General features: G+C 34.1%; 7 protein-coding genes and 1 long non-coding RNA gene across 10 annotated transcripts; 4 read left to right on the plus strand and 4 right to left on the minus strand.

Annotated features, from left to right (window-relative positions):
• The first annotated feature begins 6423 nt into the window (after positions 1-6423).
• On the plus strand, positions 6424-15619 carry LOC147397714 (uncharacterized). Its single transcript, XM_086449600.1, is given in 14 exon segments — positions 6424-7101; positions 8792-8950; positions 9051-9263; positions 9351-9440; positions 9613-9729; positions 10848-11117; positions 11902-12058; positions 12626-12703; positions 12796-12896; positions 13323-13493; positions 14219-14293; positions 14650-14757; positions 14980-15102; positions 15105-15619. Coding segments are annotated over 14 exon segments (2262 nt in total). The 5' UTR covers positions 6424-6714; the 3' UTR covers positions 15318-15619.
• Positions 15620-19834: 4215 nt separating this feature from the next.
• LOC147397715 (sm-like protein LSM1B) lies at positions 19835-23771 on the plus strand. Its single transcript, XM_086449605.1, has 5 exons — positions 19835-20398; positions 22624-22692; positions 22775-22890; positions 22979-23041; positions 23146-23771. The coding sequence occupies exons 1-5, from the start codon at positions 20338-20340 to the stop codon at positions 23221-23223; spliced, it is 387 nt and encodes a 128-aa protein (XP_086305731.1). The 5' UTR covers positions 19835-20337; the 3' UTR covers positions 23224-23771.
• Positions 23772-25035: 1264 nt separating this feature from the next.
• On the plus strand, positions 25036-28741 carry LOC147397716 (Lung seven transmembrane receptor family protein). Its single transcript, XM_086449603.1, has 5 exons — positions 25036-25442; positions 26531-27449; positions 27626-27721; positions 27925-28061; positions 28316-28741. The coding sequence occupies exons 1-5, from the start codon at positions 25231-25233 to the stop codon at positions 28485-28487; spliced, it is 1536 nt and encodes a 511-aa protein (XP_086305729.1). The 5' UTR covers positions 25036-25230; the 3' UTR covers positions 28488-28741.
• A 439-nt stretch (positions 28742-29180) lies between these two features.
• LOC147397717 (putative nucleoredoxin 1) lies at positions 29181-31878 on the minus strand. Its single transcript, XM_086449604.1, has 3 exons — positions 31596-31878; positions 30603-31082; positions 29181-30057 (listed from the first exon to the last, which is right to left on the minus strand). Exons 1-3 carry the CDS (start codon positions 31695-31697, stop codon positions 29368-29370), a joined length of 1272 nt encoding a protein of 423 aa, XP_086305730.1. The 5' UTR covers positions 31698-31878; the 3' UTR covers positions 29181-29367.
• A 2453-nt stretch (positions 31879-34331) lies between these two features.
• LOC147397718 (uncharacterized) lies at positions 34332-36472 on the minus strand. The gene is made up of 3 exons (XR_015180777.1): positions 36294-36472; positions 35317-36065; positions 34332-35087 (listed from the first exon to the last, which is right to left on the minus strand). It is a non-coding gene; the product is annotated as an uncharacterized LOC147397718 (long non-coding RNA).
• Positions 36473-37536: 1064 nt separating this feature from the next.
• On the minus strand, positions 37537-46281 carry LOC147397719 (3beta-hydroxysteroid-dehydrogenase/decarboxylase). Of its 3 annotated transcripts, none has more exons than XM_086449606.1 (13): positions 46126-46281; positions 45595-45845; positions 45233-45322; positions 45006-45139; positions 44089-44259; positions 42548-42673; positions 41470-41549; positions 40957-41155; positions 40312-40417; positions 39972-40146; positions 39335-39491; positions 38340-38406; positions 37537-37978 (listed from the first exon to the last, which is right to left on the minus strand). In XM_086449606.1, the coding sequence occupies exons 2-13, from the start codon at positions 45824-45826 to the stop codon at positions 37842-37844; spliced, it is 1674 nt and encodes a 557-aa protein (XP_086305732.1). In that variant the 5' UTR covers positions 45827-45845; positions 46126-46281; the 3' UTR covers positions 37537-37841. The 3 variants fall into 3 exon arrangements, with proteins under 3 accessions (XP_086305732.1, XP_086305733.1, XP_086305734.1); XM_086449607.1 differs by lacking the exon at positions 46126-46281 and adding an exon at positions 45946-46019; XM_086449608.1 differs by lacking the exons at positions 37537-37978; positions 38340-38406; positions 39335-39491 and adding an exon at positions 39507-39851.
• A 2579-nt stretch (positions 46282-48860) lies between these two features.
• Positions 48861-52250, minus strand: LOC147397720 (pollen receptor-like kinase 3). The gene is made up of 2 exons (XM_086449610.1): positions 50739-52250; positions 48861-49871 (listed from the first exon to the last, which is right to left on the minus strand). Exons 1-2 carry the CDS (start codon positions 52084-52086, stop codon positions 49309-49311), a joined length of 1911 nt encoding a protein of 636 aa, XP_086305736.1. The 5' UTR covers positions 52087-52250; the 3' UTR covers positions 48861-49308.
• A 2776-nt stretch (positions 52251-55026) lies between these two features.
• Positions 55027-60668, plus strand: LOC147397721 (beta-galactosidase 7-like). The gene is made up of 19 exons (XM_086449609.1): positions 55027-55207; positions 55331-55426; positions 55674-55786; positions 55879-55945; positions 56065-56157; positions 56261-56404; positions 56678-56766; positions 56851-56956; positions 57201-57288; positions 57398-57516; positions 57622-57792; positions 57940-58121; positions 58240-58373; positions 58496-58605; positions 58847-58966; positions 59058-59165; positions 59367-59578; positions 60026-60302; positions 60403-60668. The coding sequence occupies exons 1-19, from the start codon at positions 55052-55054 to the stop codon at positions 60511-60513; spliced, it is 2496 nt and encodes an 831-aa protein (XP_086305735.1). The 5' UTR covers positions 55027-55051; the 3' UTR covers positions 60514-60668.
• Positions 60669-71187: the final 10519 nt, after the last annotated feature.

Below are 71187 nucleotides of genomic sequence, written 5' to 3' on the forward strand. Positions count from 1 at the left end.
TACTAACAACATCTAGGGACGTTATATTCATTTTGACCAACTTCACTGACGATTTCAGCTTTTTTGAGAAGAAATATAATATAAGCCAAAGTAAATTAAATACAACGCTGACATCTCCATCCATCAATATTACTTCACTGGCCTGCAATGCTTTTAACGCAGAGTTTTAAAGATTACACCAAACCACTTCTCCAACCAAATTCTCTAATAAAACCAGTTTGATTCAAATAGAATTTCCAGAACTTGGGAGCTGAGCTGAGCTGATCGACCGATCAAGTGAACCACTTCTAAATATAAATTTTTCTAAAATTTCATGTTGAAGATATGATATTTGGAAAAAAAAAATTATAATTTCCATGAGGAGCTAATTGATCATTCACATTTGACTTTCTGCCTCATACATACAATTACATGAAGTTACCTAAAAGTCAATTTCTAGAGTTCAAACACGAATTTGCTTCTATACAATATAATGATGATGATATAGAAAGTTTGATGTGAGCCCTTGCTAATGCCTTACCACATATTTTTTGGGTCCAGTGGTCCCGAATTATCCATCTTTATGATTCTTAATACGTGTTTAAACATCTCCTTCAATTTTTTGCTCAATAATAGAGAAATCTCATATATTTTCAAATTGATGACACTCCCCTTAACGGTTTTTTTGTTTTGTTTTTGTGAATAGTAAATTAAATGTTCTAAATACACTCATATTCGACGTCTAAGTAGAAAACCTTTGATTTTCTTCTCAAAACAATTTATATTTGAATTAAAGGAAAAATTTTGATCCTCAATCATCAACTTTAAGATTTTATCTCTTCAACCTTCAAACCTCTAGTAAGATAGGTTGTTTGGAGAAGGTCGAGGATCAATTTTTTCAAAATTGTCCATCTTCAACTTCAAAATTCTCTCTCTGTCCTTCAACATACTGACCTTAAAAACAATATTGGATTTAAAGGGAAGTAGAAGACGTTTAACTGTTTTGATAGAACAATTAGAGTTTTCTACAAGAGATTAAGGTAAGATTGTAAGTGATGGATTGACGACAAAGACAAATAAGTTAAAAATAATTTCTTATAAATATTGAAGATCTTTAAGATAATAGATTTATTGAAGGAAAAAAAATTAGAATTTTTTGTTGTTGTTATTAACAATTCCAAAGATAATTGATTTTATGGACAAAAAGAATCAAGGGATTTTAACTAGAGGTTAAAGAGAATGGCATTTCTATCAATTTCTTATACCAAACCAAAGTCAAAGTGGGGCATGTATTCACTTTGAAAACACAAGAGGTATCACTAATATTGACCAAAACATAGAGGGAAATCAATAATGAACTTGTATCTATGCTTTTCCCAAATGACGAGTTCATCACTGGATAGATCTTCACAAATACTTGAAATGAATATATTATATTTGTGAAATAGATATTCAAATCAAACATTAATATATATTTTTTAAAGATTATGTTTTCATCTAATGCTCATTTCGTCCCATTTTTTTATTCGGTTCTACTCCAAAGACCCAAATTCGCTAAATTCGGATTTCGGATCTCTTGGGTTTTGAATAAAATCTGATATATTTTATGCAATATTATTAATTGTGTTATTAAATTACCACTCAAAAGTTATGAAGTATTTAGAAAGAAGACCCTAACTTAAGGTCTTTTAAATAATTTTCTCTATTTAAAACCATGATTATGGGAAATCTCATAAAAAAGAAAGGCCAATCATGGCCAACAATGAGAAAAACATGTGGGAGCAATTTTCTTTATGTTTTGATTCTCACCCTAATAAATCTAAATGCATTTGGTATGGAACGATGTTGATGTGAGAGCATTTTTTTGGGCGGTTGGTTCACACGCTGGCAGACAGACTTGACATACTCTCTATTCATAAATAGGTGGGGGCCTCGTATGACTTGACACAACCTTTCCATAGCTGCCTGTCACATAAGCAAAGATGGGACCATATATATTTTTACGAATCAAGACAATTAATGTGTTTGATTTGATTTATTACCTTTCCCTTGGACCATCAAAGTCCTGGGACATGCCATCATATCCTTATCTAGTATTACATTTGAATCCAAATTCAATCAATTAATAGATACCTAATTAATAGCTGTAGATCTTATATATAAACAAAATATATATTACAAACCTCAAGGGATGGTTTAATAGCAATTTTAGATCCAATAAGCAGTGAGAGTCTATAGGTTGTAAGTTTGATACTCAGTATGAGCAGCATTTCCTTAGGATAATCCATGAGGGCGAACTCTCACTTATTTGGTGCATGTGATGTGCAGGCCTTGTCATCAAGAAAAGAAGAAGATATATAGACTATAAGTTGTAGATATTCTCACATATTATGGATATGGTCATAGTTAATCTAGAAATAATATTGGATTGGATTCTTTTCAAGAGCTTGAGTTAAATCTTAAGTCCGTATTGAATGGTCAGGCATGTCCAATGACACCAAGACGTTACACCTGCGCACCATAATCTTGGATATACCATGTGTGACATACTTGCTTACGGGAGAAAACAACTTTATTGAGTGATGAGTGATTGTATTGACCTAAGGGCGGATGGGATGGTCTGGACCATACTTATCTTGTTTGTAATTTGGTTCAATCTACGTGACTTATAACTCGTTTTGTTTACATCAAGTTGAGAGGTAACTCTTATTAATTGACTACTAAATATGTTGTGGTGTTAGTAGTGGTGGTGGTGGGTCTTCATTAATACGAAAAATAGAAAATAACTCATGGGGACCGACAAATCAACTAAATATGATTTTAACCCTTTTGGTATGTCATGTGTGTCAAAAATAGGGGTGTCAATGTATCGGTTTTGGGTCTTATTGGTTCCGGGTCAGATTTCAAAATTAATGGAACGAGACTCAAAACCACCAAAAAACAAGGTTACTCATTGATTCCAGTTCTAATGAGAAAAAATGTATTTCAAATTATTATTAAAAAAAAAAAAAAAAAAAAATCTTTTAAAAAATCAACATAATATCTCCAAAATTATTAACTTAATTATAATTTAATGATTTTTTAAAAATAAATATTTATCTTATTTAAAAATAATAAATTTTTAGAAGAGATATCTTTTAAGCTCAAATCGCTAATTTATACAAATATTTGAAGAACTTTACATGTGACATGCATTAATTTTGAAATAAAATAATATTTTAAACCATCTATAGTAGAAAAAGAAACGACAAAATAAATTGTCATTAAGTACCCATTAGATAAAACCTAACGATTCTAATTCCTATCGGTCCGATTCCATTTTAGACCTGACTATCATCGATTCCAATAAAAAGGGAATTGGAATCGGATTTTTTCGATTAAATTGATACCCATTGACACCCCTAGTCAAGAGCCATTGCAAAGGGCGCCAAATCACAAATGTTGCCCATATACATGTGGCTTATTAGTTAGCGTGACAAATGCATCTGTGCTAGAAATTTATCTACGTGGTGTCTTGAGGCATCCCACAAAATGTGCTTCTCGCTCTATCTCTACCTCACACCACATGGAGATGACATGAAAGACACTCGTCATGGCAAACCCACACTTTAATTTTCTCTGAGGAGCACCCAATTAAGACGATGTCCCCAACAACATCCCACATTGGAGCTTTCTTTAAGTGGCCCACATACACCACAGATGGGGCTGTTATTGTTCAAGTATCCATATCTCACTCTCTTTCAAGTGATTTTAAGGGTTGTTCTTATAATCTGACTCGAAAAAAAAAACAAAAAACAAAAAACAAAAAAACTCACCTGATGTGGTATGTGTGCAAAATCATATGAGATACATCAGTAAAAATAATCTATGGTTATATACACATTCCTAAGTATATATTAGTAATTTTTTGTTTTTAATCTTTTAAGGGTAGATGGAAGCATCATCTTCGTGGCCTAGACGGAAATCGAATTGATTTGACATCAATTTTAAGCGAGAGTCCATGCCATGTAATAATCACTTTGACCTACGACACCCCATCATACGATCAACGTGTATGGGGATGCCTATGACAGGTGAAAATGGTCGGTTATGCTGACAATCAAATCAAATCAAATCAAACCAAAGAAAAAAGAGGTTGAGGAAGGACGCAAAGCTTGACTATTTACTTTAATACTTATCACGAATAATAAAGATTAAGATAGTGCTCTTCTGAAGAGATTCATTGCACACATTAAAATACTATGCCACTCACTCTAGTGGGACCACCCACATATAATTTTTTTTTTTTCACTATCAGTTGACTAACCCACCAAAACTTGTGTCTAATTATTGATCTGTTACTTTGGATTTTCAGCATTTTGAGTGATGGTTTAGAATCCAATGTCTCCAAACATGGACTTAATATTTAGATTTAAATACTCCCAATTCACTTTCAATGTCTTTTATTTATAAGGTCAGGTTCAAGGGTCATATGAGAAAACATATGTAAAAACTTTCGTTTTTAATAAAATTTTAAAATATGGGTTAGAAATTTTGGGTTGAGCTGATTTTTTTGTGAGGATGATCTTTATGATGGGAAGATCATCAAAAAAAAAAAAAAAAATCAGTCGAATCTGAAACTTCTAACCCCATTAAAAGTGATTTAGAATGTAGACCGTTGATTTTTTACCAATTTTTATCACTAATTTGTAAATCACTTTTGATGGATTTTAAAGTTTCTGATTGAGCTGATTTTTTGTGAGGATGATCTTTTCATCATAGTGACCATCCTTGCAAAAAATCAGCTCAATCTAAAAGCTCTAACTCTTATTTTGAAAAACGAAAGTTTTTTCATATGTCTTCTCATATGGCCCTTGAACCGCACCCTTATTTATATATCTATCTATTTATATCCATATCTGTATATGTAAGGATAGTTTCTATTGTCACACTAACTTTTGCTAACACTACCTCAAGATGTATGTTAATTCCTTGATGATTTACATATGAATTGGGGTTGTGTTAGCAAAAAATGGTGTGACAATAAAATTTCTAAAGAAAAATTATTTATCTTAGGACGAGTTTCCATTTCATGTGTTGGACATGGCAAAATCCCAAGCGCGGTATACTGTTCATTTTAATTTTCAAAATATGTTTTTTTAGTGAATTTGTTGATAAAATACCAATGATTTTGTTATATTAGTGATCTCACTGGTAATTTATCAATGAATTACTTGATTATAAAAGTGACGAATTCATTAGAAAAATATATTTTGGGAATTGAAATGAACAATGTGATAGAACGAGAATTTTTTCATTAATGGTGCACAATTTGGGAAATATCTCTTTATCTTGTAAAAAGAGATTCTATTGGCACGTCAATTTTTACTTATGACACTAAATCTATGGGTAAACAACTAACAATTTTTCCTAGAACGTGAACAACCTATGTCCAAATTTCTGTTTCGGTACACTATTCTTTTAATTTCCAAAACATGCATTTCGAGTGAATTCATTACTTTTATAATCAATGAATTCACTGTATATTTACGAATTCGTAAATATTAAAAATGACAAACTCACGAGTCTATAAGTCATAAAAATGACGAATGCATGTTTAGAAAATTAAAATGAACAATATACCACCATATTCAATGCACAAAAATGAATATTCACCCTAATTTCAAAATGATTTGTATGTTGTAAGTAAAAATTGGTGTGACTATTGAATCTCTTTTGTAAAAGAGTTGTAATAACTTAACGAGTGATTGTTTGCCCAGAGACCAACATCATTTTAACATGTGGGGTTGAAGACATAAGCAATAATAAGATAAATATTCTCTCTCCTACCTATGGTAAAAAATCAAAATTTTATAATAAGATCATCTTGTCCTATTCAAAAATATAATCCAATACAAGTGTTGTAAAAAGATGAAATTTTATGAATTTAAATATATAAAATAATTATTTCTACAGTTGTATTTTTATTTTAAATTTAGATGTTTAGTTGTTATTCATTTTCAACATCATTGATCAAGTTCGAAAAAATTCATTTTTTTGTTTGTTTATTTTTTATTATAAAATTTTGATGAAATTTAAAAGATTGTGATGTTCCATTGCTAATGATAATTCATGTGGATCCCACGATATTTTTTAAGATTTGAAATCTAAAAAAGCAAAAGATTCATGGGCTGTTGGATGTCTGGTCAGGAGAGAAAAAGTTCTTACTTATTACTTATGTAAACAGCACCACATGTGTAAGCAGTATTGGTCTGTGAGCAAACAATCACTCTAAATCCATTTAAAAAAGAAAAGAAAAATATAATCAACTAGCGTGACATGTGCCGTTATTGTTAACGGCTTTGACTCCCTTGCAAGAGTTCAGATCGTGTACAATTAGGATGGAAGATTAAAACTCTCTTCCCGCACCTCAATGGGCGCTGTTAAATGTTAGAAAAAGCCTTTTTTACATGCCTACGACGAGACTGCTAGTGTCACTCATTGTCACGTACGACTGTCATCTCTCTCTCTCATTTTTAATTCAGAAACGAAGCGTCACAGACGTGAAATGGAAGCTCGTTTCAGAAGCGATTCCTGGAAATCTCATTCGTTTCCTTCTCTTCTTCTGCTACTCATTCGAATTCATCCTCATCTTCTTCAATCCAAAACCCAAACTTCGTTCGTCTCCAACGATCTCCCACAGTTTCCCAACCACACAGTCGTTTTTTCCAATATCTTGGTTGAAGAACCTTAATCATGGCGGACGAGTTCGTGTATTCGGTTGAAGCTGGACTGAGACTTGCGAAACGTATCTACTTTGGAAAGGAACGATCAAATTCGGCCCCGAAACAGGTGGAGATGGAGAAATATCCGAATTCGTACCTCCCGAGTGCTCCAACTGTTTACGCTGTGATCTATGATCCAGAGATGGTGGACAATCCTGATATTCCGAGCTATCAGCCTCACGTTTATGGAAGATGTGATCCACCAGCGTTAATTCCCCTTCACATGAACTGGATTGCAATGGAGGTGGATTGTTACTTGGACACTGCATTTGTGTCGGTGAGCGGATCATGGTGGGTTCATTGTGTCTCCGGAGGTCGAAGCTGCGATTGTCGTCTTGCGATTCCAATGGGCGAGCAGGTACATTAGAAAGTTTGTTTCTTTTAGATAAATTTGCAAATTTATTTCTGGGTAACGTAACTCTTTCTTTCTTCTTTTTTTGTTGTCTTTTTAGAGTGTGTGAAATTGTAACAGTTGGAGCTAAGAAATCTTGGGTTCTTAATCTCTTATCTCTTTAATTTTGGTCAATTGTTCCATCTAACCAAAACTTCCTGTAAAGCAAAGAATCACAATTAGAAGTTTTTGTTTTTTTGATAAATTTGTAAATTAATTTCCAGGTAACGTAAGTCTTTTTTTTTAAAACAGTATTGTGTAAAATTGTAATAGTTGGAACTTGGAACTAAGAAATCTCGAGCTCTTAATCATTTATCTGTTTAATTTTGTTCAATTGTTCCATCTACCCAATACTTACAGTAAGGCAAAGAATCAGAATTATAAATTTTGGATCTTCAGATAAATTTGTAAATTAATTTCTGGGTAACGTAAGTCTAATTATTATTATTTTAACGTGTAAAATTGTAAGAACTACGAAATCTTGAGTCTTATTACTGTAATTTAGGTCAATTGCCCATGTTCCCAATACTTCAGTAAGTGAGACAAAGAACCACAACGAAGAGATGTCCTAACTAACCCTAGGAATGAAATTAGTAGTGGATTAGCAGCGGCTTGTAACATTTGATCTTAATATTAACTAGAAAAGGTACTTGGAAGCTTGAATATGGGGAGGGGAGGGGATGGTACACAAGATGAGTCAAAGTAGTTCAACTAAGAAGCTTAAAACAAAACAAATTATGCTGTTTTTATTTTTGCAGTGAACCTGGGACTTCCCATCTTTTTACAAGGTCAAATGGGTAATCTTACATGACTTACTACAGTATGTTTACCACAGGAGTAGGGAGTATGTAGAACGTGTAGTGAGAAATTGTGAAATTGGATGATGTGTTTTTAGAAAATTTATTTTGCACCAGGAATTATGGTGCCAGATAGGGAGAGGAAGCTTTTAATCACACTACCCATGGCTAATGTGATTATTCTTTGTGTTTGTAGTTATTAATCACTAGTATTGAAGGATTACGATCTTAGTTCCAAATCTCAATATGTTTCGAGCCAATGCCAAGACGAGTGTTTCAGGACTTGGGTGAATCAAGATATAACTAGGACGAGTCTTAGTCAATTAAGATCACTCTGGGCCCAGCTCGGTTTGACTTAAAATTGGTTTGTTAGGTAATCATTGTGAATTGACTGTACTAGATTTTAGCTAAACCGATCGTGCAATGTACACCTTATTTTTCGTTCCCTTCTGTGATTTTAAATGCCTTGATGTTTTTCAGTTGTAATGATATACTTGTTGTGTAAATGTCTTGTATTCTGTTGTGCTACGCGTGTAATATTTTCTTAAGGGGTTTTCTATTTTTGGGGGTTTCTGTTTTGGGGAGTTTTACTTGTTTTGGTAACTCTCGGTTATATAAATAGAGATCTCTAGGGCTGTAAAACTTAAGAGAGAAAATAGTGATTGTTCTTGTTCTGTTTCATGGACGTAGGCACACTGCCGGACCACGTAAATCCTTGTGTTTTGTGCGATTGTGTTATCTTTGCTATTGCAATTTTTCACAATACTGAAGTGTAGTATTTATTTCAGTTTGCTTTCTTTTTTACTCCTTAGCATTTAGCTTGTTCATTGATCTCAAGCAAGACATGATTTGGCTAACAGGGTTCAATTCTAGGTGTTGATGTTGATATCGATGTTACTGGAAGATCATATTCTACTCAACTGATTGCCATGGAAGAAAAAGGAGATACTGGAAAAGTAGCAAAAAAGGAAGATGGAGGCCTGTTGAGACCCCATATATTTACTTTAACGATACCACAGGTAGTATTTTACTGCTCAAATTGGTTATCTAGAAAAGTTACTGTTGATTTTCCTGTTCAATTGTGCAAGGTATCTAATTCTCGCCATTTATTTTTTCAAGGTTGCTGGAGGATCCAATCTTGCGATCAAAGTTAGTTGGTCTCAGAAATTATTATATAATGCAGGTCAATTCTCGCTCAATGTACCATTTAGCTTTCCAGAATATGTCACTTCTGCTGGAAGGAGCAGTTCTAAGAGAGAGAAGATACATTTGAATGTTAATTCTGGTATTGGAACAGAAGTTCTTTGCAAGATGATTAGCCATCCATTGAAGGTGAACTTCTGCGAATGGTTTAGATTGATTTTTTTGGATTAATCTTCCATAACATAATCAACTGAAATGAATTGTTGGACTTTTTAGGAAACAAGACGCCAAGTGGGACAATTGGGTTGCTTATATGAAGCAGATGTTATTACATGGTCAAATACCGACTTTAATTTTTCTTATACGGTAAGATTAAAAATAGTTATTGTCACTACATGTTTCTTAACATAGTTCATTATTTAGATCTAAAGAGGCAATATGGAACTGTAGATGTATGTATACCTGTTTTCATAAGTGGTTTAATTTTCAACATGTATAGAATCTAAATCACTTTCCTGGATTCTTTAAATGTTCGCAGGTTTCTTCAAGCGACATGTCCGGTGTGTTTCTCTTGCAATCTCCACTTGCACATGACTTTGATCAAAGGGAGATGTTCTGCCTTTTCCTTGTCCCGGGAAATGACCAGAGTAGAAAGGTGTGTGACATTAGTCTAGGCATGTCAATGTGGTGTGAATCTTTTGTTCACGACACATTCTTCTATTGCAGGAATATTTCCCAGGGACACAGTACATAAACTATTAGTTGTATTCTGGTATCTGAGGCCATGAACATTTAAATTGTTGATGAGAGGTAAGACTGAATCGGTTATTATCGAAGGTTACCTGGGCACTTTAATGGACGCTGTATCCAAGTTGGGCTCTTTGTTTTTTAACTGTAAATGCTGTGTTTGTGGCGAACCCTAGCCATGTATCATCAGTATCTAGGTAACATAGGTCGTGTTGCTTGCGAAATTTTAAATTTGGTCGTCATTTATAAAGGAGGCAAGATGTAAGTCAGTGTTTTAAAACTGGGGCCTGAGGTCCCTATCCGGCAGGACAGTCTGAACTGGATTGCAAAAATGTGAAGGACCTGGATCTATTTTAATTGATTAAAAACGTAATTATTAAAAGTAAAAGTAGTTAGTGGAAACAGAAAAATGAGGTTTCATTAGGAGCACACTACATATACTGCATATGTTTTTTTTGAAAGTTCATATTGAAAAGATTATTATAAACCAAGGCGATTTCTTTCACAAGATAATGCTCACAAAAGCAGTGAATCTCTTGCATTCAAAAAAGATTCAATTGACATTTGTCGAAAAAAAAGTGAAACTATGAAACATGCCTTCTCTTTTCTGATTTCCATGGTAAACATATCATGTAAGCAATTTATGCGATGGATTGGTAGACAATGTGATCCAATCCTAACCTGTTTTGAGATTCTGTCCTTCAAAAATTTTAATCTTTCTATGAGATCTGACCATACAACAAAGTATATTCTTACGTTATGGAACACTGTCCAAATTTTATCAGATATGGAAATTTTCTTACATTTGTTACAATATGCATAGCTGTGCTTTTATACACATTTGTATGTTCTGCAATTGACAAATTGTATTATCATCTATTAGAAAACCATTCTACCAAGTGGTTCTTGGATGTCTACATGAGTCACCTGTACTAGTTTTAATTCTTCTCGCTGGTACACTGCTAGTCCTTTGCTTGTTGGAATTTTATTATGTGTCCACCTATCTCATTTTAATGAATTCAATAGGTTTTCAAAAAGGAAGTCGTATTTCTAGTTGATATAAGTGGAAGCATGCAAGAAAGCCCCCTAGAGAGTGTGAAGAATGCAGTATCAGCAAGCCTATTTAAGCTCAGTGCAGAGGATTCTTTTAGCATAATAGCTTTTAATGGAGAGACTCATTTATTCTCTTCATCACTGGAGCTAGCAACCAATGAAACGATCGAAAGAGCAATTCAATGGATAAGCATAAACTTTACTGCCGGGGGTGGTACAAACATTTTGTTACCCCTAAATCAGGTGTAGTCTCCTTTTCAACTGGTTTTGGGTTGATTTTGCTATCAAAGTTACCACTTATATTTTTTGTTACCCTTCAAATTTTATACTCGGATGATATTGTTTTTAACTTGCTGTAACAACATGGTAATGTTGGACTTGAAATAAATAAAAATAAAAAACCTTTGTTTCTCGGGATTGGATTTGATTCTGTGTGAGTCAGCCTTTACTCGGTCTGACTCAACCTTGACGCAGCCATCCCGGTTAAGCCTTGGCCTTGACTCTTAAATCAAGTTCTAAAACCATGATGCTTTCATGTGAAATTGTGTAATTGGCCTTCATTATACTCATATGCATATAGTTATGAGGAATATAGCCCATGTAAGAAAATGTAGCATGGTGTGACTTATCAACGAGGAAAGAAACAAATTGAGGAAAATCCCATACTACCTCTATTAATCATTGTGGCTAACATCTTGAAATTTTAGTTGGACAGCCTTGACTAGGTCTGGCTTGAACTTAAGAATGTTTGGAATGTATGGTGCTCTCTTTTTGGCTTATTGATGAGGTTGTCCATCAAATGGATGGTATAGCTGGATGAGCATGCCCATCTGGTGTATAACTTGCTATATTGCCTATCATATACATTATACACTAGTAAATAAATGATGCAGCATTTTTGCATCCATCTCATGTCCAACTCAGTTTGCTTCATTTTTATGTTTATAACACAATCTTTCGTAACATTAACATCAATGGTAATTGGAAAAGATACATGGCTCATGTCTCCCATCCTGCTTTTTCTCAGGCAATAGAGATGCTATCTGATACTTGTGATTCGATTCCTCTTATTTTTCTTATTACTGATGGGGCTGTTGAAGATGAAAGGCACATTTGCGATGTTATGAAAGGTCATATGAAAAACATAGGATCAATGTCGCCACGTATTTCAACTTTTGGCATTGGTAAGGATTCTGGTATTTAGGTACCCACTTTTTGTTTTCAGGGAACTCTTTGAGCTGTATTATCTTCAATATGATTGTTCAACTTTGGAAAAGATTCAACCATATACAACTTTATGTAGAAAAACATTTTGGCATATGAAATGCTCTTACCATGCTAGTTTTACTGAAATCATCCTTGACATGTCGCCTGTTTAATTTCCGAGACATGTTTACTTCATTTGCCTTCTTATATATTCAATTTGCATTTGACATGGATTCTAAGTACCTGATGTTAAGACAAACATTAATGGTCCACCAAATTCATTCATTGACATCTAAATATATTCTGCTTCCTTTGTAAACTGTAACTGATGCCATCCGATGTGTTGTTTTTTCCAAATACTCTCTCATACACAGAATTTGTTATGCTTCAATAACCTTTGTAGTCTATACCATGTTTTAATTTTCCACACTCCGTCCAAAAGGCGTTACATGATAATACACTTTCAGACTCATACTATTTATTTACTGTAATCTTGTGCGGTTTACTTTTTTATATTCCAACTTATTGTGTGAAAAATTTGCCAGGTGCATACTGTAATCACTATTTTTTGCAAATGCTAGCACTAATTGGTAAAGGTCATTATGATGTTGCATACGATCCAGGTCAGATATGTTCTTTTGCAACTATTTACTTTTTTCTTTAGTTAATTCATTTGTTTACATCTGCTTTTGTTATGTCATTTTTGTCTGGCCAGATTCTATTGATGTTCGCCTTCAAAGCCTAATTACTAAAGTATCATCTGCAATTCTTGCAAATATAACTATTGATAGTTTAGAGCACCTTGGTGCACTCGAGGTTTGCTTCTCCAGACTTCTGTTCTTTATTTATGTTTTCTTGAATTTGTTAGAGCTCTCTAGGATCAAGTTGCAGAGCTAGGAAATCACGTAACAGATATATGTCTATATTGTATGTTTTCTTTCATTATTTTTTGTTGTGTTCTTTAACTATAGGTTGGCAGTGTTCTGTCCTCTGTTTCCGGATGCTTTATGTCTATTATTATTTCATCTTAGGCTGATAGTGCTGCACTTTTTGTTCATCGTGATCATTTATCCTTTGTTCCACCATGATTGTTATTAGTCGACCTACCGGAGATATTTGCAAAGGTGTTCAGGAAATTTTACTGAATTTATTTTTGGGTCACATTAATGTACGACTCTTCTAGTTTCACTCATTTGGCTTCCTCTGCTACTAACAAAGTCTTGTCTGTATTCCCCATGGTAGGTTTATCCTTGCCATATTCCGGACCTTTTATCTGGAAGTCCATTGACTATATCAGGCAGATATGAAGGAAATTTTCCTGACTCTCTTAAAGTTAAAGGTATCTTAGCAGATATGAGCAACTATGTAATAGACGTGGAAGTGCGAAAGGCAAAGGGCATCCCTCTTGAAAAAGTAAGGCTCCAACTTTTGAATATAATGTTCAATTTGGTCGTCTTAAAAAAGAATCTGTGTTTAGTTTCCGGAAGATGAATCATTCCTGATCATGTTGTTATTGAGGGTGTAGAATGTAAGATCTATCGAGAAATGGACACAAACATTTGTTTATGTAGGTCTAGCATTGTTGGTTTTCTTATATCATTAAGCACTCTAATGCGGAATAGCTACATAGTATTTGTCCCATTCTTCATCTAGGAAGTAATTTGACCCACTTTAGTTTCTATGGAGTTCTACAAGTCTCACATATCTTCAACCTCTACTACTTTGGAAAAACAATCCACCTGAACTTCTGTGATCCATTTCAAAGGGTTCCATGAATGAATTGAGATTCAATATGCTTTTACTTATCTCAGGTAGTCAGGTGTAAATATGTAATCCTATAATGTGTATTATGCTTTCCATTTCTTATTATCTTGATTCCTCACCTGTTATTGTTCAATGGTGCTTTGACCTATTAGAAGGTAAACTAGCTATGTTATGTGTGTTAGATCTCGTACTAGTTTTTTTTTTTTTTGGATCAAGGTAACAACCCTTTTCTATGTATGCCTCTGATTTCTCCATTAGGTTTCTTAGAATTGATATTTCTCATTGAATTCTTGTTGACTATTAAATTTTGAATTTCACAAGTAGACATCTGGATATATATGTTTGTCTTCTTTAATTGTTGCCATTCTGAACAGGTAGTTGCAAAGCACCAAATTGACCTACTTACATCTCAAGCATGGTTATCGGAGAGCAAGCAGCTTGAGGAGAAGGTTTTGTTATATAATATTCTGAACAGTGGTTCTTGCAAAATCATAAGAAATCTGGACAGACTTGAATACTGCTGGATAGGATATAGAGAAGCACTCCCCTTTGGGATCCTAACCATCCAATTTATAGTCTATTTCTGGACTTTTGCAATATTTTTCAAACTGTCCAAAAGTAGGTGGTGAATTGTCATGGTTCAGGTTTTATCTAATTGGGTCTTTTTTGTTCTAGGAAATACCATGTCTCACATTTACCACCTAGATGAGGAGGATGATCTCATCCTTACTCCTTGCCAATTTGAGTTTCCTTACATACAAAATGCTGTTGTTTGTGATGTTTTTCTTTCTTTTTTTTCTTAAAGGTTGCCAAAATGAGCATACAACGTAGCATTCCATCCGAGTATACCCGTATGATGTTACTTCCAGCTGACAGAAGGAAACAAGCCTCTGAATCAGTTGGGATGCAAGAGGTATGCATTCATCTAAATTTTTATAAAACCTATGCTATGCTAGCTAAAATTCCTGCCGTAGTTAATAGTATTCAACCAAGTTCCAAGTTCTTTTATTGGAAGTGAGTTCATATCCTCTTCTCTCTCTCAATCCTTCACTTGCATTCTAATATTATAACTTGTATATCATGTTTCATGTGCATCTTTCCAATAATTTGTTAAATTGGTGGAATTACGGAAACAGTTTCCCAAAAATTTGATCTGCAAAAGATGGTAGACTCCAAAGGACAGAGAATAATCTTGGTGCGAAGCTTGGGTTTGGGCTTTGGTAACTTGACTGCCACTGCAGAGAACATTCCTCCCAATTTGTTGAAGCAAGCTCGTCAGATCCTGCAGCAGGTGCCTTACTCAAGGCAGCTTCTAATTGCTGTGAAAGACTAGGAGATATCTGGTGTTGTGCATGCTGCATCCAGGTTTGTTCTCGAATGAATGACCAATGCGCTATTGCTCTCACGCAGCTCTGCACTGCATTAGCATGTTTTGGTTGCCTTAGTTGGTGTGCAGATGTTTGCTGTTCTTAAGAATCAAAGTGTGTCTGACCTGGAATTTGTAGAGTTTCATATTTGTTGTGTGTGTGTATGAATGTTAGTCTTTCAAAATGTTCTAGTGCAGTGCAGGATACATCTTTGTCGTATCCGTCCTGTAAATGCTTTAATCCAGGTCGAGTATACACTCGATTGCAACTGTCTTTTGGAACAGAGCTTCTTGCTGATATTACAGAAAATATAATTGCAACCGAGTCTACTCTTCCTCTCCAAAAAGGAGAAGGATCAAAGAACCAGTCATGTCCTGGATTTAGTATAATATTGAGTTATTCTCTCAATTCTCATAAAACGCAACTGGATTTAGTATAAACTGACCATCACAACGTATATATGTATGAAATTTATAATGGGATCTCAAAAAACAAGTAATTTCTGATGGGCTTGTATCCTGTTTTAGGTTCACTTATTAGTCAGTCCGTAGATCACCAAGTTTAGAACATAAGTCCATAAGGATCGAACCGAGTGCGATTTTGTTGATGCACCGTTCGGTGACCAAGTATAACCTCTAAATCTTATTGGAGGATTTTGTGCCATTTTTTATTGAACGCATCTTTTACTATTTTTTATTAAAGGACTCTATTTATTAACTAATTACACATACCTCCAACGAGACTCAGTACATAGTGATTTTAAATTTAAAATATCAAGATTTCAATTTGATATTGGAAACACTTTCCTTACTAACATAGTAAGATTTAATTCTTACTAAGGGTCGTTTGGTTAAAATGGATCACCACATTAGTAGTTCAACACCACAGCCCTCTAAACTTCGTCCAAAAACTTATAATCATAATAATAATAATAATAAATTATTTTGAATTAAAATAATAATATTTGACTGTTTAATCCCATTGGAGAATTTTGTGGGATTCTTTATTGAACACACCTTTTTTTTTTTTTTTTTTTTTAAGTATTTCAACTATTAACTTATTACACAAACTCCAATAAAGAGTATTTTGAATTGAAATAACGATATTTCAATAGGAATTTCAAACGGTTCATTTTCTAACCACAAGATGAGGCAAGGTTTTTTTATGCTTCTAAGCAAGATTTCAATAACAACGTTTTTGTATGCTTCTAAGCACTTCTCTTGCTTTTAAGTCTTAAATATTATCATCTCCCACTATAAGTATGTGATTTTATTTTTTTCATTTATATATATTTTTTAAATTTATTTTAAGAAATTTCAATTTATTGAATTTTTTTAAATATTTTCTCATTAAGGTTTTTCTATGCTTCTAAACACTTCTCTTGCTTTTAAACCCTAGATACTATCATTTCCTATGTAAGTGTGTGATTTTGTTTTTTTTTTTTTTTCATTTATATGTATTTTTTTTAAATTTATTTTCAGCAATTTCAATTTATTGATTTTTTTTAAATATATTTTCAATTTATTTTGTTCAATAAATTGAAATATATTTTTTTTAGAATTTTTTTTGGGGTTTTAGATTTTACATAAGCTTAATCATAAACAATTACTTCAGGCTTGTTCAATAAATTTCATGTTTAGAATATATATTTTTCACCAATAAACTTTTGATGGTATATTATCTTACAAAAAATAGAAGGAAAAAAAGTTCAATAAGATACTCCAAAAAATTTGTTAAAGGAAAGAGTTTTAATTATGTCTTTGATACAACAAGAAGGATTTGATACTAGTGATGATGATTCTTCCAATGATTCCAAGGATATACGTTTGGATTCTCATAATGAAGCTTAGAGAGTTGTAGTGTTAGACTGCTGATGTGGTAATCCCTTTTAGCCAAACAACTCTTAGTAAGTATTGTAGAGGACAAAATTCTATGAATTTTAAAAGAAGAAATTCTAAAATAAAAAATCAATTTTCACCTTTGAATTTCAATTTTAAGTTTGGGGGTTATGAGAAATTTTGGTACACACAATGATTTTCAAAATCTTAGATCAAGTTCATAATAATTTATTATTATTATTATTATTATTATTATGATTTTTGGACAAAGTTTAAAGGGTTGTGGTGTTGGACTGTTGATGTGGTGATCCATTTTAGCCAAATGACCCTTAATAAGAATTAAATCTTACCATATTTGTAAGAGAAGTGTTTCCAATATCAAATTGAAATCTTGATATTTTAAATTTAAAATCACCGTGTATAGAGTCCTATTAGAGGTATGTGTAATTAGTTAATAAATAGAGTCCTTTAATAAAAAATCGTAAAAGGTGCGTTCAATAAAAAATGGCAAAAAATCCTCCAATAGGATTTAGAGGTTATACTTGGTCACCCAAAGTGCGTCAACAAAATCACACTCTCGGACCTATGTAGCTAATTTTACTATTAACCCTTGTGGTAGTTATGTATTACTTTGAAATGCTTTGGCTGATAAATTCTTGTTTTTTGTCGTGATTGAAACAAAATATCAATACCTAAATATTGAATGTTTGATAAATATTTTGGATTATCTTTAAATATATCTATTGAAGTAGTTCTTATTTCTCTTAAAACATTTTTTTTTTTATAGATTATCTCAAACCCAAACTCAATCTTGACAATGATCTCCTTTGATTTGTTAAAAAAACATAAAAAATCTCAAATATGGGAGCAAGTGCCCACCCACTTAGTTGGTAAAGTCTTTGGGTGATGATATCAGAGACCTAGATTCACATCCCGTAAGCATGAAATTATTGATTTCATTAAGACCGAGCTTACCAATCCAAATAATAATATATAAAAAAAGTCTCAAATATAGCGGATTTCCCTCAAGATCCTCCGATGATTAAGTATGCAAAAATAAACAAAGGGTAAAGTTAGAAAACTAATCAAAAGTCATTATTAGTGTGATTTTCCCTAGGTTTATGGATGAGGAGAGTTTTAATCCCCTTTAGTAATTACTTCTGAATATCTTACAACCTTATTATCTTTGATATTTCTATTTTATCTTCCTAATTTCGTATAGAATTATAATTCTTTTTCTTTTTTTATTTCTTATACTTTTAATATTAATTTGGGAATATAATCGTAATTAGAATCTTGATCAAACCATGGATACTTCTATCAACATATTACACATGTGTGGCCATGTGGTCTCAAATTATTGGTCTACATCATCACTCGTAATTATACACCCATACAAAGTATTTAGGAATTTCACAGGGGTCATAGATAATAATATAACTATTATTATATTAGAGCCACCATTGACACTCCAACTTTTATTTATTACATCCTAATTTCTTAAATTATTTATCACACCCCAATTAAAGATTAATACATACATTTCAAATATTACAAAGGTTCAGCTCAAAGTATAATCTCAACATTAAAAAACATTATACCACTCGTTGAATAGTTGTTTACAAATATGATTGGACTCTTAAAATCCTAAATCCTAAAAATAGAAATCTAACAAAACAAAAATGAATTTATATTAGCACTCCAACTTTTACTTATTCTAAATCATTCACTTTTTTTTTTATATTAATTGTGGTGTAGCAAGTAAAAGTTAGGGTGTCAATGGCATATCTCTTATATTATTTATTAGTTGTATCTCCACTTCATATGTTGAATATGATGAAATTTCAAGTATGGTGCACTGTTCATTTTAATTCCCAAAAAATGTTTTCTAGTGAATTTGTCACTTTTATAATCAATGGATTTACTAATAAAATACCAACGATCTCATTCGTAATTTATCTTCGAATTCATTGATTATAAAAGTGACGAATACACCAGGAAAACATGTTATGAGAATTAAAATGAATAGTGTATTAGAACCAAAATTTTGACATAAATTAACACACGTTTTGAGAAATATCTCTTATTTATTGGAGTTATTTACATGATTCAACACAATTAGGATATGATAGTGTTATAAATTTAGAGAGATGCTTTTGGCACCCCAACTTTTACTTGTTTCACCTAAATTTCTTAAATTATTTATCACACCCTAATTAAAGATTAAAACATAACATTCAAACATTACAAAGGCTTGGCTCAAATTATTATCTGACCTTCATAAAAAATTAGAACATTTGGTCAAACAATTTCACTAATTTTTCAAAATTAAATCTAGCAAAATTAAAAATAAAAATAAAAAATTGAGAGAGAATTTCTCTAGGCATCTCAACTTTTACTTATTCTTAAATATTTATTCATTTGGTTTTTTTTCATAACGTGCCCATATTATGTTCAAATTCTGATTTTGGTACATTATTCACTTTTATTTTTAGAACGTGCATTTCGAGTGAATTAATCAATTTTATAATTAATAAAATCGTTGATATATCTATGAATACATAGATGTTAAAAGTGAGGAATGTATGTTTTGAAAATTAAAATGAACAGCGTATGAACTCGGAATTTCGTAATATTCAGCCAACGAAATGGAGATTCATCGCACTAACTTTCGTTATTTCTAATTGGGGTGTAATAAGTAAAAGTTGGGATGCCAATAACATCTCTCTAAATTTACCGTCTCTTACCAATCAACTGAGCGACTGTTGTAAAGTGTATCTAAATACCGTACTCTCTCGGTCGTTGAGTAGTACTTTCTTAGCTGAGGCTTCGTCGATGGGAGAGCCGAAGCAAACTAGAAGTTCGAAACCCTAGCCCTAGATTAGAAAAATCGTTTTCTGATTTTTCTTCTTTTAGTTTTTTTCTTTTTTTTTTTTTAACTTGAATTCTTCCTGGTTGCTTGGATCTGAGTGTTATAAATCTTCGAAAATTTTCAATCTGTTAGTGAAGTTTCGTGTTCTGCTGCCTGTGTTTCGTTTTTGAGCAACTTTAGGGTTTTGATCCGAAGAACTTTGGTGAAGTTAGAGTGATTGAAGAGTTGAGTTCGAATTGTTTTGGTTTGGTGGTTGGTTTGCTTTTTTGTTGGAGGAATTTCGGTTGGGACTTGGGAGGGAATTTGTTAGGGAAGTAGAGAATTCGAGCTGCCAATGCAATTTGTTGCGGTTTTGGAGAACTTTTCGGCAATTTTTGAGCGACCGAAAAAGTTGGTAGTACAGAATATCCGAATCGATGTCGTGGGCAGGCCTGGAAGATGTCTTTCTTTCTACCTCTCTTGCAAGCTATCTTGACAGTAATCTCTCTCTCTCTCTCTCTCTCACACACACACACACACACACACACACACACACACAAGTCAATTGTTTTATCTGTAGCTGTTCTGCTGTGTGCGTTGAGTCGTTTAGTGTTCTACTGGAATGGGTTTGTGTGTGCGTGTGTTGAGTTGGTTAGTATTCTTCTAAAAATTCAAAATTATTTTTGAGTTGAAGGTTAAAGCTTTCGATGTTTTGTTGGTGTTAGTGTTACAAACGGGGAACAGGTGGGAATTGCTATTTGTGGGCGAAGAAGTTGTTCAATTTCTGTATACACTAAGAGAAATATAATAATGGAGTGTTTAGATCTATCAGTCAATTAAATAAAAATCCTTATCCTAACCATCTTTGTTCAGATACATGATTAGGTTCCTTTCTTTTTATGGCATACTGAAGAGCATTTGTGTTCACATATGTTACAATTTCCTTGTGATTGTAGTAGTTGCTAATTATTTCTGGTATTATTGTAATTCATTTTATTCTGAAAAAAATAAAGCTAAGGGTTTCATCATTGCAACTTAAAACATTTTCGAAGTAATCCAACAATGAAGACGTGTAAATGGTGATTTAAAGACCTAGTTCCCACTTCTAAATAGATATCCTATTTTGGTTAAGCATTTGAATCGCCACTTACATAATTATGTTTTTCCTCACTATAGGGTGCGTTCAAATAATTTTGAACTTGCAAATTGGGAAACCTTTCCCTTTATTTTTCATAATTTTGTAAAAATTTTGAAACGCCTTTTGCCAACGAGAAGTGTGTTTATTGTGAGAACCAAATGTTACTGCTCCAGTTCTGGTATCAATAGTATACAAATTACAGACAGTAGTAACAGGAAGTGGCCCTTCTCCATACCTGTTCTCTAGGTATGCTACTATATATATATAGGAGACTGAAATCACTGTTTGGTACATTATCCTTTTAACATTGGCAATCAACAATCAGTAATTGACACACTAATTAGGTTCCTCTGTACTTGGAATTTAGTATATAATTGACTACCAAGGATCTGTATGATTGCAGAGAAAGATTTTCCGTGGAAAATCAATTATCGAGAAAATTCTCCTGAGAAAATGGATTTCTTACTGAAGTGTTTACTGGTGTTTGATTGTAACTGGGAAAATTTCGAAAAGAGAGTTGGGTCTTAGTTTTGAGGATGCGAGTATCTGAGAATATAACATTTGGAGAGTTTTTCCACCGACTTTTGTGCGCAATCATACACACCCTAAGTTAATTTGGGTAGCTAATAGTTATTTTATTCCACAGATAGTCCTTACTATTACAGGGGGTGCTCTTTCATAATTATTTTCTTATTATTTCTGTATTATAATAAAAAAATTGTTTTTCATGGAAAAAGAGCAATACAAGGATATTTTCCATGGGTGATGTGACTCGATCTCATGACCCAAGGGAACACACCCAGTTCACTGAACCACTGTTCCACCACTCGGGTGGTATGAGGGCCTTATTCTAGCTACACATGTTCGTGAACACAAATGCTTTCCTCCATCCAATTCTATGTTGAGTCATTTCTTGTGTGAGTGCATGCGTCTGTGATTGGAGCCTTCCAATTTACAAAGTTCAATTGTGTCATCTTTGGTATTCAGTATACATAAGCATAACTCATCATCATTGAAGCCTTATCCCAAAGATTTGGGATCAGCTAAATGAATCCTGTTCTTCTATTCAATTCTGTCAGAGACACAATTTGGTTACTATACCTTTTAATTTAAAATTGCTGTGTATAAAATAATTTGGTAGCATAACACAAAACTATAATATCCTGTCATATGTAGAAGGATGCCTGTACTTGATATTCATTAATAATCTATGTCAGTGAGTTGGTTTGATAAAAATAAAATAACATTATGGATAGTTGTCAGTTACATGTTGTATTTCATTTTCACCAAATAAATTTTGCTTGCGTGAACTGGATACTTCTTGGTTGCATATAAATTACTTGGTGTAATTATATATTATGCATACCACTAAGTCATAATTTATGCATACTTATAAAAAGATATATAATAATACATTTTAATGGATATATGAAAAAGGATCAATTCATGTGGTTGGAACGGAAGCAGTTGATCACATTATTTCTTAAGGTTTAACTTCTCAATTTCAGAAGTGTTCAAGCTTTGAAAGTGGGATACCAAGTTTTTTGCTTTTCACTTATTATTACTATTTTTTTTAACTTCACAGAGAAACTTCTAGTCTTGCTGCGAGATGGTCGAAAACTCTTGGGGATACTTCGCTCTTTCGATCAATTTGGTGTGTTTCTCAATACTCTAAGATTTTCTGAACTGGCTTTTCTTTTGCTTAATTGCTTATGGGAATATTCCCTATGCTGCAGCGAATGCCGTTCTTGAAGGTGCATGTGAACGAGTAATTGTGGGAGACCTTTATTGTGACATTCCCTTAGGTCTATATGTAATTCGTGGGGAGAATGTCGTCTTAATTGGCGAGCTGGTATTTATTTGTTATCTTCTATTTATTGTGGATTGTCCCCAAATATACTCTTTGTTATCTTCTGAAAACTTGTTTTGTGGTCTGACAGGACCTGGAGAGAGAAGAGCTTCCCCCCCATATGACTCGTGTTTCAGCTGCTGAGATTAAAAGGGTAAGTGCTATTACTGGAGTATTAATGCCTTGCTATTTCTTTTAATTGTTTCATCCTGATTTATGATTTTCTTTTGCTCACACCTGATTGCATAGTTTTTTCAGGCACAAAAAGCAGAAAGAGATGCTACAGATTTGAAAGGCTCCATGAGAAAGAGAATGGAGTTTCTCGATTTGGATTGATGATTCCCTTGACAAAATCCAATCCTGCCATTGTCATTTGGTGAGTTCATCCCATATTGGCCGCGAATATTACTGCAGTTGGTTTGTGTTGGGAAAGACTAAAAGGGAAGGAGGAAAGGTGGAGGGCATTTTTTCTTCTCTCATCCCTTCTTCCTCTTATTTAACTCCCTTGGAGTTCGAGATCTCTGGGACAATCTCTCGCCAAAATGATCTGTATCAGTTCTAAAGGGAATAGCATGGTTGATGGAAAAATGATGTTCTTTTTAATAGTGTTTATGTTTTAGAGGCGAAGATGGTACTCATTTGAAGGTAGTTCAATGAAAGGGGTGATAGTGATAAGCTGCTGTGCAGTATCTTTGATTAAAAAGAATTACTTTGGCCTCTGAAGTTGAAGCAATATCTTCGCCCCTCCCCTCTTCTTTAGTTCCTTTTGCATGGTTTTACGAACCTATTTATTGGGGTTAGATCCCCCCATGTTTTTAGTTGCTTTGTATCTGTTGGTTGGTTTCAATTAAAGAACCTGAAAATGGGGTTAGATGTGCACATAAGTGTCTTGTCTGAACCGATTGATTGGATCCAACTTGGCAGATAACTCTACCTCATTGGTTCGGATCTGGTCAACATTAGTGGGTGAAGTTTTAGATATAAAAATCAATTTTTTCCCCTGTTATAAATTGGCTTGGTACACATTAGAGTCGCAAAATTTCATTTTATCTCCATCACAGACATTTCTTTTCTTATCTGTTGACTCTATTTGGGATCATGATTTAGATTTCCAAAATAATTGGGTTTTGTGATGAAAATTTAATTCTAGGATGCACATCAAATTAATGAAGGAGTTTAATTCGACCATCTGCAAATTAATGAAACCAAATGAATAATACACGATTAGTATTGAACAAAAATGGATGATCGTGTTTGTAAAAGAAAATTGGAACCTTATAGATTTTGTGACATCTATTGTTTGATATTTCATTATTTCACTGATTGTCTTGCAATCAATCATTTGTCCTCCCCCAGTTATTATTGGGTTGATATCTTTGGCTATTTCATCTTTCATCTGAATGGAATGTGACTTAAGGTCTATTAATACGAACGTAATCTCTCCACTGTTGATAGAGTTTTCAACCATATGGGGCATGCAACATATAGTGGTTAGTTGGTATAGCTGTTAGCCCCACTGTTCATTTGAGATTTATAGGATGTTTTGAAAATGATTGACTTTGTAAAATCTTTCAATTATTTTTCGATTTGTCAATTTTTTGAGGTAGGTTTTGTTAAGAAAATATCTGGGGATTGTACAAAATGATGTTTTGAGTTTCTTTACTTCAAATCCAATAATTACAAAATATTGTGATCCCTGGTCGGATGTTTCTTATAACAGTATTTTGGTAACCCAATTTCTTAAGATGGTTCTGAGTTAACATCTCCCTTACCCTGGATTAATTAATTTTAGAGTTGTGCTGGAGTAACATTAAAATTGACATTGATTCTCACATTGCTGATGTGGAACTGTACACGTACATACTTGATGAAAAAGCAGCATCTATGATTTTGCACGTACATCCACGTCAGTAATGTGAGAATCAATGTTAAGTTTAATGTTATTTCAGCATTTTCCTTTTACGTTAATGATGTATTGATGCTAATTGGACTTGGCTTGAGACTCTCCTTCAAACCAGCGGCCGAGATGGGAAGATTGTCTCACCGATTTCTAAATTATTTATGATGAGCTGGGTTAAGAGTACTGATCTCTATGAAACATGTGCTCCATCCTCTCATCTCGGCCGCATGTCTGATGGTGGGCCTAAAACGTCGTTTGAGATTAGAAAAATACCAATTTTTTTTTCTAAGAGCCACATTCGCAAAAAGTCTGCGTCAGATCTACCGTCACTACGAAGCGCTGTCCTTAACCTGTAGACCGAGCAGATCCAGATTCCAGAGGCTCTCTCTCTCTCTGGGTTACTGTTAGGGTTTCTGTCTCTTTCAAGCTTCAACTCTGCAACGATGGTGTCGGTTGAGTGTTTTTCAACTCTATCTCTTTTCTTTCTTTGTTTTCTTTGCGTTAACGCTTCGGTTCACGAGTACTTTGGCGAGAAATTCATCAGCAAAGGAAACGCATTCGTCTTCCATGGAGGGAGCGAAGGGCTTTATTCGTCTCGTCCGAATCAGAACGAGAGTTTGAGCACTGGTAGTGCAAATGGAGATTCGTACATCCGGTAAATTCGATTTCTAATTATCTAATTTGCATTTCTTTGTTTGTTTTTTTTTTTTTAATATATTTATTTATTTATTATTATCTTGGGACTGTATAGCTGTAATTCTTGGACATTTAGCTATTTTTGTGGAAAATTTACTTTCTCTTGAATCTTGATGTTTATTGGAAAATTAAGGCTTCGATTGGTTAATTTCATGTTGTATAATTGTGTTATTGAGTTGTAATGTGTGGAGATCTGACACAATATGTGGTCTGAATTACTGGATCTAAGTTTTAGAAGTTGTGGAAAGGCATTTTTTTTCCTTTTTGCTGGCTTGAATTTGATTGTTCTTTCTGAATTTTCTTTAATTTGTGAAAGTTCTCAGAATCCCAAATGGTTATTTTTAGTTTTGTAGTGACCTTTTATGTATATTTATGTAAATGAAGTAAATAAGAGGCAAAAGGGTACACAAAAATGATTTATGTGTTGCCTTCTAGGCTTGATAGGAGCACAAAGTGGAAATTAATTGGTTGGAAAATGCAAATGAGCAGAATGTGCATGGTGGTTCAAAGTGATGTTTTTTGGAAGTATTTTCTTTCTGGGTTGTTGTAGTCTGAGTCTTGGTACCTCACACCTGGGATCATAGCTGAAGATTCATGGACCACTAACCATTAGACTTCTGGGCCACCAAAGAAGAAAAAAAATATATTTGTCAGATCGATTGGCTTTCCATTTGAAGAGTTCGATAAACCTTATTGAATCTTTCACATTTCAATAATTTTGATCCATACATCTGGGTTGTTTAATTGAAATGGTACTCTATGATTAGATTATAGACTTATGGTGGTTTGAATGTATGGTTGGAGTGTTTTTTTTTTTTTTTGATAAATAAAAAAAAAAAAAAAAATGGATGCTATCATGCAGCCGAACACCCCTTCAACTTTCAAACACTCTAAACCCAACTACATGAAAGGAATCATATAATCCCATGTTCATCCTTTGCCTCCATTTTGGGAAAATAATAAGCAACCAATGTGTTCCAAGTTCTTTCGGTAGTTCCTGTTATTGAGATTTATTACCTGACCTTTTATTCATTCATCTGAAACCAGGTTTGAAAAGATAACATTCCGAAGGCCAAAAGAAGTTGCTCAGTCCAGCTCTGGGTTGATTCAAGCCATTGTTTTTGAGGTGGAAGATCGAGAAACGATTGGTGGTTCAGCCTATGGGGGCCAAAGAGCTGTTTGTTGCACACCGGATCTTGCGAAACTAGGCGTCTGTACTCAAGGAGAAGTCATCCGCCATCCATCTACCAAGAATCCTAACTGGCCCCAAGTGTTTAGTGCCTCCTTTAACGGAGATGACCTTGTTGCGACCTTGCAACAAAAATCTATAGAAATTACAGAAACTGGAATGTATAACTTGTACTTTATTTATTGTGATCCAAACCTGAAGGGGTTAGTCATAGAGGGAAAGACTATTTGGAAAAACCCTACCGGATACCTTCCTGGAAGAATGGCCCCACTTATGAACTTTTACGGTTTCATGTCCCTTGCTTTTGTGATACTTGGAATCTTCTGGTTCTCTCAGTATGCAAGATTTTGGAAAGAAGTTCTTCAACTGCAGAATTGCATAACCCTAGTGATCACATTGGGTATGTTTGAGACGGCGTTATGGTACTTTGAGTATGCCCAGTTCAATAAGACTGGTGTCAGGCCAACTGGTATTACTATATGGGCAGTCACATTTGGTAATGTTAAGAGGACAGTTGCACGTGTGATCATCCTGATGGTTTCCATGGGATATGGTGTTGTGAGGCCTACACTAGGTGGCCTTACATCAAAGGTGCTTATGCTAGGAGGAACATTTTTATTGGCATCCGAAGTGCTTGAATTGGTAGAAAACGTTGGCACCGTTAATGATCTTTCTGGGAAAGCAAGACTGTTTTTGGTTCTTCCAGTAGCAATCTTGGACGCCTTCTTCATTATTTGGATATTTACTTCCCTCTCCACCACACTCAATAAGCTTCAGGTATTTGGAAAGAAGACCATTTAGTTTGGATAATCTGATCTGGTCTTTTATCATCAATTAGGAACATTTACTTGGTGGTTTCCACCTATTGAAAGGGTTCAAATCCCCATTCAATGTGGCAGATGAGTGGGAATACATGGGACATTTGCTCATATTTTCTATGTTTTGGTGTACAGGCAAGACGGATTATGGCTAAATTAGAAATTTATAGGAAATTCACCAATGCATTGGCTGTTGCTGTTATTGTGTCCGTGGGTTGGATCTGTTATGAGGTAATGTTTATTTAGCACATTTTAAATTACCTTTATTTATTTTCATGAAAGATTACTTTCACAAAACTAGCGTTTGACTAACAGAACACGGAATGAAACAATCTCCTGCTTTCCAAATGGTATCTGCCAATTTATTTATTTAGTTTTATTGTGTGACTTATCCTTTTCTTGTACATTCTATTTGTATATTCCCCCTCATGCAGCTTTACTTCAAGTCAAAGGATGTGTACAATGAGCGGTGGCAGATTGCATGGACTATCCCTGCATTCTGGCAAGTCTTATCCTTCTCTCTTCTATGTGTCATCTGCGCTCTTTGGGCTCCCTCCCAGAACTCTACGCGGTAAAATCTCTTACCCATAAGCTAGTTTCTTATGCCCTTCTATTTCATACTTAGAATTTTTCCCGTAAGTATTCCTAAGAGAATGCGATGTGTACAACAAGTGGTACCCACATAGACTAGTTGGAGATCTCCTAGGTGGAGCCCACAATGGTGGGCCCGAACTCACTTTACAGCACACTGGGTATTCTTTTACATTGCCGTGCCCACCATGCATTATATACAGAAAGTATAGTATTTATATGTTTGGGTGGCAGGTACACTTACTCTGAGGACACAAGTGAAGAATTCGACAAGGAGGATACTCTGACACTCATAAAACCATCTGAGATGCTATCAAAGGATGTTCGCAACTCAGTGGAATCCAGACAGGTTCAAAGCAATGATGGGTTTTTGAATGGGGATCTCGAAGAAGACAAAACAGAGTAGAGGCGACCTGCGTCACGGCATACAGTGCTTCTGTTAATTCTCTGGAGCAGTAAGATCCCAAAGATCTTTGTGAGGATTCTTCAGCTGCTTTCAAGTTAAAGATGGGAAAATTTTGCATTTAGGGGTGACTGATGAAAGAGGTTCTTTTTGTCTGCATAAAATGTTCTTTTTTGGGTTTGTGACAACTTTAGCTGTAACATGAGACAAGCATCAGACGAGGGCTTTTGCAATATATATATGCTTTTGTTCCTCCATTTCACACGACACCATTGAATTCATTATTGGTCCTTTGCATCTTTTAATTGGTCCTTTTGAGTGCAAAATTTGCAGTCTGCTTCAGGAAGAAATTGAAGAATTTCTTGGGAATCCCACGATCATTCGTGCTTTTTTCTCTTACAGATGGCCAAAACTTCATTCAAGTTTGAATCCAACTGAGAGGTCCTCTAAAGATCAGAAATTGGTGAAGAAACAACAAGATGTTTCCTTCCATAACTCTTTAGTTTGCTCAATCTGGGAAAGTGTTATAAGTGATGAAGGCCTTAGTTTTTGGGAGCTAATGCTATTTTAGCTGCTAAGTCCAATTTGTACAGGTCTTTCATCAGAACCATCAGACCCAATTATAATCATAAACATCATCAGACTTGTCCCAAAATTTGCTAATTTATGGGCAATTTTAAATTGCAAAAATAAAACTGAAAAAAAATGTCCACTTAATAACATTCATTTAGATAATTTGGAGACATTTTAGAAAGAAAAACATTAATAAGACTAATAAAGATAAAACGAACCAAGAATAAGAGCACCTCACACGTATGTGTGAGGTGGCGTTGCAATTGGGTGCCTGTCAACATCTAGGGTCAACAAAATAGATGAGTAACTCCTAGATTCTATAACAAACCTGCCCATCACATTTCAATCCATGCTTACAGGCTTCTTCATTACCATGCTCACGGCCACAATGACCCTCATTCTCATCACCTTTCATTTCTTTATTTTCCTCTAAAGCACACTCAGGATGGAGATCGAAATCACACTCCTCACAGTAATAAGCCCAACCGTCTCCCACATCTTCGCACCCATCACATAAGTAATTACTTCGCCTAGAGCGTAAAAGCTCATGCTTGACATGGGTTGAATGCCTCAGCTTCTCCGGTAACCCCTTTGCCATCTCAAGAAAACAATCCTCCATCTCTTTGAAACGCTCTTCGTCAAAGGGGAATGCATTAGAACCCAAATACTTTATGAGCTCTACTGCTTCCTTTGTTAGGATCTGGCCTGTTGGATTGATCGCTATGGCATAAGGCATATAAGCCACTTTTAAGATGCGGCTCAAGAAATTCTCCCTTCTGTCACCATAGGGCATTGTCAACCACGGCATGCTTGAATAGTATTCCTCAAACTCTTCTTGTTGATTGTCTAATGGGATGTAAATCACTTCGAAATCATCATGCTTGGCTTTGATCTCATGGTATGCCTCAACCAATTTTGGTGAAAATTCAAGACAAGCAGGACATTCTTTCTTTGCGAAGTAGAGAAGGATAGTCTTCCCCACAAGCTCGGACACTGGTACCTGATTCAAGATGCACCAACATTACATTATAATGAATTAAATAAATGAAAGGAACAACATTGTTCGATAACTAAAATCATATATATAAAAAGAAAAAAAAACGAACTATCAGGGCCGGCACAAGGGCACTTGGAAGTCTCGGAACGTGAAATCCAGTACAAGAAGCTGCGATTATGTAGTTGTGTAGTTGTTTGCACGTGATTTAAATAAAAAGTATCTTCTCTTTTAATGTAGTTGTTTAGCTCTGTTGTTCAGTAGTGTCGTTGTCAGAGAGAAGAGGAGCTTGTTCTAGTAAGACATAATAGTACAAAGATGGAATGGTTTATTTGGAGCCTTAGTCAGTAATATATGACTTTAAGCAGGATTGAATGGAAGAACATGATTTGTTCAATGGCGACGACGATGATTTAATCAACAATATCGGTTACCATATCACCTGGGCACGGCTTCGACATGACTAGAATACATCATGGACACAACATTTGCATTAACACTAACACAATAAAAGTGTCTGAGACGGGTAAGACATTGCCACATCATCATACCTTGGTTTCATCTTTTCCCACCACGAAATCGAGTTCTCCAGAAATCAAGAGTGACTCCAAACTTTGGGCTTCAATAACCGCTTTCTCTGTCTCTTCAAACTTTGCAAACTTCTCCGGTGAAAATGGATAGGCATCGATGCCAAGTTCCTCGATAATATCACAGGCATTGGAGTGGACAATTTTTCCTTCTGCATCAATTATAACCAATGTACGGAAACGAGTAATATTGAAGTCCATAGCTACCTTGTCACAGGTATCATCACCAAAGGGTACAGAGAGCCATGGCATGCTCTGGAAACTTTGATCGAAATCATGGTGGTCCTCACAGAATGACAATGAAACAACCTCGAAATTTTCTCCTCTCTCCTTCAATTTTGTATAAATTTCCGCAAGAACTCGAGTAAATTGACGGCACCATCTCGACGAATTATAGGAGAAATATAAGCCTACCATCTTTCCTTCAAGCTCGGAGAGCGAGACCTAATAGAAAACAATACGTAAGCGTGGATATAAGACTATTTGATCAGACAAAAAGAGCCATTGTTCTTCAGAAGTGAAGCATCCATAAAAACTTCTACAGCATCAGCATATATTTTTTCAGTGATCAATAATTTAAAGAAACAAGTTGTTCATCACCCTATACATTTCATAAAAATCAGATTAACATGCTAATATTTTAAAAAATAACCCAATAATATGTGAATTATTTATTTAATTGCAAGTTATGATTCAGAAAAAAAAAAAAAAAAAAAAGGACAAAACATAAAGTTTTCCTTCTCATTATAGAGAAATTAGAAAATTTTGAATTTTAAAGGGTTATTCAAAAGAAAACTAGGTCCTTTATTAGAGTAATTCCTGATAAAAATCGAGTCCAAAATCATTGAAAAATGGAGAAAAAGAAAAAAAAAATCAAACATTCAAGCTAATATCCAGATGGAGAAAGAAAAAGCGAAGAAATAGAGAGATTAGAGGATTAAGATGTAAAAATAATACCTGATCACCATTGTTGCGCAAGAGAAAACTCCTATTCTCAGTTGACAACAGAGCTTTTAGATCAAGCAATTCTTCCTCAGCATCTTCAACCACGAAAGCCATATTTTATTTAGTTTTTCTTTATTTTCAAACCAAAATATAGATTTTCTTAGAGATCAATTGTTGTCTCCCTAGGGTTTTAGTTCATCTATAGACTACAGTCCGATATTTAAAATATATATAAATTTTTAGGGTTTTTGTTACCAAATACCAACAATGTAGATTTTGTTTCTATATTCATTACAGCTGAAGCCGGAACCGAATTTAGGGTCTTGTCCGAGAAACCAGCCAAAGGGACCGGCTAGTTGCACACCACTCATTACCAATTGAACTCCATCACTTAAAAATTCTCATTTGCACTCCATTTGGATGATTACACTTTACAAATAATTAAAAGAGTTGTGATAATCTGACTATCCCACGTGACATACTTAATCGACTACCTGACGTGATAAGTTCGGAAATCATAGATCTATGCTCCTTGGGATACACAATTCCCTCTAGATACACTTTTTATGGGGAAGTGCAACCATATATCCCGAGGAGCGCAGATCTACGATTCTCGAACTTGTCATGTCATAGCCGATTGAATTTGCCACGTGGGGTAATCAAATTATCATGATTCTAATTAAAAAGATGTTGCACTCTTTTATTCCTTCTTCAACCATGCCTTTATAAATTATTGCTAGTTCATTAATTTTTACAAGGAATACTTTCTAAATTATATTTACAAAGTTGTATGTTTTGAAATTATATTCTAAAGGGAATACGAGCAAAATCAATTATGAGAAAAATAGAGCACGAGTAGATGATACAAAGTTGCAGGAAGATGAATAAGTTTCAAACCCTAGAAGGTATGTATTGAAGAGCAATCATTAGATTAAAAAAGTGGTTATAACAAACAAACAAAAAAAGAATTTTTTTTAAGGTTGGTGCACAACCAAACATTGGTAGTGTGCAACTAGTAAGTCCCCTAATGAAATATGACCTTAAGTGCCCTCATCCAAACATCTTACCATTAGCCTGTAGCTGTTAGACCTTTAAAGATCTTACGGTGGATAACGTTTAAAACATGTTAAAACAAACTGCTGTCCCTCAAATTAAAGTTGAGAGTCGAGACTTTCCTATCAACCCTCTCTCACTCATAGTCTCACTATGTGTTTGGATTGAGAGAAATGGCGAGAAAAGAAAAGAAAAAAAAGTGAGTTTCTCTCCATTTCTCTTATTTGGATTGTTAAGTGAGGACAAATTGGATGAGTTGTCTCGGACGAGATTTACAACCATGATTGAAAACCATACCACACTCTTAAAGGATGACTTTCCCCGGTCTAAGTTTACATCTACAAGGGAAAACCATACCAAACTCCCAAGGGAGATAGCTTCACATTGCCATTCCAAACACTGCAATATGATAATCTACATTCTGGATTGGCAATGCCAGTGTCAAATATGTGTTCATGTGCATACCATCCACTTTCCCATATGAATGATTTCCAATGAAATTTTCAAAATTATTAAGAGCATTTACAATGGAGCAGTTAGACCCACCAATGTTAATTGGCTTTATTACCCTAATGGGTTCGTCACACTTGTCCTTTAGTCTTTCAGACTTTAGAGAACTTGTTAATTGTGATTAGCACTTTAGTTGGTCACGTTGGCATCCCACCATGGATCCTTCACCTCTATTTTCCAATTCAATCGATATTCAAAAATAAAAAATAAAAAAATAAAAAAATAAAAAATAAAAAAATAAAAAAATAAAAACATTTGATTCAAAATGTAACAAGCACTATGGAGCTCAAGGGGGGTTTATTTGTTAGTGGTAGTAAAGGTGTCTATATAGTACCTTTTAGTGTCTGTTTTTTAAGGGCTTCATTGGAGTTGTTCTAAGTCTGAGAATAAGTGAAGGATTATGCTTTCCATTTGCCATTGTGGCGGAGGATGTCAAGCTGAAAATTCCGATAACGGGAGACAATGAGGTGGCCAAACAGTTGGACATCTATGGTCAAGCCACCCCCTCAGCCAAGTGTAAGCAAGAAAAGGATTTAGGAACTGCAGACAAGATGGTCATTATTTCATCAATTTCTCCGTGTTCAGGTTCAAAACTCTTCCCCCATTATTGTCAGTTAGTTAATCTTAAATGTGTACTTTCTCATAACTAAGAGCAACATCAACGCAGGACCTATCAATGCAGGACCCATCCCACTGCAGAAGTGGGTCTTGGCATTTTTAATACTGAAAAATAGGTACTCCTCTCAGGTTACCCATTTTTTTTAGGGAAAAAAATTCAGACAATTAGTTGAAAATATTGTAATTTTAGACCAATTTAAATCTGAGTTATTAAAAAAGAATATTAGAATATTTATAGATAGCAATTTTTGGATAGCACGGTTGGAGTGCATATCCAATGAATACCCATAAGCACTTGATAACCCATAAATGAATATGGGTAATGGTATCTCCTTTGGAGTTGCTTCAACACACAAGCTGTTTGCAAGTGCATTTGGGTTTTCTATTTGGTTATTAGAATCCTACCTTACAAATATCCTGATACAGGTGATCCATTCGGCAAACATTGCAAATTTATGGGGCAATTTTATTTTTGCAAAATAAAAGTGATCAAAATGTCCACTTAATAATGTTCATTTAGATAATTTAGTCATTTTAGAAAGAAAAATATTAATAAGACCAGTAAAGATAAAAATGAACTAAGAATAAGTAAAGTAGTTCAAGAGTTTTTCTCTTGTGCAATGCTAGTGGTGCAGCAATTGGACGCCTTTCAAGATCAAGGATCAACAATATAGATTAGTAACTCCTAAATTCTATAACAAGCTTCCCCATTACATTTCAATCCATCCTTGCAGGCTTCTTCATTACCATGCTCATCATTCTTTTTATTTTCCTCTGAGGCACACTCAAGATGAAGACAAAAATCACACTGCTCACAATAAAAAGCCCATCCATCTCCCAAATCTTTGCACCCATCACATATGTATTTACTTAGCCTAGAGCGTAAAAGCTCATGCTCGACATGGTTCTCATGCCTCAGTTTCTCCGCTAACCCCTTTGCCTTCTCAAGAAAGCAAGTCTCCATCTCCTTGAAACACTCATCGTCAAAGGGAAATGCATTAGAACCCAAATAATTTATGAGCTCTACTGCTTCCTTGGTTAGGATTTGGCCCGTTGGACTGATCGCTATGATACAAGGCAAATAAGGCACATAGAGACGGCACAAGAAATTCTCCCTTTTATCACCATAGGGAATTGCCAACCATGGCATGCTTGAATAGTATTCATTGAATTCTTCTTGTTGATCACTTCGAAATCATCATACTTGGCTTTGATCTTGTGGTATGCCTCAGCCAACTTTGGTGAAAATTCATGATGAGCGGGACATTCTTTCCTTGAGAAGTAGAGAAGGATAGTCTTCTCCATGAGCTCAGACACAGGTACCTGATTCAAGATGCACCAATATTACATCATAATAATTCAATAACATATGAATTTAGGCAGAATTGAATGGAAGAACATCATTTGTTCAATGGTGACGATGATGATTAAATCAATAATATCTGTTATCATATCAAGTGGGCACCGCTTAGATATGACTAGAATACATCAATGACATTAACACTAACAAAAAAGTGTCTGATATGAGTACGACATGTCCACATAATCATACCTTGGTTTCATCTTTTCCCACCACGAAATCTAGTTCTCTAGAAATCAAGAGTGACTCCAAACTTTGAGTTTCGATAATTGCTTTCACCATCTCTTCAAATCTTGCAAGCTTCTCCGGTAAAAAAGGATAGGCATCGACGGCAAATTCTTCAATAATATCACATTGGAGTGTAAAATTTTTCCTTGTGGATCGATTATAAACAATGTGGGTAAACGAGTGATATTGAAGTCCATAGCTACCTTGTCATAGGTATTGTTGTCCCCAAAGGGTACAGCGAGCCATGGCATGCTCTGAAAAATTTGATTGAAATCACGTTGGTCTTCTCAGAATGAGAATGAAACCAACTCGAAACTTTCTCCTCTCCTTCAATATTGTATACATTTCTGTGAGAACCTGAGTAAATTGGGGACACCTTCTCGACAACCTGTAGGAGAAATACAAGCCTACCATCTTTCCTTCAAGCTCAGAGAGTGAGACCTAATAGAAAGCTATATGATATAAGACTATTTCTATACATTTCTGCGAGAATCTGAGTAAATTAGCGACACCTTCTTGACAAACTGTAGGAGAAATACAAGCCCACCATCTTTCCTTCAAGCTCAGAGAGTGAGACCTAATAGAAAGCTATATGATATAAGACTATTTGTATACATTTCTGCGAGAACCTGAGTAAATTAGCGACACCTTCTTCACAAACTGTAGGAGAAATACAAGCCCACCATCTTTCCTTCAAGCTCAGAGAGTGAGACCTAATAAAAAACTATAGGATATAAGACTGTTTGATCAAACAAAGAGCCATTGCTTTTTAGAAGTGAAGTATCATGTCAGCAATGAGATATTAACTTCTACAGCATCAGCACATATAGTTTTTCAGCTATAATATTTAAAAATAACCCAATAATTTATTTAATTGCAAGTTATTTATTCAGAAAAGAGAGAAAAAAAAAGAGGATAAAACACAGTTTTGTTTATAAGACCTGATCAACATTGTTGCGCAAGAGGAAATCCCTATTCTCAGTAGACAACAAAGCTTTTAGATCAAGCAATTCTCCCACAACAGTTATCGCCATTTTTTTTTCCTTTATTTTCAAACCAAAATATAGAATTTCTTAGAGATCAATTCTTGTTCCCTAGGGTTTTAGTTCATTTGCAGGCAATTTTTACCAAGTACCAATAAGATAGATTTTGTTTCTATGTTAAATTTGAGATAAAAGCTGAAACAGAATATTGGGTTTTATTAATTTTAGTGTGCCTCAAGGACACGTTAATTTGAGGTTATTTTTGGTAGGAAAAGTTTCTTAAATAAGACATTTGACGCTACTTTTTGGTAGGAAAATTGTGTCATTTTAGAAATATTTTTAAGTGTATTTAATATATCTTAACGGCACATACGTTAACAGAACCATTCTCGGTCTTGAATCTTGTCTGAGAAGGTAATGAAATATGACCTACATGCCCTCATCTTCAACCCTAAACAAAAACATATATATATATATTTTTTCCAAAACCAGACCTCTCAAATCTGAAGAACAAAATAGAATTTTTGAAAGAGTTAAAGGTCAGAAATAGTTAACCAAGCTGAAGAGCTTGGTTAAGTCGTTTTACTTAGTTGTAAAATTAAGGATTTTCTTTTTAAAATTAAGAGTTTTCGTTTAATTTGAAGATGAGGGCATTTAAGTCGTTTTACTTAGTTGTACACCAACCAAGGTCAAGAGGGATATCTCCACTTTGGGTTTGGGAAAAACATGAGGGGGCATGTCCCTAAATTCTTAAATCACCCCACGAAACGAGTTTGTGCTGTACTTGGCTCCAAACTGTTTAAAATTCACATCGATTCCGTGCGAACCTCCACATCAGCAGAGTGTGAATTGATGTGAATTTTAAAGTCACTCCAGTAACATAAAGGGCACAAATACCTTTTAATCAATTCCAAGCTGGAAAGAACAGTGATAAATTATCTTGATTTTCGTACGCCCCGTAGGCAGGATTTTTTCTCAGGATACACAACTGCACATATTTATGAGGATGTACAATAATGTATCCAGAGGAAAAATCTATGGTTCTAACCCACGCCACATCAGAGAACATATGTCGGAGGGGGGCCACATAAAATCACGACTCTAATTAAAACTCTTTTCTAATTTATTGTTTGGCCACAATAAAACAAATACCTAACTCCCAACAACTACCAGAACCAATTATCTCAAATTTGGACCTAAATACCAGAATTGGAACAAATAAGAAGCCAAATCGTTTGTACAATAGATTCTGGGAACGTATCACTTGATGCTCATGGCATACCTGTGATGTGCCCATCCAATTTATACAGCATTACACAACTTTAATCTCATTGAAAATTGAGCAAAGCAATCCAATAACCATAAGGATTGAGTAAATCAAACACCACCATAAACACAAAAAAATGACACTTTGTTCAGAAAGTTTCAAGAATAATATTTCTACTCTTCAATAACCACATTTTAAATTATCACAAAGCTGTGCAAAATGCTTTATGTGGAATTAGTTCACTTTGAGGTCAAGAATTTCCTTGAAATATCAGACTTCAGTTTCCATCCAAAAGAAAGAGCTTCATGGATCAGATGATCAATTTCTTCTTCCTTGTTTTCATACACAGAGAAAGCTATGAAAGCGATGGGCATACCTGCAATAATTTTTAAGAACACGGTCTCTTATTAGCTCAAACAAAACCTAATAACTGAGAGGGCATAGGGTGATTAACTAGATGTGCAAGCCATCATTCCTCCCTCAGCTATATGATTGGAATAGATCATTTAATGGGTCCTACCAAAGAGATCTTTGGCCTGTATCATTATAACAGACACACGTTCGTAGAATTTTTATTGGACAATTAGCCATAACATTCTGATGAATCAAAAGATCCGTATATAGGAATTTTTCAACTAGATGATCTGGGTGGGACCCATAAAATAGAAGGTCCTGGCAATGCTATATCTTACTCGCCCGAAAGAGAAGTAAAGGTAGAAATGAGATCAGATTCGAACCTATAACAAATATGCTTTGAATCGGCATCGCTCCAAGAAAGCTGAGAATCAATAAGGAGATGACCACCTGTTTTAAATCATTGGTAATAAAGTGACATTATTATTCTCATTTCCATATAAAATGTAGTTGTTTTTAATTGTCAGGCCCAAGTACTTGCACCAATGTGTAGTGGAACATTGTTGATCTTTATTCTGACACTCCCTATGGTTGTTTGTATATATATATTTGACAAGTTTTACGAATGATTTAATAATTTTTTCACCAGTTTCTACATCCTCAACTAGAATTTCCTCAATTTTACTGTTATTTTCACAACATTTTCTGTAAAAAGTGTAAAAAAAAATTCCACACTAATTGAAATATTTCCATTTATAGACTAAACAAAAATATGAAATAGACACCAAAATAGCCTTCGACATATATTATGATGCATACACCACAATTACATATGTTTTACAATTTATAAAATAATAAGATGTAGGGGGATTTTTAGAAAACTTGCATCTCCACATTTGTGTTCCGAATCCGCATTTCTTCCATGTTCAGCTGAGACACACATCCCTCTTTCTATTTACATGAATGAAAATCAAGGTTCGGTATTGAAAATTTCGTCCTATTAACAATAACCAAAAAATAAATTTCAAAAAATCAGGTGCAATCACTTTGAAGGGTTATTCTTTAAGAGGAGCTAGATGATGTCCATCTATCTTTATCATTGTATTTTTGTAGTATGCCCGTTTCAATTTTTATTTTATTTTATGGGGAGTGAGATCCCCTCTCACCTTTTCTTTCTATTGAAGCCTTTTTTTGTTCTCAATAAACTCTTCTTTCATTAAAAAATACTCTTTATAGGGAATATTTTAAGGAATTTTTCCCAAGGAATTTTTTTTTTCTAAGCTTACATACAGTGTCTAATACTAATGAAAACACCCAATAGAGCAGGAAGCATATGAGATATAATTACAGAAGATAAAAAAAAATTAAAATTACATGCCTTGAAGAAGAGTGACCAGTCCTTCCCCTTGCAAAGAGATTTTAGAACTCTAACTGCAGAATTCCATGTTGATCCCAGTGACAAAGCAACTTGATGACCCATCTCTTCCGGAAAGTGGAAATTGGTTGCAGGTATTTTCTCAATTGTGTAACCCAATCTGCATGAACAGAGAATTTTATTCTTAGTCGTTTTCTTTATGTCAAAGTTGCATTGCATTATGTCAACCAATTGAGCTATGGGTTTAAGCCGAAATTTTATTGTTAATCATGAGGTAGTACTTGGAATGCTCTTCGTTTTTTGAAAGCCCATGCGTCCCTCTTTGTCCCATCCAACCATGATCCAGAATGTACATTTGATGGACAAGTTCTAGGATTTACCTATGGCCGATAATATGTGTAGATTGGATGATGCTTAACCAACCAATATTCATGATAAACTTTTTGATTCTCTGGAAGAATGCAACCCACTGGTTGGTTTGGATCATCTGATCTAGTGGGCTGTATAATGAATCCATGAACTGGAAAAGGGATTTGACCATTTGGATCAATAGGATGGCCTACTCTTAATCAATTATTAATGACTAAATAAGAAATCAAAGTTTGGTACTGAATCAAGAAGTAAAAGAAGACAGCCATACATTTTTGCAGGTAGAATGCCATGCACAAACAAAAAGAAAGTCGCCAACAAGAGAAGCTTTGAAACAGCAGTGACGATAGTATAGCCAGATGCGATAAAGTAATAATAAAAAGCAATCAAAACAAACACCGTGGTGAGTGTCTGCTTTTTATCTTTCCAGAGAAGTGTGTCAGCAACTGCAAAACAACAGGAATATGAGTGCTGCATCAATACATATAAATGAATGGAAGTATGTTAAGACTGGCTTTCTCTACAGATCTTCTCATGCTTTGGGCTTTTTACTGATTTATTGTCGGTATGTTCTCTTAATTTCTTAATAAACTCCCATCATGTATTCATACCATTTCCTCTCCCAAGATATATGGAAGCCTTCGATGGCCCTTGTCTTCTAGGTTGATTCTCAGCTCGCAAGTGTGAGTATGACTCAATCGTCCTCTTTATACTCTCCTGCATTTTTTGTAAGTGCAAGTAGTTTGAAATCACACTAGCATTAGACACTGACCATCAAAGAAGTACACAACATTCACAGAGAACTTGACCACACCATTGATGATCAGACCTTGCCCCTATGTAGCAATCGATGAATATGCTCATTGATCAGGATCATCCAACTGACATGTGGATCTTTTAAGGCACATAACCCGAAATTGCATCGATCAAACATTTCAATTCATCTGTAGTGAACTTTATAACCGGAAATCGAACAGATTTTACAGAATATACCAAAGAAAGCAATCCATTGCAGAGTTGGAATTCTCTGATCAGTACGATTCTTGAGTTGTAGTCCATCCAGGAGGTGCTCCATAAATTGGAGATCCAGATCAATGGGCATGTGCAAACAATGGTGAATTTCAAGGCAGGGTCCACCATCCATGGAGAGGCTCACTGGCACAATTGTTTCCCCTTTGTAAAAACCCTTAATGCATATATATTTGTGTTCGCCAAACACCACAATAACCTAGCAATTAGACTTTAGAATAGCGAACCTGAAGTGAGACAATAGGTGCATAGCCAAGCCGGTCCTTGGCTTTTGAACAATTAAAAGTTCTGGTGATTGAGAGGAGTCTAATTCTCGATGGTGTCAGCTGGGGAACACGCATCCCGTATGGGGCTAACATCCTGTATGTCCACTCCACCACATGTGCAATCGGCATCATAACAGGGGCAGGGATCTTGATTCTTGGCCTGCAAACTGGTAAGAATCAGACACAAATGATTGACAGGTAGTACTTCTTAACTACACTATCCTCTTTCATTCTTAAGTTTTGGAAAAATAAGAGAAGAAACAGAGAAAAAGAAAAAAAAATAGTATTATGTTGCACAGTGATAGAAGGTAAATTTCATATCTAGGATGGAAAAGAAAAATGAATTTCATAGACAAGAACTTTTACAAGCACCACAAGTCAATTGAGCCTTCACTTAAAAAGAGAGAAACAAAAACATTCAAGGAAAAGAAAAGTAAAAAAAACTAATGGTACCTTTCATAAAACTAATGGTACCTTTCATAGCCAAGACCTTCAAGAATAAGTGACACAAACTCCCAAAACTTTATCGGTTCCATATTGGTGATAAAGTAGGCCTGCACAAACATCATGTTATACAAAGTTTTCCAACATAGACAATGTCTGGAAACATGGAAAAGAACCTGGAAATGGTCATTGCTTTACTTCATTTGACTTATCATACTCCATAAAAAGCTCAATAGTGCCATTGAGAAGGAAAATCTAATCTAAGTCACACATATACACCATCTTGATTTGCCAATGTCATATGTTCATTGGATACGGGTAATTTTAGGACTCTGTCTCCATGTTGCAGACAATATAGAAATGGTAAGTAGGTGTATGGTCCCCTCTGTCCATGTCAGGAATTTCAATCTAATTGGTATGTTTTTTTCCTTCATTTATTTTTGGGGTGGGGAAAGGAGGTGGGGTGAAGACAGGTTTTGAGCTCAGATCTGTGAATCCTCCAATTTTAATGCCTAAAATCTTATATAGCTTTAGATTATTTTTCTTCTCTTGCTGTTTTAATAGCAAGATAACTTTTTCAACATTCTAAAAATTGCCTAAGTAAGTAATGAAGATAATTGTAAACATTTAATCCTCTTTTAAATGGCCAAGTATGAAAGTGCAGGCATTCGAGTCAGAGTAATATATATCTATGGTACACATTAGCTTGACCAAAGAATAGTCTATGGAAGGCCTGGTGGTACATTTGATGAATGTGTAAGATGAGGAAGCCACCATTCCATGGATCCTACCAAACCTATAGCATATGACATAAACACAGGCATGAACACATAGAGACAACACGAAAGTTAAAGAAAAGAGCCAGGCAATTGACAGTGACTGAATCTTCATATCTAGATAATTTCGCAAAGTTTAAATATAATAAGTGGGACCCCATGAAATAGTGAGTCCCAATCCCTGCATGCATGCCACATGTGACCTTTTCTTTGTACATCCAATGGAAATCTTACAACTTCAATAAAATAGGAGTGGAGAATTGGAACCCGATCAAAATGAGTCAAGAGTTCTTCTAGATTTGATACAATTCAGCTGCAATAGAAATAAATACCTGCCCTGCAGCTCTCTTGGCAACATCCTCTTCATTGGCCAGAGCTCGCTCAGCACATATATGCGCGTGAGCAACATTTTCAACATATGTGAAATCATACATGTTGTTGCCGTCACCAATAATGAACTGATGAAAATTGCAACAGTAAAAGAAGTTAACCATAGGTTTGATAGAAGAAAGGAAGCATGCATTGACCACACAAGGTATATAAAGTAACATTATAGAAGCTAAACAAGGACAAAGGACTTAAAGATGGGGAGATAAAAATCTAGGGTGAAGCTATAGACTGATTATTGTTTCTTGAAATTAATATTTACAAACGGAATAATCAAGGATCCACCATTTGATGGAATCCACCTTGGGACATAGTCTCCAAGTCGGAGTTCGGGAGTAAGTCAGCAAGTGGAAAAAATCGAAAAATTTGGTAACATTGGGAAAAAATTGAAAAAAAAAAAAAAAACCGGGAAAAAATCAAGTTAGGGTAATGATTGTGTAATTGTTCCTACTAAATGATATTCTCATGTTATATCATTAAATACTATACTGAACTATAGCAATCAATACCAAACCCCATATTGATTTCATCCATGCATGCACAACAAGTAACCACATGTCCACAATCTAGTCTAGATTTATATTGTTCAAGATATAAAAAAGATACCAATCATAAGCCCGAGTTAGGATTCTTCAACTAGTCAAAAACATCAAATTCAATGTTGTTCTCATTTACATCATTATTATCTTATGTTTTATTGGTAAAATGGTCACCGCCATCTTCATCAAGGTAATTCTCTTACTAGTGCATGAATATCATATTTCATTTTCACTGATTTAATTGCAAAGTTCGTGATTTAATCGTGAAGTTCGTAAAAGTTGTGTTTTATTAAAAAGTCTCAATTAAATTGGTGAAGAAAAAGTCACGATTTAATCGCAACTTTTTCAATAAGTCGGAGACTTTGGTGACCATCCCTTGGGAATCTCCTAGATAAACATCAAACACATTGAATAATTGTAACCATTTGTCTATTGAGTCTATTCCTTCATTTTGATGGGCAAAAACATATTGGTTAATGGTCCACAAACTATCTAATAATCCAACATTTCTGCGGCAAATTTCTAGATAATAGTCACTCTCAACAAGTTAGCTTACACAGTCCTGTCCATTAGTCAAGTCCCTTCAATCTATTTCTTGCATTGCTAGCTGCATGATCATGTCCTACACTCCTACTGGACAGAAAGTGTGATAGAAGAATAAAAGTTTTATGTGTATATATATATATATATATATATATAATTGTATTTGATTATGGACTAGGGATTTAGTTTACACAAATGAGCAATCAAAACTGACAACCAATATAATTTTTTTGAGTAGGAACCAACACTTTCTTTTAGTAGGTATACAGGTGACGTTGGGTCATCCCAGATCTGTGGTATTACCACTCACATACTTTACCGAGTTACCAAGTTGGCAACTTCAAAGCCGGAACCAACATTTAATATGGAAAAATTATACATAAACATTTAAAATGCATTCATACCTTAGACTTTCCAGCCCTCGCAGCAGTCACTAAAGATGGAACTAAAAGCCTATCTCCAGGACCAAAAATACTACTAGGGCGTATACAGCATGTCAGAAGTCCATTTCTACCATTTGACTTTAGCACCAATGCTTCTCCCTCAGATTTTGTTGCTGAATAAGAATCATTATGCTGAAAAATAGTTGAAAAGAAAAAGAGCCAAACTCAGCGATGGAAAATAAGGCTGAAACTTAAGGCAGTTTCTTCTCTTTCTTGTAATCTTTTTGCCACTTTCGAAGACTTGAGACCATTGTTGAACAAAGCATTATATAAACTGTCCAATGAGATGAAAATGTTCACTGGTTTTAAACAGTTCCTCTTTAAGTAAGTGGCTCAGAGAAAACACAGAAAAACTAATAAAATTATTTTTATAATCAATATTACATTATTCAATTTTCCTTTCTCTTTCATTATAAACATAAACAAGGAAAAGAATATGGAGTCAAAACTAATATTAAGATGATGGCATTTAGAAAAAATAAAATACATGGAATAAAAAGATCTTCCCTCAGGATGTGAGAAAAGGAGGAAGCCATCCTCCCTGCCCATACCATACATATTATATTCATTCACAGTGACTAAGGCAAGAACCACTGTTCAACTAACTCGACCTAACAGATGTCCTTGGGATTAATTCAACTAAATTTGATGATCAAAGCCATTCAACACAATTTTTTTTGGCCTAAGAAGACCCCTAGAATGGACCCATCATTTAAGATAGAAAATATCAGGAGAAAAAAAAAAGGGCATGTACAACAATAAAAACATTCCTTATAAAAGGAGATAATTTTATGATGCATAAATAAGAACAGTTGGAGAAAATATCTAGAAATAAAATTACATATATGGATAAACTCAAGCAATAACTTAGATTCCACCTTAGATGGATATGGCATTGATTCATCCCCGTTAGTTATTCCATGGACCCCATCAAAGACCACGCTGGGAGAACTAGTATAAATAAGTCTCTTTACTTTGCCATCCACACAAGCATCAATAACATTCTTAGTTCCTGCAAAATCACAGTGAAGTAGAACAGAAAATAAACCTCAAAAGAACCAAATAACTCATTCTTTCTAAGTGATTCACAGACACACTGACTTACCTTCTACGTTGACTGAATGGTGGAGCTGGTGATTGTTAATAGATGAATCAGGAGCAGCCATGTGGAACACAACCTCAGCCCCTTCGCATGCTGCACAAGGAAAACATTTGCCTAAGAACACTACTACGTATCGTACGTAACTAAAGAAGTGAATTTCATTAGAGTTAATGAGCATCGTTGTGTGAATAACTAAACACACACCAGCATATTCTCATCTATATCACCCAACTCAATCTTGAAAAGTCCACAAATTCTGACAATTTTAAATCAGTCTAGTATACTATCCACCAATAATCTGAATCACATATATAAATGAACAATAAAACACAAGTGTGATGATGGTTATTTGTGAGAATTGATACCTGTAATAGTTTGAGCCTTGTCTCGAAGATCCACGGATACGTATTGAGCATTGCCCAACCGAAGAGCTTCTCCAAGTATTCCTTCATCTTCATAGGGTTCAAGCTTAATGCTGGGTCCCAAATCAGCAATTCGAACAGTCCAATTACGAGACCGAATGAGCATCTCCACTAAATGCCGTGCTGCAAAACCCCTTCCTCCGGTCACAACACAACATCTATTTTCTTCCGCCATTTTCAACCTTTTTTCCTCTCTGTAAAACCGTATCACAGCAAAACTGGTGGTTAGATTTCATAAAAACGCCGAGTTCAACAAAAAAAAAAAATTCTTGCAATCCAGATTCCATGTAATACTCGATTTGTCGTAAAATTTTATTCAAACAAAGTCGAAATTTTCAGATAAACCAAACACTACTGAAATTTTCTGCGAAAAATGTAAATCTCTAAGATTCCAACTTTTAATCGAATCTCAAATAAATTTATATTAAAAAGCGAAAAATCAATTAAGAGGAAGAAAGAAGGAAAGAGGTTAACCTTTTGCTTTTCTTTGGCTTGTTTCTGCTACTTGTTCACCAGTACTGGATCTGAGGCTGAGAGAGAGAGAGCGATAGCTCAACAGGGTGTGGTTTCGGTTGGTTGATTTTGGTAATTAACTATGAAAGACGTCGAGTGAGGGCATGGTTTTAAAACTCGCTTGGATGAGACGAGTCATCTTGGTCTATAGCCTCAGAAAGAGATCTTCGGTTACAGTGTCTTCTCCCAGAAGATAAGATTCACTGTAACTCGTCTCAAATGCGAGTCGTCTCTCTATGAGCACGCTCATTTTCAGTTTATTAAGGGGAATGTGCAAATAGGGCTTAAAATGGTATGAATTTTATCCGGTATCCGAGTGATGCAAATCCAAATTTAGCGGGATTGATTTCGTCAAATAAATCAGAATTAAAACATGGTTCGGATATGAGTTGATATCCTTTGACCCGAGTAATGGTTTGACATTATTCTGACTCACACGAATCAATAAATTCGATTAGATTTGAATCTGAATATACTTTTACTAGTTAATATGATCCGAGTCAGATTCGGATCCGGATATGAATTCTGGCCCACATGAATCAATAAATTCGATTGGGATATGAATATTGACACACTCATATCCGACTTGTTTTAACTTGTAAGTGCAAATGGTGGATATTTGAGACACCTTCTATGTTCTCGAACAAACGAAATGCCCCCTTGACCTCTATCTTTGTTGTGGACTAATAAAAAAGAATTACATGCCCTCATCTTTAGCAGCCAAAGAGTAATCTTCAAGCTTTTCAACCTCAATGGTAAATTGCTTTATATTTATTTAACCTTGTCTTCAATCCATCGTTGATTAGCCCCTTGTTGACCTTGGTTTTCCCTAATAGAAATGCTCTCATCTTCAACTTTCAGTTAGAAACCTTGATTTTTCTTCTTAAAAGATCAAAAACCTAATTTTGCATCTTGCATGAGGTAAATGTTGTATCGCAATTTTGCCGAGGTGGGGGTGTTATTACTAAAATTTAAAATTTTTTACTATACTCTTCGACCTTTACATTGTACCAACTTTATCCTTCATGCCTTACGAACAAGATGGCATTCTAGACAAGTAGAAGATGACAAAAAATTTGGTACAAAAAAATCAAGGTTTTTTGAAAAAATTAAAGTGGGATTGAAGATAATGAATTGAAGACGAAATTGAATAGATTAAAAATAATTTACCATAGATGTCAAAGATGATTGGTTTTGAGAAGAAATCAAGGGTTTTTTGCTAGAAGGTGGAGATGAGGATGTTTAGGTCATTTTCCCTTAGTCTATGGCATGTCATAGGTTTGAAAACATAAGGGATATCTCTAATATTCACTAAGGCATTCAGAGGTGTGTCTAAATCATCCTTTTAGTTACAAGTTGAAGACTAGAGCATTTAGGTCAGTTTTCATTAGTTTATCATAGAAAATCAAGGAGGGGAAAATCATCATCCATTGGAAAACACAGGGGGGTAACTCCATATATATATATATATATATATATATATATATATATATATATATATATATATATATATATATATATATATATATAAAGGAGTGTACTTTTTTATGATCTACTACTTTGAGTGTTGTAATAATAATAATTATCATAATTACGATCGAAGCTTTGTCCCAAAGATTTGGGGTCAGATAAAATAATTCTTGCTCCTCATTCAATTTTTTGCAGGGCTATATATGTCTCTTGTTATTGAAAATGTTTTCACATCCATTTTTATCATCACGGTATATAATATTTTGAATCGTCCTCCCAAATTTTTAGTGCTTCAACTTAATATTTATTTTAGTTGGGGTGGAGTCACCGTTCTTAGGATGTGCCCAAACCATTTCAATCAATTTTCTCTTAATCTTTCTAGTCTTCTTTTCACTCATCCATTAAAACATCATCATCTCTTTGATATTTATATAAATTTAATTGCATGCATTAGTCACAAAGCCAATTCCCAAGTATGTGGATTTCGTGGTTTATGATTGCTAATGAAATATTTAAAAAATAACATAAACATCAAACCCACAAGAAACACATAGTAATTAAAGATCAAATTGAATGAAGAAACTGACACCAAGTTATTACGAAGTCTACATTAAGGAAATGTAGGAATTCCACAAGAAGAAGACTCGTTATATTATGTAGAAGAATCGAAAATAATGACTCTATAAAATATGGCTTAAGACCATGAGGTAGAGAATCACAATCAATCAAAAGCAATAAAGTGTTGTAAAGAGGATTAGCTACAAATGGGTGTTTAAGACAAAAGGAATTTTAATGCAACAAACAGTAGAACATTACCTCTTCTTACCTTTACCATATTAACCAACAAATTCTTCATCTAATATTTCATTAAATAATGTATCAAACCAAAGATCAAGTTGAAAATGACCAAAAGGCCTAAATGTGTACTTTTAGCAAACTTCTTTTGCCTTCTATGTTTGGATTGAGAGAAGTAGAGACAAGATAAATTCAATTTCTCTTCACCATGTTTGGATTGATAGGAGAGAACTTGGGACAACTTTGGAATTTTAAAATGTCTTAAAAGATACCTAGGGGTAGAGTTTGAATTGTAAAATATTTTAAAAAGATTTCTCTCCATTTCTCTCCACTTTTGGAAAGAGAAAACTGATCTTTTTTTTTCTCTCCTCTTCTCCCCCCAACTTAACAATCCGAACAAGAGAAATGGAGAGAAACTCATTTATTTTCTCTCCATTTCTCTCAATCCAAACACAGCGTAAAAGAAAGAAAGAAAAAAACCTTGGCCACTTCCATAGTGCAATGCACATGAAGCCTTAGTACTTGGTTATGCGTAAAGTAGCGTCAAGCCCATGCATGGCCTCAAGTTACATTGCTTACACCGGATAGGGCACAAGGCTCTATACCATATAATTCGATGGCCATATTGACATTCCCAAGTAATTCACAAAAAAATAAAATCATTTTATATAATGCCATGTGTCATCAAATTAAGAAATGGCGAGATAAAGCTATCCCCGTTCCATCCCTTGCTCTCCTAAGCTCTCTTGGCCAGATCTTCGAGTGGAAAGCTCATGTACATTGGATGCATGTGAGCAAAATGAGGAAGTCGGTAGCTCAGCATTCATCTCTCAATAGTGGTGCTATTGAATTCTTATATCTTCTCATCCATCCCTCTATTTATATTTCCTCTATCCGCCTAATGGCTTCTTTCATCTCGAGTCGTTGTTGAATATCATGTTCAACACAAGCCATACCTATGTGTAGGAGGCGCTCCATCTCACTAAATGAATTTCCAGAGTCCGCGATTTCAGGATCATATATCTCAGATTCTCTTCTCTCGGAAATTGCCAATTGGACCCATTGTACGATGTCGGTACCTCCTTTGCCATTGTTGAGATATTGAGAAGGGAATTTTCCTGTAAGGATCTCAAGAATGACAATGCCCAAGGAGTATACGTCACATTTGGACGATAGTAGGTGGTATTGTACGGTTTCAGGGGATTTGTAGGCAAACAAGGTTTGGGCCACTTGGGTGGGGGTTACGAAGGCCGAAAAGCCATAGTCAGAAAGTAGTGGCTCATATTGGGAGCCGAGAAAAATATTACTAGACTTGAGATTTCCATGTGGAAGGTCGTAGGAAGCAAGTTCAGTGTGGAGAAAGCCCATTCCACGAGCAATTCCTTTAACAATATTTAGGCGGGTAGGCCAAACAAGCTCGGCATGGGATGGCCCTCGGTCACCTGAAAATGAAAAAAATTAAAATGAAATTGATGGCTAGTTAAGATTATTTACCTATGAAAGACAAAATTAAAGAAGCAACAACAAAAATGTAGTAGTAGAAGTATTTAAGTTTAAACATGTCCCTCAAGTATAATCTATTTCAATATGTCCTGCATCTCTTAAGTAGGTTTAAAAATTATAAAATCCAAATCAATGATGAAATATCTACATCTAAGTTCTAACACATCAACATCATCAACGATGCTCAAAGAGTCAGAGCTAGAAATCTCATTGTTTGAAGTACTCTTTGGGTGTTCTAATGCATATTATTTTATCGAACCAGATTACTATTAATTAGTTTTCCTAATTAAATTTTAAGTGTGGTCTTGCAAAATTAGGAGGATTTAGGAAAATTCATAAGGAAAATATATAATTTTCGGGAAAAGGCAAATTGTCTATGATTGAATCATCAATTACTGAGAAAGGTAATGGTCAAGAATTGCTATTTGCACATTATCACAGGAAAATGATCATTTCCTTACAATCTTGGCTGAATAATTTACTCACAGACCACTCAAGAAAATTATGAAGGAAGTTCGAAAATTTGAGGCCAACTCTTTCGAATAGATCATTATTGGATTCAGACTCAATTTTCTATCAGAATCCAATTTTTCATGTGCAATCGAATTCCAACCAAATTTTGTAAATGATTTTGATGGATTTTTTCAGCAATCAAACACAACTTTTGTGGCATTGACAAGGTTTTGTTCTGAACTATCGGACAACCCTATTTCCAAATATACCCTTAGGATTTTGTGCCCTATATTCTAATGTACTTATCAGTAATAATGATAATGGTAACGTTAGCGATAACGATGATCTCGTACCATGCAAGAGATATAACAAGCTGCCCTTGGGAACGTACTCGTAGACAATCAACTTCTCTTCTCTGCGGTAATGGTAAGCCAAGGGTGTTAGGATGTTCCGGTGTTGTAGTCCCCCAAGCCGTCTCATCTCTGCTTCGAACCCATCTTTCCCAACCCTATTCATATCTCTCAATCTTTTTACCACCACGGCCACTCCGTTTGACATCACTGCCTTATATGCCGATCCCAACCCTCCATTCCCCAATACCTCCGCGGATGCCTTCATCAAATCTTGAAGCCCAAAAATTCCCTTCTTATCATTCACCACGACCAAATCTCCCATTCCGGTCCCCTTACCATGGTTTGACCCCTTAAGATGGTGTGAACCCTTTCGGCTCGATTGCCCTCCCTTCCAGCTAGACTCAATTCCCTTTCGGCTTGAATCCGATGGCATGTAAACCTCAACAGGCTCATCAAGGTTCTCCTTTGCGAGGATGTTGAAGTCATCATCTCTTCGCTTTGTCAGCACAATCAATGCTGCCACAAATGCAATAAACAACAAAACCAGCGTTACCACTGCCACAACTACCTTATGGTTTTGCACCGATGATCCCTTCACTGCTCCCTCCCCTGCTGCTGCATGCGATGATTCAAGCAATCCCTCACCCGTTGCATTACACTCCTTACCCACTTGTGTTCCACAAAGCCCAACATTGCCCGCGAAAGAACTCATATTAAATTTTGAAAAAGTCAATGGAATTTCTCCTTCCAATTTGTTGTTCGATACATTGAAGGAATTCAACATTGATTGTGAAATTAATGGAATAGTACCAGAGAATTGATTATTCTCAAGATGTAACTCAATGAGATGGGGCAATTTCGACAATGACTCCGGAACTTCTCCTGTAAACCCATTATCAGATAGCCATACCTTCTTTAAAGATAGCATTTTTTCAAAGTAATCTGATTGTATTTTGCCCGAAAACCTATTTCCTGACAAGTAAATAGCCTTAATAGAACCAAGACGATTGAATTCCGGAATTGGGCCTGAGAAAGCATTGTTCACGAAACTAACAGAACGAAGAGCAGGGATTTCTAGGAGGGCATCGATGTCAATTGTTCCAGAGAGACCCATTTGGCTGAGACGAAGATCTGTGATGGTGTCATTATAACAAACAACTCCGACCCAAGATTGTTCCCCAGCACAAGGCACAGAGTCTGGGATCCAAGCGTCGAGGGACTTAGTGTTGGTGAAGGATTTCTTGAGCTTGAGGAGAGCATCGGTGTCTGACTCCGAGAATACAAAAGTAGAGAGGAAAGATATGAAAAAGAAGAGAAGGGTTGGTTGGAGAAGATGAACAGCGGCCATTGCTTAGCCGGAAATCTGACACCTCCGGGAAGGAATGGCCGCTGTTCGATATGATTTTGTTATTTTGTTTCTTTCATTCTTTCTGTGAATTTTTGTCGTCATGGTTTGAACTCTGAATTCGAGGGATTGGTGATGAAGAAGATGGTCTAAGAATAGCAGGGATTTTTTTTTTTTTTTTTGTGTGGGGGCGTAAGAGATAGGTGAATCTTTAGTTTGACCAAGTCGGACATATAAAGCGGTTATTTCAGTTGATGACAAGGTAGAATAGGTGGCACCAGTGAATCATCCTCATTTGGAATTCTTAATAGAAACTCGTCGAGTCCACTCAAAACTCAGCCCATTATATTACTGTAGTGTATGTAAAATTTTCAACTTCAACTAAACAATATGGCTTTCTCCCATAGTATGGTTTTAGCCCATTTGATCAAACACGATTGCCATTTGTTCTTAAGAGTGGAGCGCATTGGAATGATTTTGAAAAAAGAGTCATCGTAGAGTAGGTCTATATAGGAGGGACTTCATCTTGTTTTGAATGTAAAAGTCAGAAAATATGTGATTTAATTTACACACCACATAAAACATAATTTCTATTAATCAAGCAAGAGGAAGGAGAGGAGAATGAACTAAAATAGGATAATCAATGTCATGTGAATGGGTGAGTCCTTGGTTGTGGTTGTGCATTCTGGCCAGGTGAGCCAGTTCAACTCTCTTTGGAGATAATTCACTCGATGTGAGGTCAAAGAAGAGACGAGAATTTAAACATCATTGTGTCGTGTAGAATGGAATGGATGTGTGACGCAAAATATCACCACTCATTTTGCAAAATTGAATGTCATAGAATTATGCCAAACCACAAGAGGTGAAGGTGCATTTTACCTTAAATACAAATGTAAAAGTGGGGACATGCATTGATCCCTATTTTGATCTCGAGCCATTTTTACTCGGCCTTGTTTATGGAGATGTGCAAAGTCATAAGTATCATAATGGTTATTTGTTATTTAAAAGATTAAAGGGTTTTTAAAGATTACATAATAAAAAGACAATTTATTTTTAATTTCTAAAATTAACCAATGTTGAATTGTAATTTCCTTGGTTTTTGACAAAAATATCCTAGAATCTTTTTCCTCCAAGGGCGTGGCATCTCCACTTTCTTGTTAATATTTGAGAAACTTTATGGTCTGAAATTTATAGCATGTCCTTGACCTCAGTCGTCTAACAGAAAAAGATTTAAAAGTCTTTAATTGTTCTTCAAAACTGGTTATGATCATGATGAATATAAAATGATGATGATGGTAATATACATGGTGAATGAAGGGATTCCTTAGCCCATAACAGAAGTCAAAGGTCAAAGTGAGTATACTATCGGTTTGAAAAGATCATGGATTAAAGAGGTATCTCAAATATTCAAATAAGTGTCAAGGGGCATGTAATGTATATATGTGGGAAGCGTTTGGGATGATTTTTTGTAAAGATGATCTCTATGGGGAAGAGATCATCCTCATAATAAATCAGCTCATTCCAAAACTTCTAACCCTAATTTAACAGTTGAAGAATCGTGGACTATCCGATTTTGGTGAGGATGATCTCTTCACCATAGAGATCATCCTCACTAAAAAGTAGCCCATTTCGAAACTTCTAACCCTTATTTTGAAAAATATTTGACTCTCTTTAGGATCTCCTAACATGTGTGTATGTATATATATACCGTCCCCTCAAAAAATCCTACATGCAACAGGTTGAGTAAAGAGTCAACATGAGCCTAGAGGGTGGCCCCGAAAAATTCATAGCTTCATGTGGTTTCAAACACAAGACCTACCTTAATGGTTTATAAAGTGAACTGCTTGCCACTAGGCCAACCTATTGGGATTAGTGAAGGGATATGTAATATGTTTTACACATACATGTCAATTTCTAATGAAGTATGGATCTGATCAGGTGTCCCGTTCCTAACCAAGGTTAGGTGGCACCCCATTTTTATGCCACATGACGTTTTTAGGATCACTGACCGTATGTATATGTGGTCCATCCCTTGGTGAACTTACATATAAAAAATCATAGGGTTTGATAACTTGTATCCACTGGATCCAATCTCTTGAAAAAGAATTTAAATCCAACAATTAGAAATCATTCTTAAGACAATCCTATCATTAATGGATGCACATCACCAATCAAACTGATCTTTTGTTTGTAGATTCATCAAAGGATGGATCACGTATCCAAACAGTCAATGGGTCACCAAAAAAATGTCACATGGCATAAAAATGGAGTGCCACCTTACCTTGGTTAGTCAATGGTGTCCCATTCCCATAGCAATTAGCAATTAACGTCGTGCATATATGTAGCACTATTTGGTCGGAGCGAGTTGAGATAATTTGATTTAGCCATGTGGCATACTTAATCGACACCCCTAACGTGACAAGCTCAGGAACTGTAGATCTGTTTTAGATCTCCTCGAATACAAAACTACATGTTTTTATGGGGAACCACAGTTCTGTATCCTGAGGAGAGAGATCTACAATTCCCGAACCTATATCGTCAGGGTGTCGATTGATTATGCCACGTGGGTAAGTCAGATTATCATGCTTCCGAGCTTAAACAATTGGGTTGCATGTTATGTAGAAAATAACTTGCTTAGGAGCCCAATGTAATTTAAAGTTGAATAAAAAAGTGCCACGTAGATGCCGTTTCTATTTCATAGGAACCTATGAGTAATTTAAAACCAGATAATCATATAACTGAATTTCAAAACTTCACCTTACATACAAGACAGAAATGAAAACGTTAGCGAGTCGTTTGCAGACCTGTCTGTATCAATCTTTTATTTTTTTCATATTTAGAAAATTTCGATAACAATTTCTGTTTTTAAACTAATTATCGTTATTACTATAATTAATTTATCCTAATAGGATTGCCTATATAAAAGGCTTAGGCTCTACTGATAACGTTCATCAATTATTTCACAGATATGTATCTTGTTCTAGGATTTGCATGTCTATTTTTCTTCTCTTCGACCATCGTTGAAGCAAGCCAAGTTACTTACAGTGCGGGTTCACTTTTAATCGATGGAAAACCACGAATTTTGGTCTCGGGTTCGATCCATTATCCCCGAAGCACAGCAGGGGTAAAATTGTTAAAATGGGTTTTTTATTTGATTATCATGCATTATCAATTGTTCATGTAATATGTTACTGAAATTTTTTTAATTTAAATCATTTGTTGATGGATTTCTCTGTACTGGTTACAGATGTGGCCAGACCTAATACAGAAGGCCAAGGATGGTGGTCTTGATGCCATCGAAACATACGTGTTCTGGGATCGACATGAGCCTCAGCGTCGCGAGGTTTGAATCATTCTTAAATATATTCTAAATTTTCATTTCTATTGTTTTGGAAAAAAATATTAAGTAATTCTTTGAGATTTCCCTTAAAATGAATCTCTATGAAACATATAGTAATCCCTAGGAAACCTGTGTTTTTCTTTCCACTCAGTAGCAAAGGAAATGCTAACGTTCAATTCTAGGTTTAAGACTCAATATTTTTTTTTCTAAATTTTCATTTTTTTGCTATCTTCTTCTTGTGCCAACTTAGTACGATTTCTCGGGAAACCTCGACTTGATCAAATTCTTTAAGACGGTACAAGAAGCAGGACTATATGCCATTCTACGCATCGGTCCTTATGTCTGTGCTGAATGGAATTACGGGTAAGGTTTATTATAATTATAGTTAATAACATATCGTATGAACTCCATGTTGTCCGTAATTCTCAATTAATGTATGCTTTTCTTTCTATCAGAGGATTCCCTATGTGGTTACACAATCTTCCAGGAGTTCAATTCAGGACAGATAATGAGATCTACAAGGTTTTTATCTATATTTTCTTTCTTTGAGTTCTCGTAAATTCCTTCTAATTTTTATGTTGTTAAAAATATAGAACATTAACACCAATTTTTTTTTTTAATAATTATTCTTTAATTCGCAGAATGAGATGCAAAATTTCACAACATTAATAGTGAACAAGTGTAAAGAAGAGAAGCTCTTTGCATCACAAGGAGGACCCATCATCCTCGCACAGGTTAATTGGTCTAACAATTATATATTTGTTATTATTTTCATAACCATATATATCATCATCATCATTATTAATTCTTCGGAGTTGCGTGGTTGAAACTTGACAGATTGAGAATGAGTATGGAAATATCGACGGGCCTTATGGACAAGCAGGGAAGTCATACATCCAATGGTGCTCGAAAATGGCTTTGTCTCTCAATATCAATGTCCCCTGGGTTATGTGCCAACAGGGTGATGCCCCCCAGCCCATGGTACTTAATCATGCTTCAAATACCAATCTTTTTTTTATTTTTTTTCAAAAAATAAATCCCTTTTAAGAGAGATTAATGACACACCAATTGTTATTTAAAACGACAAAAGTTGAAATTAAATCTGGTCTAGAAGGTGCAGTGCAGATCATCATTCTATTATTTTAATTACCACATTAATTCGATATTAATATAATTAAACCCAATATTTTAATGTGCCATTTGTAGGTCTGAAATCTTACTAAATTGTTTGGTTAAATTTGTGTCTTCAAACAGATAAACACTTGTAATGGGTTCTACTGTGCTACTTTCAAGCCAAACAATCCAAACAGTCCCAAGATGTGGACTGAGAACTGGACTGGGTGGTGGGTCTTCTTCTCTTTAACATTCATCTTTCCTTGCCATTACATTTCCCCCTTAGATAATGAAATTATGGGATCTTCTTTCAGGTTCAAGGGCTGGGGTACCCCGGACCCACATAGAACTGCTGAAGATGTAGCATTCGCCGTTGCACGGTTCTTCCAAACGGGTGGTGTTTTACAGAACTATTACATGGTCAGTATATATTAACATAGTTATTACATCAACTGTGATTGTCAAATATTATTAGGTACTTTTGATCTATATCAACGGTTGCAATCATACAATTATCATCGACAATACTTCAATAAGGAGTCATAGTCCCTTGCACATACACACAACAATGATATTATACTAATCATTAGTACATTAACATGAGATATCTGCATGAATGTAAAAAATATTTTATGTTAATTTTATTTTGGTTGCATGGTTTCAGTATCATGGAGGAACCAACTACGGCCGCACCGCAGGAGGACCATATATCACAACGTCTTACGATTACGATGCACCACTTGATGAATATGGTGATCATATAAAAAATCAACTAACTCTATAGTAAATTAAAACTGATCGACAAATATAACAAAAAGAAAGAGCAAAGCATTAATTAAACATAAATTATGTTGAATTTAGGTACTTTTAATCAGCCCAAATGGGGACATCTAAAGCAACTTCATGCCTCCATCAAATCGGTGGAGACAATTCTCACTCAGAAGTTATCGACGGAGAAGGACCTCGGAAATAGTGTTACAGTAAGTAATTAAACTTATATTTTCCTATTCATCATCATCTCCTTTTTTACATCTCTATGAAATTAGCAAAAGGAGATATATAATCTGGAATCATCGTGTTATCAGTTAACTCAGTATGACGACAAAGTTGGTGGAGGCTCAGTATGTTTCTTGAGCAATACAAACACCTCGAGTGATGCCACCGTCGACTTGCAATCCAATGGAAAGTTCTTCGTCCCTGCTTGGTCTGTTAGCATTCTTCAAAATTGCAGCAAAGAAATCTTCAATTCAGCTAAGGTACATTATATATATATATATATAGTTTCATAAATGTAGCAATCATTTTATTCATAAATCACCAATTATTAAATTTGGATTGAAACACCAATTTTTTTTTCTTTTGAAATACTAATAATTTTTTTATTATGAATTATTCTTTTATAGGTCAACACTCAAACCTCTGTGAAGGTAAAAAAACCAAACGATGGTGAAAAACTTAATTGGGTATGGAAGTCTGAACCCATAAAAGACACCCTTAAGGGAAAGGGTTCCTTCAACTCAACTCAACTTCTTGAACAAAAGGCAACTACTGTCGATGCTAGTGACTACCTATGGTACATGACCAGGTAACTTTTTTTTTTTAATTTTCTTTTCACCAAGATACTGGATTCAAGTTTTTTTTTAAAAAGGAAAATTAGTTAAATTTACTTTTTTTATTATTATTGTAATTTTGTGTTTATCTAGAGTCGATATCGGAGGAGGTGACGAATTATCGGAGAGTAAAAATCTGTCTCTACCAGTTCATGTGCAAAACATGACTTTGAGCGTTAATACCGCAGGCCATGTACTTCACGCATACGTCAACAAGAAACTCATCGGTAAATTTAAATTTTGCAAAATTCATCATTATTCTAAAAAACTAGCCATGCTGATTTAATTTAATTAATTTTTTTTTTCTAAATTATTAGAAATAAATGTTATGAATTGGATTGAATTACAGGATCCCAATGGGGTTCAGGTGGAAAATACAGATTTACGTTCGAGCAACCAATCTCGTTGAAAAAGGGGACAAATTATATTACTTTACTCAGTGCAACAGTTGGATTACAGGTCTATAATTAATTTTATTAGTTCTATAAGCATTAATAAAACAATATGATAAATTTTTTGTTTATTTAAAATATGAGAAGTTGATAGACTCCTAGTCGTTGTCGTCGACGTGCTCCAAAGCATTCTTTCTCACCAGTATAGTAATCTGAACATTAATTTCACCAAAATAAGAGCCATTTAGAGCCCAAAATACTAACACTTTTTTTTTTTTTTGGTTGTTGTTGTGTCTGTGTGTGAGCAGAATTACGGATCATTTTTTGATACCGCGACGACTGGAATAGCGGGTGGTCCAGTGAAGTTGATAGGAAAAGGAGATTTTAATATAACTAAGGACTTATCATCTAATTTATGGTTTTATAAGGTAATACTTAACAAACAAAATGAAAAAAAGAAGAAAAAAGGTTTTATTTATTCATTTTTGGTTTTAGTAACATATGGATTTTCTTATGAAGGTCGGATTGAATGGAGAGAAGAAGAAATTTTATGATGATCAATCATCCCATTCCCATAAGTGGGACTCGGAAGACCTTCCCCAAAATAGGCCCATGACTTGGTATAAGGTATCCACTCTCCCTCTTGACCATTGAAATTAAAGTGGGCCAACCCATTTTTTTCACTATTAAGCAAAGCCCAATACTGACCCAATTATTTATCAGGCCTAGGGATCTAATCTATAGCCCAACCCCATACAAATAACAATGGGGACTACAAGGCCCATTAATACCCCTACTAACCTGCACTGAATTTGTGTGTGATTTCAGACTACTTTCAACACTCCTTCAGGTACAGATCCTGTTGTAGTGGATTTGCAAGGTATGGGTAAGGGCCATGCTTGGGTGAATGGGCAAAGCATCGGGCGGTTCTGGCCTTCGTTCCTCACCAGGAGTGATGGGTGCAGTTCCACTTGCGATTATCGTGGACCATATGGTTCAGGAAAATGCTTGACCAACTGTGGAAATCCTTCTCAAAGATGGTAAGTCTATTATACTTAGTATTGATCTATCATTTTACGGGCAGTGTTTAGCTTTCGGCCCATAAAAAAAAAAAAAAAAAAAAACTTTTGAGAGTCAACATTATGTTTGGTGAGCATTCAGCATCCGGCTGCTTCCAGTAAAAACTAGAAATCAAAAAAATCAAAGTTGCCCTGATCCACTTTTGGCTTCTTGCTTTTGTGAAAAACAAAAATCAAATGGTTTTGGGATGAAAATATCCCAATTTTGTTAATTAGTAGGGGAAAAAAACCTCTTCAAGGACACTATCACCAAACAATCAATGTCATAATTTCGATTTTTGTAGAAATGATTCCATAATAATACTTCACTTAAAAGCAGAGTTGAATCAAATAGGCCCTTAATGATTATTAGAGTAGATATATTGATCTTATAAGTATTTCAACACTTAAAATATGTAATTGTACCAGGTACCATATACCTCGATCTTTCCTCAACAACGGTGTAAACACATTGGTTTTGTTCGAAGAATTCGGTGGCAACCCTTCCCAAGTGAGTGTCCAGACCGTGACAGTAGGAGAAGCATGGGGTAATGCGTACGAGGGGAGCACATTACAGTTATCGTGTCAAGGTGGCATCAAAATATCAGCTATCAAATTTGCTAGCTTTGGGGATCCAAAAGGCACATATGGTTCATTCGAGAAAGGCACTTGTGAGGCCGAAAATTCTTTGTCTGTGGTGCAAAAGGTAATAAAAAAAACTCAAATTACTCGGCTTAATTTTTAATTATTTTGCATTTATACTCTTTCCAACATTTTAATTTTGTTCATTTTCTTTATTTTTGTAGGCATGCGTCGGACAAGAAAGTTGTTCGATCGATGTATCTGAGACAACATTTGGATCAAGCAACTGTGGAGACAATGTAACCAAGAGATTGGCAGTGCAAGCTACTTGCTAAGGCGATGACATACGATATTAAATAAAAATCTCTTGTTTTAAAAAAAAAATTTTGCGAGGTTCTTTATGTACATGTATATGAAGAGAAATGATTGAACTTGAGTCATGTAATGTCATCATCAAATAATAATATTTTTAACCTTGGTGCAGCCCATACACCCTACATGTTTTTTATTTGATTTCTAAAAGGATTATTGGATTCCATTATGTTAATACCAATCTTAAAAAATCTTATTCCAAGTAACAAAAGAGTTTTAATTTCAGTAACTCTTGATGGATTAGGAAGTATAATGGAAAATATACCCTAGACCTTCTCCCACCATCGATTAATAACGATATATCCTCATCACTTTGGTATTCTTATACATATATCAATTGCATTCTATAGAAGTTAAAGAGGACGTAGAAGACGAGTCGAGAGAAAGGACTGCATTCTTTGATAATTGATTTGAAAAGGATCAAGAATGATCGTTATTGTGACATCGATGTTGATTAAATCATGAATATGCATGAAACTTACACATCAATCATCATATAAAATATAAGAGATAAGAAAGAGACTCATACCTGAAATCGTCTCTCATTAAGTCATAAGCTCATCACTCTCTTTATGTAGGTTAGGAAATGGTTGCTGTCAAGTTTTAGTGCAATGCCAACTCCTGACATCATTAGGACCATTTGAACTGAGAGTTCCAACACAACTTGAAAAAAAAACCCATATTCAACGGCCCCATGTCGAATTTCAAAAAAATTTGATGGACCAAGACGTTGAATTTTTTATTGTCAAATTTTTTTTTTTTTCAGGAGGCAAAATCGTCAAATTAATGGAGGATGGGAGAAATAAGGCTCTAAGCTGTTGAATCTGAGGAACATAAAAATCTTCAACGGCCAGAGTTGTCAAAATTCATGGGTCTTGGCCCGTTAAAATTTCCAGTTTTCACGTAGTGCAATGGGAGGATTCATTTTAGATGTTGCAACAGATGTGGAGCTCATATGGACGTTGTAATGATACCAACATCTCGCACTCATTGATAGTGGAGCACAACAAAGATCTCATATCAAGCAATGTGAGTAATATCTTCATTTAAGAGAATATAATACGCAACCAACGGGAGTTTTTTTTTCCAAAAGAACATAATATCAAGTTTCGACATGACTGAGGTAGCACATCTCACTATCTCTTGCAAACCCATACCTCTTTAGACTCATTAGCCCATCCAATCGAATCAAGCATTTTGAAATCCCTCATGAGCCAGAATTTAGAACAATTTTCAACTCCATACATGGTACATGGGCTTCTTTTTAAAAACAAAAAATAATTCATATACCTATGCATATAATTTACTATAAGATATGTCAGCATAAACCCAATTTAGTTTGAACAAATTACCGTCAGAATGTGATGTCAAATAGTCTTCCTTAAATTTTTATGTGATTTTAGCCCTGACTAAGTTATCTTCGCAATCATGTTTCTTTAGACCACCCATATTAGTCATAGGTTGCATGTTAGAGTTTGCAAACAAAAACCTATACAAATAGTTATTATTAGTCACTAATGACATAATTAATACTTACATAACCAATATACACAACAGTCAACAGTAATGAAACATGGATTTACTCATATACTCATTTATTTTTGGAAGCCTAAATAAGTAGGTGATGTTTTAAGGTTTCCAATCCTTTTCGACAAGTGTTCCAAAGGATGTATTTGAAAATATTTTTTGGCTAAAGGGGGCCATGCCCCACTATGGTTATTTTTTTACATAAAAAAATTTTGGTCTGATTGGTGGGTTCCAGTTCAATCATCAGAAGAGTTGTAGAATGTTAACCTGTGGACCGCTTGGCCCAACCGTCACTGGACCGGGTTAGGATTGAAGGCAGTTGGGCTTGGACTAGGTAATTTAAGAACGGACCCACCTAGTCCCAATCTGGTTGGTACAAGTTATGATCGATCCCACATTAATGACAGAGCAAAGCCTCCATGTTTCAAAAGCTATCTTATTAAATGGCATTGTGCGTCCCACCAAAATTCCTCAGATATTTTATTTTAATAGAGTATGACTCTCCCACGGTTGTTCGTAGGAGAGTAGTATGTGAACTACCTCTATTGCCGTTCGATTTAATCAATACAAATCTCAAGATAATTACCACATCATTCTCCTTTTCCTTCTCCCACGCACTCCAATTAAAAAAAAACCCAAATTGTTAAGGTTTCTCTTCTAAAATCGTACCAGCAACCAACCCTTCTTCTCTGTAACGTGGATCAAGCCCCGATAGACGAAAAATTAAGCTTTAACAATAGAAACTAACGAAGCCCATGCCATTAAAAATCAAATTTCTCTCTTTCTCTATTTGGATACATGATTTGGAACAAAAACACCGCTAGTAACTTAAAATCTTCTTCTTCTTACTAAGTTCGGTGAACCTTTTATTTAGTTTTTCTTATTTTCTCCCTATGTCTGGATGTTCTAAGTTTCTTTTTGTTTGATATATGGTAATTGGGTTTTTCTTTCTCTCATGATCTAGGGTGTTTTGGTTCTGATTTTGAAGTTTGGGCAGACTTAGGAGATTTTGATGCTAAGTTTTGGATTTATTCTTAAAATAACCAACAGTGAGAGACTCATTTCTCCTTTTTATTGTCTCTGGTTAACTTATATATGTTCATGAATGGATGAGTTTAAGTTATCTCCATGGTTTGGAATTAGAATGATAGAGCATGAATGTTCAAATGGAGATTTTTTTTTTTAATGGGGGGGTGTCTTAGGCTCTATTCTTTTGGGCTTTAGGAGCCAACTTTTTTTTTTTTTTTTTCGGCTTCTAAGTCAAAAAAGCCAAATAAATGATGTTCGTTTGGATTTTTTTTACTCTTGCGGATTTTAATTGAAGTCCAAAAGTAGCTCTTAAAAGAACTCGTCCAAAAGAGACATCTTCAAATGGCTTTTGTGAGAAGTCAAAAACATAAAATAGTTCAAGTATAGTTACCAAAATACCCTTCATCTTTAATCAAATTTCCTACCAAATTTAAATTTAAAAAATGATATGAGATTACTAAAATACCCTTAATCCTTAATCAAATTTTCAACCATACTTAACTTTAAAAAATAAAAGGGAATTATCAAAATATTCTTCATCCTTACCAATTATCAAAATACCCTTCATATTTACCAAAATACCATTTATCTTTAATCAAATTTTCACCCAAACTTAACCTTAAAAAATAAAATGGAATTATCAAAATACCCTTCAACTTTTATCAAATTTTCAATCAAACTTAACCTTAAAAAATAATAAGAAATTATCAAAATACCCTTCATCTTCTAAAATACCCTTTATCTTTAATCAAATTTTCAACCAAACTTAATATTAAAAAAAGAATTATCAGAATACCCTTCATTTTTAATCAAATTTTCAATCAAACTTAACCTTAAAAATGAAAGAAAATTATCAAAATGCCCTTCATCTTTATCAAAATACCCATCATCTTTAATCAAATTTTTAATCAAACTTAATCTTAAAAAATAAAATGGAATTACCAAAATACCTTTCATTTTTACTATCAAGATCAAAAGTAATTCATCATCACTACTTTATTACCCATACACCCTTCATCTTTATGTGGATGTTGGATTGTGTATTATGCAAGTATTTTATTTATCATATGTTCATTTTTAGGAGGAGATGTTGTTGAAATTTTGATAAAATTTATAAATTTATAAATTTATTTAAATTGAAAATAATTATTTTCATAATTTTTTATATATATATATATATATATATATATATTGTAATTATATTTTTATTAATGTATTTTGCTCATTTTTTATGTATTTTGGGTGCATTATCAACATTAAGGGTATTCCAATCATTTAACCAAAATCCAACAATAAAAAACTATCAAACGAATATCAATTTTTGGCTTATGTGCTTACATAATAAACAAGTTTCTGTTGGATGTGACTTTTTAGGTTCTGGACTTCTGTTTTTTCCAGAAACCAGCTTCTAAAGCTAGAGCTAGCTTCTATAAAGAACAAACCCTTATCTTTAACTAGCTCATGTGCACTCCATTCAATTGATTTAAATATGTCATATACCTTCAAGTGGGGAATGTTTGGGGGGCATCTTGTGGACGTGTACCCACAAGATGTTCCCAGTAAATATATAACGAAAGTTAGTACAAGCCTTGATGGTATTGAAAAGAGTAGAGATCATCCATTTCATGGTGGAATTTGCTAATGATTCATCAAAAGAAACATAGTCTATCATGTGAAATATCAATCTTCTATTAATTATGAATATGTCATACCCATCTGTATTGGAGGGCTCTGCCCACATCCAATATTTGCGTAGATTTTTCTTTTAAACAACTGCCATTACTTTTTGTGGAGTGTGAACCAACCGAGTGTTAGCATTATCTAGACGTTAAATTTTATTTTCAGAGTTTGAAATTTGAACACTTGAAGTTGACTACTTTGTAGTATTTATAAACTGAAAATAATCAGTGAAAGAAACTAACACCAGATGTATGTGAGATTTATGGGTGTTCCCTCTAAAAGTAATCTTAATAAATGAAAGATTAAAAATTTTAATGATATATTTTGATACTGTACAGTATTGGTGGACATACATGAGAGTTGATTTTGAAGAATTAGATGAAATTCACTTACTATTGGAAGTTGGGAAATTAAAGGTGCTTTGTAAAGTAGTGCTGGAAATGGACAAAGACAAATCCAAGAACTCTAGTGACACCGTCTGTGATTAGAATCATTTAGAATTTAGCTCTTGTTTTTTTAAAATCTAAATGTTCTAGTTTGATAGCATCATAATTTTCATCTAAATGTAAATAAATGCAAAAGATGTTCATAACTGGAACATGTTGTAGACACCCCATTTTTCCACTTGCCTGATTAATCAATTCGTCAATTCGATTGCGATGATTCCCGATAATTGATGAATATTCTAAAATTTTTTATTTGTTACAAGATGTGTTTCCAAATGTCAATGAGATATTTCATACAAATAAACTTTAGAAATCGTGCTATGTTAAGAAAATATGTCCCAAAATATTAGAAATCATCATTTTGAGACTAAAAAAAGTTTTACGAGAAAAATCACTAAAAATAATCAAATTTACAAATTACCCCTACCACTAGAACACCCTTAGAGGCTACATTATGCTTAAGAAAACACTTTCAAACACATAAAATAATAAAATTAAATCAAATAAATTATTTCGTCAATTTTCACAAAATTATCAAAATGCCTCTCATATGGTCCAAGATCATTTCACGTAAAAAACGCATAAGTGACACAAGCCAATACTTAAATTGAATTCTTTACGAAAAATTGATTCTAAAATATTTCAAAATGTCAAAAAAAGACATCCCAACTCAAAAATCCTTTTTGAGGGTAAAACGATAATTTTTCAACCTTAAAATTCGAATATCAAAAATTAATAATTAAAATATTAACGTAAAGTAAAATCTTAATGAATCAAATTAAAATTTTTGAACAAATAAATTCAATTAATTCAAGTGATGGCCCATCTATTCAAGTGGGGCTCACCTAATATTTAATAAATAACTTTTCATCGAAGATCCCAAAGAATTCAGAATAATTTAATAAAATTATCCAAATTTTAAAAAATTTCTCAAAAAATAAAATCTAATTAAAAACTTATTAAAATCTTATCTAAATAATTTAACAGAGATAAACATTATCTCTAAGAAACATAATCAAACCCTAATTTTATCAACAAATTTTTTTAAAAAGGACCATCAATTGTCTGATTTCATAAGTCAAGAAAAATCCTAGAAAAGAGGTAAAAAAAAAACTTTCCCAATACTTCTCAAAATCCTAAATTTGAAGTCCCAAGTCTATACATATCCCCAAGCTTTACTTTTCAATCTAAAACACCTAGAAACTCTTAAAACACCCCCAAAAGTCAGTAAAACATCCAAATCTAAGGGAAGAAAGTCTAATTTCAAAAATCGGAGGTAGATCTAATAATAGAAATAAAGCAAGTAGATTCACACGAGGAACGTTCTTAGTCAGTTTCTGAGGGAATTGACTGTTGCAATCACTCAGGTAAAAAAAATAAGTGTAATTTTCATTTATTCCATATTTAGGTTGTTTTGCAATGTAAATATTTGGGAAGAGTAGAGACCAACTTTCACCAGGTGGGATTGGTGCCTAACACCTTTAAGTCTCGTAACTTGAACCTCATATCCATAGTCTTTTTGTAGTTCGATATTCCTTATTCCTTTAAAGTTACTGTATTTTTTATATTATATGACAGTTAGTTCATATATAGTTTGGGAACCAAGGTACCCTCAAAATGTATATCATTTGTACAATATATGCTAGCATTGTATAAAGAGGCAATGATAAGAATATGTCTCCATGTGACTTGCTTTAATGGAGATTTTGAGTGACAAATTGGCAATTTGCAAAAATTATAAATGATGTTTGGAGGTGGGTTTATGTCCGGTTAACTACACTTAAATGTTAGCGTCTAATCTAAATCCACAAGTGTCCAGCTTCTATTATCATTGTATTGCCAAACAAAACAACCAATATCAATTCTTTCTGAATCTAAAAGATTTGGACTATAATAACACTGCACAAATCTAAGTACATGAATTATTGTGAAAATATTGCATCTTTAAGAACTTCATTCAATGGAACATAATGCATAGGTTATAAACCTCGCCATGGACCTATGTTGTTGAACAAGAAAGATATTTCAAACTGTTAACATATGACATTGACATCATAAAATATTTAAAAAAAATTATATTAGATGCATGATACAAGTAGAGAACAATCCCGAGATTTTGTACCGCAACTTATCATATTCACTTGATAGATTCCCCCTGTCAATGTAAAGTAATAATTTTTCATAACTTCGATGCATTGAGTTTGGGAAGTCTAAACCCACCAATTAAAAAACATCCACTTATTGTATATCTTTAAAAATATCTTAGCTAATATTTTAAATTACAAAAAGAACTTTCTAAAAATTTCATAAATCATGAGTTTTTGTATATGTTCTTTTATTAAATACGAGTGTTTGCACATGTAAAATTGCAAATATTTCTTTCCAGAAACATTTCTCTGTTTAGTCTTTAGCATAAATTGAAAACTATTAAATCTCTATTTAACATAAATTTAACAATGTCTTTGCACATACGAATGAGCGTCCTAATAATTGGAATTTAGACACGCATCTCGATTTTTATTGTTGCATCATTGACTTATCATGTCACGATCCTCCCACGCACTTCAAACCCAAAAAATTGAATGGAATCCATGTTTTTGATGTTGCATATTCGTTGTATATGCTATTCATATAGGAACTTGGAGGATCTCCTTGTTTTTACAAAGTGGAGTTAGAGCATTTAAGTGACTTGTGAATCATAGTGACCAATGTTAGGTCATAACAACATCAAGTCATAATCATACATTAATCAATATGGTTGATCTTATCTGAAATACCCCAAGTAATATCAATAAAATAAAAATAAAAATAAAAATACCCCAAATAATTCTAAATAAGTTAATAAAATGATATTAGAATTCTATTCAAAACTAAAAAAACTAAACAAATGATTGAATGCCTTCCTCAATTTCTCTGTATATCCAATAAATTTTTGTGATTCTCTAACTATATACTTGTAGAAATCCACTATTACTTTACTATTAAGCAATACTTTATCAAACACCTTTTGCTTCCCAACTTCTAATGACCTGCAAATCTTCTATAACTCTTTAGAATCAACTCTTATGTATGTTCACAATCGACACCATCAAAATAAATCAATTTAAAAGGGAATTTTGTATGTTAGAAAACAATTAATGTCTGATTTTGACTACATACCAAAAAAAAAAAAGATGAGAAATTCCTTAGTTATTAAGATCAATGAACACATTGTCACGAGATTAATGTGAATTCATCGCATGATCTGGATTGGTGGATGTCTCATCATGTTGTATTGTACAAATATTATTGTCAATCACAGAGAATTCCTATACGACCATCCATTCTCAATATATTTAAAAAAATAAATTATAATATAGTTTAAAATGTCAAAAAATCAAAGAAAAGTTTGGTACCTGCCTTAAATAAGGAAATTGAAAATTTGATGCATCTGATGATGGTTGGATAACATCCATGTAAGAGTCCTATAAAATTAATTTATTAAAAGATCAAACTAAACATAATAATGAATGAAACAAAGTGAAGATGATCACTTATCTAAAGTTAAAAAATTTACTTAACTTAAATTATATAACTTTCTATTATTTCTCAAAGGATATGGACTTGATATATGAATGGAACCTCTAATTGAACTTTTTGAGGTCTATGAACTACATGGACCAACAATATAAATTATCAAAATATATTTAGTCTTGACCATGTGTATATATATTTATGAAGTAATAAATAAAGCTAAAGGATACATGACTGTATGGCTTGACTTTTTATTTCATTTTATTAACATTCATTTTTCTCTTTGATAACTTATCAACTCATGATAATATTATCTTAGGTCACCCTTTTACGTTTCACAACAGGTGGATTAAGTAATGGGTTCTGATTTTTTAAATGGGTTTATGAATTTATTAGACCTATTTCACCATTATGTTTTCTTTCAATGCTTTTATTGGGTTCTTTAGGATTGATTGTTACATTTTTTAATGCAACTTCAATGTCTCTTAATGTATTATGTAAGTCATGCATTACCACCTTATACACTTCAGTAGATATAGAAGTCTTAGTTGCGATATTAATCACTTCTTGAGAAAGTTTGCGATATCTAATTGTAGTAGTGTCATGAACATTGTCTTGAATTTCTTCACCTTTGTTGAACATCACAAATCAAGACTTTGCATCTCTTGTCCACCTTAGTATGTAACGAGATGAAAGATTTTAATCATCTTAAGCTATAAAAATCTTCGAAATGTGTCTACATAGATAACCTGCAAATTCAAACAATTAACAGCTATAAATAACACTTGTATTAGAAGAGTTATATGTAATAGTACGAATCAATTGCTCATGTCACACTATCTATAGATTATATATGCTTCTTGTTCCAATCTTCTCAATTGTTCTAAGACGATAAAAAAATGCTTGAAATGATTCTTGAAACTTCTAAAAGATAATTCTTGTGTAGGCTTCTGCTACTTCCTTTTCAATTTTCATGAAAAATCTTAAAATTAACATTTTATAATTAGTGTCACAATCTTTATTATTTTCGCATCTTGCCTATTCAAAATAGTTTTTTCATATTGATTGAAAAACTCAAATAAATGCATACATTTTTTTAGGTTTTTATCAAAATAAGAATTTATACTTTCACTTTGCTAGATTATATACATAGCTACACAAAATATGTCATGCGTGTAAATTGGTGCCTATTTTCCCATTTTTCGAATAACTTTATCAATAATTTATTCTCTATTAAGTTATACCTCTCAATTATTTGTGTCCAGTTAATCTCAAACTTTTCAATTATTTCATTTTTATACAAATAATTATTTAACTCACGAGAAAAGTCTTTATACGAATTAATTGAATGAGGTATATTCTTCAATGCATTTCTGTTTATATGTCATAAGCAAAATCTGTGTTGGATACCTGATAAAATCAAATCAATAGCTCCACCAATAACTGATTCTTGATCAGTAAGAACTACATTAAGATGATTTCCATTCATTGCCATCATCCATAATTTCATTATCCATACAAAAGATTTCTCCATTTCAAAATAAAGTAATGCACCACCAAATAATATTGTTTGATTATGATGATTGACGTCTACAATTGATACAAAAGGCATATCATACATATTTGTTTCATATGTGAGGTCAAAACATATAACATCTTCAAAGTAATGGTAATCCATTCTCGACCTAGCATTAACCCAAAAAAATTTGTCATATAACACTTTGAGTCAACGTGAATGAAAAAAAAAAAGGAAAAGAGGAAAGATTCTACGTTTATTGACATTGAAGATGATCAAGTACAGCTTGAGTATCACCTTTTTCTAATTTCCTTTGACATTTTGTACTTGAATAATTATTTGCATTTTTTCTTGAAAAACCAATGTTACGAATTCCTTTAGCTTCTACAATCATGTAATCCATCATAAGGCTTGTTTTAATTCTTGTTAGACACATATTCTCAATAATTTTTTCTTGGCTTTCACTTATTTTTCGTTGAGATCCAAGCATATGTGTTTTATTTGGAGCCACAAGGTTATGATTATGCTCTTCTACAACATGGGTCACAAGCCATTTATCTTCATTTTTCTTTCTTATAACCATCATTAAATCAGCTTGATTCCGTCAAGTGAACAACAATAAATACGACTAATTACATCCTTGATACGTTGAGATTTACTTGATGTATTTTTTCGTATACTGAATCCCATTTTACCTGCATAAATATTATAGAAATTGTGTGCTTCTTCTTGAAATTCAAACTCCATTCCAACACATAAATAAAATTCATTCATGTTATCTTCAACTGGAATTTGTGCATCATGAATAACATTATCATTTAACTCATCTTTGTTCTCTAAATTTTGTTCTTGAATATTTTTTCCATCTCTTTCAATTGTATCATCATTTCTTTCATATACTTCACCACCTTCTCCATGACTATAAA

The sequence above is a fragment of the Akebia trifoliata genome, chromosome 8 (assembly GCF_017979445.1).
Source record: "Akebia trifoliata isolate Shusen 1 chromosome 8, ASM1797944v1, whole genome shotgun sequence".
NCBI classification, from domain to species: Eukaryota; Viridiplantae; Streptophyta; class Magnoliopsida; order Ranunculales; family Lardizabalaceae; genus Akebia; species Akebia trifoliata.

Coding starts and splice junctions, on each gene's coding strand:
- LOC147397716 (XM_086449603.1), top strand. CDS start 25,231: ATGGTGTCGGTTGAGTGTTTTTCAACTCTATCTCTTTTCTTTCTTTGT. Junction 27,450..27,625: donor CCACACTCAATAAGCTTCAG/GTATTTGGAAAG, acceptor TTTGGTGTACAG/GCAAGACGGATTATGGCTAA. Junction 28,062..28,315: donor CCCTCCCAGAACTCTACGCG/GTAAAATCTCTT, acceptor TTTGGGTGGCAG/GTACACTTACTCTGAGGACA.
- LOC147397719 (XM_086449606.1), bottom strand. CDS start 45,826: ATGGCGGAAGAAAATAGATGTTGTGTTGTGACCGGAGGAAGGGGTTTT. Junction 45,140..45,232: donor CCATTCAGTCAACGTAGAAG/GTAAGTCAGTGT, acceptor GTGATTTTGCAG/GAACTAAGAATGTTATTGAT. Junction 41,550..42,547: donor CCAAGAGAGCTGCAGGGCAG/GTATTTATTTCT, acceptor ATGTTTGTGCAG/GCCTACTTTATCACCAATAT.
- LOC147397720 (XM_086449610.1), bottom strand. CDS start 52,086: ATGGCCGCTGTTCATCTTCTCCAACCAACCCTTCTCTTCTTTTTCATA. Junction 49,872..50,738: donor CTTGTTATATCTCTTGCATG/GTACGAGATCAT, acceptor TTTCATTTTCAG/GTGACCGAGGGCCATCCCAT.
- LOC147397717 (XM_086449604.1), bottom strand. CDS start 31,697: ATGGCTTTCGTGGTTGAAGATGCTGAGGAAGAATTGCTTGATCTAAAA. Junction 31,083..31,595: donor TGCGCAACAATGGTGATCAG/GTATTATTTTTA, acceptor GTTTTCTATTAG/GTCTCGCTCTCCGAGCTTGA. Junction 30,058..30,602: donor TGGGAAAAGATGAAACCAAG/GTATGATGATGT, acceptor ATCTTGAATCAG/GTACCAGTGTCCGAGCTTGT.
- LOC147397721 (XM_086449609.1), top strand. CDS start 55,052: ATGTATCTTGTTCTAGGATTTGCATGTCTATTTTTCTTCTCTTCGACC. Junction 55,427..55,673: donor ATGAGCCTCAGCGTCGCGAG/GTTTGAATCATT, acceptor GTGCCAACTTAG/TACGATTTCTCGGGAAACCT. Junction 58,122..58,239: donor TACCTATGGTACATGACCAG/GTAACTTTTTTT, acceptor GTGTTTATCTAG/AGTCGATATCGGAGGAGGTG.
- LOC147397715 (XM_086449605.1), top strand. CDS start 20,338: ATGTCGTGGGCAGGCCTGGAAGATGTCTTTCTTTCTACCTCTCTTGCA. Junction 22,693..22,774: donor TCGCTCTTTCGATCAATTTG/GTGTGTTTCTCA, acceptor CCTATGCTGCAG/CGAATGCCGTTCTTGAAGGT. Junction 22,891..22,978: donor TCGTCTTAATTGGCGAGCTG/GTATTTATTTGT, acceptor GTGGTCTGACAG/GACCTGGAGAGAGAAGAGCT.